This window comes from Ovis aries, chromosome 1, assembly GCF_016772045.2.
Source record: "Ovis aries strain OAR_USU_Benz2616 breed Rambouillet chromosome 1, ARS-UI_Ramb_v3.0, whole genome shotgun sequence".
In the NCBI taxonomy this organism is placed as follows: Eukaryota; Metazoa; Chordata; class Mammalia; order Artiodactyla; family Bovidae; genus Ovis; species Ovis aries.
This window is the reverse complement of record NC_056054.1, coordinates 111,786,714-111,853,025: the sequence shown is the minus strand read 5'-3', so window position 1 is coordinate 111,853,025 and position 66,312 is coordinate 111,786,714. Positions and strand designations below refer to the sequence as shown.

The window sequence follows — 66,312 nt, the reverse complement described above, 5'->3', positions numbered from 1 at the left end:
GAGTCTCACCCTATCAGTTGAAGCTTGAAAAACACAAAAAGGCAGGGGACACTTTCAAGCTGATTTTGGAATAAAACAGGGAGGCCACCTTCCCCCCAACAAACACATCAAAAACTCATATGTATGTGAAACAGCCCCACAGGACATCTTCTGGATGCTGGCAGAGGATCCCGGACTTCCAGAAAGGCAAACCAGTCCCCTCAGAGTGAGGTGGGGAAAAGTTAAAGACAAAAAGGGACACAAAGGATATCAGGTTGGGGACCTGCACCCCTGGGGAGTGAGTACTGAAGGAGAAAAGTCCATACACTAGGAAACCCCCTCACAGGCGGGTTCAACTTGGAACCTCAGAGGGCAGCGAAACAGCACATGCTCAGAAGGCAAAACGGAGAGACTTCACACAGAGATCATGCGCAGCAGCACTTCCCAGCTGAGAACAGGCTCGCATGCTCATGCGCGCTGTGGAGAGTGGGGCTGGGTTGCAGAGGCTCAGGTTTTGAGGGCTGGACCTCAGGGAGAGACCCAGGGTTGACTGCCATGAAGATACTCTGATGGCACTGAGGCAACACAGATGTTACTTGAGACTCAGATCTTGCCTTGCTCTAGCTTGTATTGACCTCAGCTGTTACATGATCATTGTTTACAAGGTGTGGGACAAGAAAGCCTGACCATGCCATCTCGGCTCGTTTGCTCTTTCTCTATAGAGGGCATGGCAACCCACTCCAATGTTCTTACCTGTAGAATCCCTTGGATGGAGGAGCCTGGCAGACTGCGGTACATAGGGTTGCGAAGATTCAGACACAACTGAAGCAACTTAGCCTGCATGCACACACATAGAATTTTAAGGAAATACAAGATAGAGCAAGGCAAGATCTATTCTGAACTAACCCCACACTGCCCACAGCAGGTCCACAGATGTTGCTAGAAATACTGGAGGGCTTTCTCAGTAGGCAAATTGACTGGAGCAGGAAAACAGAGGAATCACATGGACATTCTTATCACTACCATTCTATATATTTTCCCTCCCCACTTTTTTATATTGTTCTAATAATGTTCTTTATTACTCCTTTTTTATTTTTTATAACTTACTTTTTCTTTTGTAAAAAAACACCTCATTTTTAAATAAATTGGTTTTATTTTCCTATTTCTACTCCTTAGTACTGCTTAGTTACACTGCAATTTTTTCCATGTTTTTTATTTTGTATTTTTGAGAGTCTAATTTTTAGTATTCATTTTCACTTAGGAGCTTGATTATTGGCTTGATTGCTCTCTTCTCTTTTGACTTCCTTTATTTTCTCCTTCTTCTCTCTTGTCTTTGTAAGTGTGTGTCTCTTTGGGTGTTCTTGGCTGTTGACTGTTGTTTCACCATTAGTCTTGGGATGTTGTTTTCTGTGCTGTGTGGCCTGTGAAATCTTGGTGCTACAGTAAGGGGATGGGCCTGAACCTCAGAGGTTGGATACCCAAGTTCAGGACTTTGGACCACCAGAGAACTCCCAAGACCATGGAATATTAATAGGTGAGAGCCCTCTCAAAAGTCTCTGTATCAAATCTAAGACCAAGCCCCACTCCAAGGCCTGCAAGCTCTAGTTCCAGATGCCTCATGCCAAATCTTTAGCAAAGTAGGAGCACAAACCTGCCCATTTGCAGAAAGGCTGCCCCCAAACATACCAAGCTCATAGACACCCCAAAACACACTACTGGACACAGCACTACCTTTCAGAGAGACAAGATCCAGCTCCACCCACCAGAACACAGACACAAGTCCCCCTATCAGGGAAACTTCATTAGGCACGAGGAATCACAGCTACCCCCAAGAGGCAGGGGGAAGACAGCACAATTAAAAGGAACCACAACTTCCAACCTGTAGCCAGAAGACCCCCAAACACAGTAAAGTAAGCCATATGAGATGACATAGAAGCATGCAGCAGCTGAAGGGATGGTGAAAAGCCAGAAGACCACACAAATGAAGAAATAAGCAGTCTACATGAAAATAAATCCAGAATAATGATAGTAAAGTTGACTTAAAATCATGGAAATAAAATGGTCGGAGGCACAGATTGAGAAGATACAAGAAATGTTTACCAAGGACCCAGGAGATTTAAAGAACAGACAATCCGCAATGAACACAATAACTGAGGTGAAAACATTAGAGGGAACCAATAGCAGAATGAGAGAAGCAGCAGAACAGAGAAGTGAGCTGGAAGATAGAATAGCAAAAACAGCTGAAACAGAGCAACATGCAGAAAACAGGATAAAAGGAAATGAGGACAGTCTCATGAAGAAGGCAATGGCACCCCACTCTAGTACTCTTGCCTGCACAATCCCGTGGACGGAGTAACTTGGTGGGCTGCAGTCCATGGGGTTGCTAGAAGTCAGACAAGACTGAGCGACTTCACTTTCACTTTTCACTTTGATGCATTGGAGAAGGAAATGGCAACCCACTCCAGTGTTCTTGCCTGGAGAATCCCAGGGATAGGGGAGTCTAGTGGGCTGCCGTCTCTGGGGTCACACAGAGTCGGACATGACGAAAGCGATGCAGCAGCAGCAGGACAGTCTCAGAGACCTCTGGGACAACATTAAGTGGCCCAACATTTGAATCACAGGAGTCCCAGAAGAAGAGGACAAAATGAAAAGGTATGAGAAGATATTTGAGAAGATTAAGGTCATAAGCTTCCCTAAAATGGGAAAGGAAATAGCCACCCAAGTCCAGGACGACCAGAGAATCCCACACAGGATTTCTCCCAAGGAGAAATATGCCAAGACACATATTCATCAAATGAACAAAAATTAAACACAAAGAGCAAATATTAAAAGCAGCAAGTGAAAACAACAAATAACATACACAGGGATCCCCAGAAGGCCAGTAGCTGATTTCTCAACAGAAACTCTGTAGTCCAGAAGAGAGTAGCAGGATATACTTAAAGTGATGAAAGGAAAAAAAAAACCATAAGCTATGGTTTTCATAGTAGTCATGTATGGCTGTGAGAGTTGGACTGTAAAGAAAGCTGAGCACCGAAGAATTGATGCTTTTGAACTGCGGTGCTGGAGAAGACTCTTGAGAGTCCCTTGGACTGAAAGGAGATCCAATCAGTCAATCGAAAAGGATATCAGTCCTGAATATTCATTGGAAGGACTAATGCTGAAGCTGAAACTCCAGTACTTTGGCCACCTGATATGAAGAACTGAAAGACCCTAATGCTGGGAAAGATTAAAAGCAGGAGGAGAAGGGAATGACAGAGGATGAGATGGTTGGATGGCATCACCAACTCAATGGACATGAGTTTGAGGAAACTCTGGGAGTTGGTGAAGGACAGGGAAGCCTGGTGTGCTTCAGTCCTTGGAGTCTTAGTCGGACACAATTGAGTGACTGAACTGAACTGAGCTATATATACTGTCAATAAGAGACCCACCTCGGACCTAGGAACACATAAAAACTGAAAGTGAGGGGTTGGAAAAAGATATTCCATGCAAATGGAAATCAAAAGAAAATAGAAGAACTACTCACATCAGAGAAAATAGACTTTAAAATAAAGACCAATACAAGAGACAACAGAGAACACTATAAAATGATCAAGGGATCAATCTAAGAAGAGGATATATCAATTAAAAATATATATGCACCCAACATACAAGCATCTCAATATATAAGGCAAATGCTAACAACTATTAAAATGGAAATTGATAGTAACACAATAATAGTAGGGGACTTTAACACCCCACTCACACCACTGGACAGATCAGCCAGACAGAAAATTAATAAGCACAAGCTTTAAATTATACATTGAACCAGTTAGACCTGGTAGATATCTATAGGGCACTTAACCCCAAAATGATAGATTTCCTTTCTTTCTCAAGAGCATTTGGAACATTCTCCAGGGTTTATCACATCTTGGTAAATTTAAAAAAATTGAAATTTCAAGCATCATTTCTGACCACAATGGTATTTATAAGATTAGATACCAACTACAGGAAAAAAAAAAAACCTGTAAAAAAACCCACAAACACATGGAACCTAAACCATACAATTCTGAATAACCAACAGATCACTGAAGAAATCAAAAAGGAAATGAAAATATGCCTAGAAACAAATGACAATGAAAACATGACAACTCAAAACCTGTGGGATGAATAAAAGCAACGCTAAGAGGGAAGTTAACAACCATACAAGCCTGCCTCAAGAAACAAGAGAAACAACAACTAAAGAACCTAACTTCACACCTAAAGCAACTAGTAAAAGAAGATTAAAAACCCCGTCAGTAGAAGTAAATAATAAAGATCAGAACTTAAATAAGTGAAAAAGAAGCAAACGAGACAATAGCACAGATAAATAAAACTAAAAGATGGTTCTTTGAAAGATGAACAAAATTGACAAACCATTAGCCAGACTCATTAAGAAAAAAAGGGTAAGATTCAAATCAATCACATTAGAAATGAAAAAGGAGAAGTTACAATGAACAACACAGAAATTCAAAAGATAAAAGATCATAAGACTCTTATGAGCAATTATATACTAATAAAATAGAGAAACTGGCAGAAATGGACAGATTCTTAGAAAAGTGTAACCTTCAAAAACTGAACCAGGAAGAAATAGAAAATATGAACAGACCAATCACAACCATGGAAATTGAAACTATAATAAAAGTCTTTCAAAAAACAAAAGCCCAGGGAGGGCCAGATGGCTTCAGGCAAATTCTACCAAAAGACCTAACAGGTTTCATGCTCAAACTCTTCAGGAACATTGCAGAGGAAGGAAAACGCCCAAATCCATTCTATGAGGCCACCATCACACTGATACCAAAACCAAAGATGCCACAAGAATAGAAAATTACAGAACAATATCACTGATGAACATAGATGCACAAATCCCCAACAAAAGTTTGGAAATCAGAATCCAACACAACATAAAAAGAGTTACATATCATAATCAAGTCAGTTTTATCCCAGGGATGCAAAGATTCTTCAATATATGGAAATCAATCACTGTGATATACCATATTAACCAATTGAAAGATAATTTCCATATGATAATCTCAATAGACACAGAGAAAGCCTTTGACAAACTTCAACAGTCATTTAAGATGAGCATTCTCCAGAAGCAGGCACAGAAGGAGCATACCTCAACAGAAGAAAGAACATATGTGACAAACCTACAGCAAGCATTATTCCCAATGGTGAAAAACCTACAGCATTTCATTTAAAATCTGGAACAAGACAAGGTACCCACTGTGACCACGACTATTCAACAGTTTTAGAAATCCTAGCCACAGCAATCAGAAAAGGAAAAGAAATAAAATCGAGATTGGAAAAGAGAAATAAAAACTCTCACTGTTTACAGATGACGTGATACTATACATATAAAACCCTAAAGATGCCACCAGAAAATTACTAGAGCTAATCAATGAATACAGTAAATTTGCAGGGTATAAAATTAATACGCAGAAATCTCTTGCATTCCTATACACTAACAATGAAAAATCAAAAAGAAAAATTAAAGAAACAATCCCATTCACCATGGCAACAAAGATAATAAACTACTTAGGAATAAATCTGTCTAAAGAGGCCAATAGTAAAGAGGTAAATAGTTCTAGTTTTGATATACCCATGAGCTCAAGGTCTTCCTACTATGCTATCTTGGCCACACTGTAGATTAAGACTTTTTAAAAAGAGAGTTCTCTCAGAGAGCTCCCTCTTCTCTTCTGCCATGTAAGGACAGTGGACATCTTCCAGTGTGAAGATGCTCATCTCTGCATCAGTAAGTGGACTCTTGCTAGACTCTGAGGCTGTTGTTGCCCTGATCTTATACTTCCCAGCCTCCTGAACTGTGAGAGGTAAATGTATGTCCTTTAAGCCATACAGCCTATGGTGCTTCTGACATGGTGGCTGGCATGAATAAGCCACAGGGGATGCCCCTCCTCAACCCTCAACCCCATTTTCACTTTACATACTCTGAGAGAGATCCTTCTAGCACATGGTCTGACCTCAACCACAATTTATGTGCTGCATAATCATGTACTTGGTAGGTAGCTCAGATCGCTCTCTTGAGCCCCACATCCAAATATTCAACTCTGTCTTAGGCATCTTAATCGTAACATATCCCACACTGAACTTACCATTTCTCGTGTTCCAGTTTATCCCTTCTCCTATCTTGGGTTGATCACTCAAGCCAGCAACCAGACTCTATCTTCTCCCTCTCTGTCAACCTGCATATGAAAAATCAAGCTTTGCTGAATCTGACTTCTCTTCATCTGCCGCACCCTGCAGCTCAGGCCTTCTTTAATGGTAGATGAATTCTTCCAATACCCTTGGAATACCTCCTTGCTTCTAGTCTCATTCTCCTCTTCTTCAGATTTCTTTCCAACCTGTGAATTGAAGTAGAACACTTCTATGCCCCAAATCCTTTATTTACATCTCCTTGAAAGGCTTCAGGATAAAATCCAAGCTCCTAATCTATGCATGCTAAAACCTTAACATTATAGAGCTGTTTTTCTTTCCTTTTATTTCAGCCTCATTAAAATATCCTCCGTTTCCTGAAATAGCCAAGTTCTCTAGTTTCTCAGATATTACCCGTGCTCATCTTCCTTATATAACATACTTTCATCATTCTTAAAAGGAGTTGCACCTATTCACTCATCCCCCAGTAGCCTCCTCTCATAACATAGTTTGTATTTATGTAGTCTTTCTAAGTGACCCCATAGTTTCACAACCACATTGTAATGCTTTTCTTCTTTGTCTGGTTCCTTCATGAGATTGCAAGCTGCTTAGGAGTAGACAAGAGTGTAGCTTTTATTTCTACATCCTCACTTGTAGCTCTAGAAATATCCAATAGATACAGGGAGCAAGGAACACCTACAGTGTTGTACTGCCCGTACTGGAATCAGCAAGAAGTCATCCTGCATCTGCTGCTGCTGCTAAGTCGCTTCAGTCGTGTCCGACTCTGTGTGACCCCAAAGACGGCAGCCCATCAGTCTCCCCCATCCCTGGGGTTCTCCAGGCAAGAACACTGGAGTGGGTTGCCATTTCCTTTCACTTTCATCCTGCATGGGTATGTGCTAAGTCACTTCAGTCGTGTCCCACTCTGTGCGATCCCATGAACTGTAGCCTGCCAGGCTCCTCTGTCCATAGGATTCTCCAGGCAAGAACACTGGAGTTGAGTTTCCATGCTCTCCTACAGGGGATCTTCCCAACCCAGAGATCAAACCCACGTATCTTGTGTCTCCTGCATTGGCAGGTGGGTTCTTTACCACTAGTGCCAACAGGGAGGTCCCACCTTTCATCCTAGGTGGTTGGGAATATACTTTTCTATTCTCTGCTGGTTCAGATCTCAAATGCTTCAGCAAAACACTGGACAACAGCCCTTTTGCAAAATCCCCAGAGGAGCCAAAGTCCGAGCAAAGCCCACGCACAGTTCACTTCTGTCCCTTACCTGGTTCTGTCGTTTGCCCTACTCCTTCTCATGGCTTCCCCGGGGCATCAGTGGTAAAGAATGCTCCTGCTCGGCTTCTTTCTCATGGTTTGCTTTAAAGTCTTCCTTGGTTAACCTCACTTTGATTTGTGCATTCTGCTTCGGTCTCATCTTTTCTTCTAGTCCGAAGATTGACTGTAGCTCGCAGGAAGGGAAGAGCTGAGTGAAGAAGACTGGGCTTGACTGGGGCTGCACATGACCTCAGGCAAATCTGACGCTGAGTTTCAGTTATCAAATACAAGTAGTAATCCCTGTTTTCCTCACCTCACAGGGCTCCAATATGATCAGGTAAATAGGGTGTCCTACACAGTTTCAGGTAGTGAGCTGACTCCATTTCCCCATGCTGATCTTTCGGGGAGGGTAACTACTTCCAAGACAGGAGTTCACAGATTGAGAAGAGTGGTTTTTATTGGTCATCTCCATGGTGAAAATTAGAACTGTCCCCAGTCTGAAACTGCTACAAATATGGTATATCAGGGACTGTGACTTTCCTATGGCTCTTCAAAGTGTCCTGAGTGGGCGAATAATTCATTTTGATTCAAGAGGGATGGGCCTGAAACTCTTAGACCCAAGGGTGCAGAATACATTCATTTGGGTCAAATAACCTGTGATAATAGGTTAGTAATACAATACTTGAATATAGGTTAATAATAATAATACTGATGTTCAGTGAGTAGGCCAATGTAAAGGTTTCAATGGTGAACTTACCCATAAGGGAGGAAGAGCTTGGGGGTGGAGGGGGGAGACCAATACTCAAACTGTGTAGATCTGATTTTCCACATTTTGTGCTCTCAGCCTTCGCCACACATGATCTACTTTCTACTCCTCACATGATTTAGAGTTGGCTCAATCAGAAATCCCCTTGGGTGGGTGCTCTGGTTAATCAGGGTGTTTCCTGACTGGGAAACCAAAGGCAGATATTCACTGTCAGAGGTCCTTAACATTTTCTGAGTACCAATCCCTCGGAAAACCAGTAGAATCTATGGATCCTCTCACCAGAAAAGAGAACTAACACACATTCAAACAAAATTGTTTCTTTAATTCAAATTTACTGATTTCAAATTGAAGGATAATTGCTTTACAACATTGTGTTCATTTCTGCCATATTTCAACATGAGCCCGCTATAGGTATATCCATATTCTCGCCCTCACGGCCCTCCCTCCCACCTCTCACCCCATCCCACCCTTCTAGGTTGTCATTTGCTCCCTGCGTCACACTAGAAATTCCCACCAACTGTCTAGTTTCACATATGGTGATGGTTGTTAAAGGGCTACTCTCTCAATTCGTCCCACCCTCTCCCTCTGACCCCATAACCACAAGTCTGTTCTTAGTTTCTTACTGGTTAATTAAAAAAAAAAAAAAAAAACGGAACGGATGGGGCTTCCTGTTTTCGGTCGCCGGGCCCCAACTATGAGTTGCTGGGTGTAGAGTTCTAACCTTAAGCCGTGAATTAAAGGTATCTTTGGTCTCTTTCTGGCTTGGCTCTGGTCTGTGTCCAGAGTCCCCGTAAAGTTCTGGAGAAGAGGATCCTGTGTTCCAGAAGGCGGGAGTGGTCTCTGACTCTGGAAATTCTACTGCTGCCTCTCTTGTTCCTGGCAACCAGTATACAAGGTACTTTCCACAGATTGTCCGCCTGTAACTGTGCACTGGAGGCCCAGTGAGATGGAAAAGGGAATACGGGCGTGTCTCCACCTGAAGTGGAGTAGTGGCTCCAGGCAGCAAGGATTTTCATCTTGGGAGCGGGATTGGGGAGTCTTCCTTAAGCTTTGGAAAATCAGGCTCCATCTCTTTTCTCAAGCAGAAGCAACACAAATAGAACTTTGGTGAGATGGAGAAGTCCTCTCCCATTTCGTGCCATGGTTCGTCATCTGTGAAGCTTCTTTGCATTACAAAGAACAGAAGGCCGCAAGGGCAGCTGCCACACTGCAGGCTCCCGGGTGCCGTGATCCTTGAGGCCTTCTTTGAGACCTCTGTCTATGCAAGGGGTTGTTTCATGAGCAAAAGTAAATAATGTCATTGCTCCAGAGAGAAATCAAAACTGTGGGAAAGGAAACTTGGGAAGGATGGCTCTGTCTAGGGTCGCTGAGTGGGAGTCTGAGCAGAGGCCTCAGTAGCAGGGAAACTCTGGAACATCTGATTAAAAGCTAAGTTCGTTCTGCCATGGTTGTGTTCTATCCCCTTGTGTGGCAACTTTCCTTTTCCTGTTACACTTGTCCAGCCCTCCACTACCTGTCTTCCGAGGTCAGCTGAGAACTGAGAGCTAAGCTATTGCCTTTCTCGCTATTCCCCCTAATAAATACTTAAGCCTTTTTCATTAAAGGTGCTTTAATTCTCACTACTGTGGCAAAAATGAGTAAAAGTGAGTTTGGGCATGGGAAACAAATATAACATTTTAAAATTATGATAGTATGTGACTCTGAGGCAGATGAGATAGCTATACCCAAAGGAAATCCTCTTGGCTACTCATGCAAGGCCTCTCAAGGTGGCAGGAGATTTGATCTGGCTTATGACTGGCTTTGGGGGAGGAAGACATTTTTCTCTGCCCTTCTAGGATCTCTGACTGGTGTAAGAATGAAACTGACATGAGATAAGCTAACAGGAGAAAATCAGAGTTTAATATTGTGTACATGCTTCCCTGGTGACTCAGAGGTTAAAGCATCTGCCTGGAAGGCAGGAGACCCGGGTTGGATCCCTGGGTCAGGAAGAGCCCATGGAGAAGGAAATGGCAAGCCACTCCAGTACTCTTGCCTGGAGAATCCCATGGAGGGAGGTTCCTGGTAGGCTACAGTCCATGGGGTCACAAAGAGTTGGACACGACTGAGCGACTTCACATGGGTGAAACCCTGAAAAACCAAGTAACTTCCTAAAATGGCTGAAGCCCTCATCTTAAATACCATCCTCTGCTAAAGACGAAAGAGAATGTTGAGGATGAAAGTTTGGGGAGGTTATCAGGGAAAGCACAGCAAATAAAGGTGAGGTTGTTAGGCAGATTTAAGTTAGTGCCTTCTGCATTGATAAGAGTTTCTAGAGATTTGGTCATCCTCCTCGTCTGGTACAGAGAGGGAGACACCTTTATTAATGGAGATTTCCCTTACAAATATAAATCTTTCTTATGAAAGAGTAACTCGTACAAGGTTTTCAGAATGTTTACCATGTCTGCTACTTCCTTAGAAAACAACCTACTGGAAACAATTAATATGCCAAAGAGACACATCTTAGGGTGACACATTCTGCTCCCCTACACTACGTCTAGAGACATGCTGTCTTCAGGCCTCCTGTGGCTGTGTGAGCTTCATGGGGCTTACTCAGCTCATAGGTCACTAATATGACCTTGGGAGTAGGGGCTGGTATGAAGTATTCATCCAATTGTTGGGAAAGATAGACATGCCAGGAGAAGCAGACTATTTCAGAGCTTTGTCTAGACATGAGGCCATTGTGTCTAAATCTCTTTATCTCCAGAGTACGCCTACAGATAGTTCTTTTATCTTCAGTTTATGAGTCCCTCACCCCAAAGCCTGGTGGCCCAGTGGTTTTACAAAAAAACCCACCTGCCAATGCAGGAGATGTGGGTTCAATCCTTGGGTCAGGAAGACACCCTGGAGAAGGAAATGGCAACCTACTCCAGTATTCTTGCCTGGGAACTCTCAAGGGCAGAGGAGCCTGGTGGGCAACAGTCCATGGGGTCACAAAAGACTTGGGCATGATTGAGTGATAAAACAACACCCCATAACCACATTTTGTCTAAATTCAACTTTGTGCTTTGCCTTGGAGGAGGTGCTTTCTCTCTTGCCTCTAGGCCTATATACATGCCTTTCCTTCTGCCTGAAATGTCCTGCATGCCCCCTCTCCAGTGCCTCCCATTCTTGTGTCACTTCCTCCCAGAAGCCTCAGTTTCCAGGTTATGGTTGGTGAACTGCTTGGCTGTCTGCTTCCTGGATCTCTTGAGCACAGGGACCTTGTCCATTGCTGAACCTAATACAGTGCCTATCATGTGGCATGGGCTGAATAAATAATTGTTAATCCTACGAATGAATGACATCAAAGATGTCATTCCTTTCAGGCTATCTATCCAGATCTTCCTGTGGGTATTCAATTCTTTTTTTTTCCCAGTAATGGATGTTTTTGTGGAGATATTTGGGAAGTATTTTTTAAATCTCCTCTTTTGGCCGTCCTCAGACTTGAGGTTCTCAGCTCTCTGATCTCCAGGCCCACTCCTCACCAGCAGGCATCTTCCTTGTCTCCCTCTAGCACCACAAAGTGCACTAGAAGTAGCTTATTCTGGGAATCTGGAAACTTATCTTCTTTTTTCTTAATTTGATTTTTAATTGGAGGATAATTGCTTTAAAACCTATGTTCTGAGTTCTAAGCCATGGGGTTTCCTATAAATCGTAAAAGCTTCCTGAGTCTCAATTTTCTCAACTCTATTATGGGTATAATGATATGCTCCCCATTTTGTCAAGGGGTTATTACTAAGATCAAAGAAATAAAGAATGTGAAATTGCTCTGTGATTGTGACCACAATACCACAATACAGTTTGAGACGGATAAGAGCCAGGAATATCATCAGGAAATTCCAAAGCCCAGTGCTCTCTCCTGGGCCATAGAACTGAATCTCTGCTATTTCACCATCTTCAAACACATTTCCAAAATCTAACTCCTCATCTTGGTTTCAGCTGTCTATTGCTGTGCAATAAGCCTCCACAAACCTGGGGCTTCCTCACCATGCATTTGGTCACTGTCATCTGGTCGATTAAATTCATGAGACTTCCCATCTCAGGAAAGAGCACTGTACTCTTCATCTTGCCCCATGACACGCATCTGAAGTCTTGCTGCCTATTGCTAAATTACTTCCCAGAGAGGTTTGTACAGGTTTGCTGAACAGTTTATCCCACTAGAGACCTGCATGTAACTCCATGTCAGTATCTTTAAAACACTGCTTTACGGTCTTAAAATTTTATGAGAAACCAGAAGACTTGCTTTAGAGTATTCAGAATTTCCCCTTTAGCACTTCCTTCTTCTTCCGGGGTAGACCTTTTTGTATGAAATTACCACTTGTTTTGGTCTGATTCCCCTCCCCTACACCATTTTAGTTTTACTTCTGTACAGACAAGAAACATGGGTAAACATAGGAAAGGTCTGCCTCATTTATAAACTGCACATATAAACAGTTACTTCATCCTAAGCATTCAGACACATGAACAGCTACTTTTTGTTAGAATTGAATCAAAGTAGTACTTTAAGTAGTTTTATATCTAATAAAATATGGAATTGTTAAAAGGCAAATTAAATTTTTTCAGTTTACTTTAAAATTTAAAAAAAAGCAATAATATACCAGAAAAAGAAATATATATATATATATAAGAAAATAAGGAGGAAGTGAAGAGATACCTGGAGAGGCAGCTTTGGAGTACAAAATGAAGCAGGGGAAAGTCTAACAGAGTTTTGCCAAGAGAACACACTGGTCATAACAAACACCCTCTTCCAACAACACAGGAGACAACTCTACACACGAACATCACCAGATGGTCAATACCGAAATCGGAATGCTTATATTATTTTCAGCTGATGATGAAGCTCTAAACATCAGCAAAAACAAGACTGGGAGCTGACTGTGGCATAGATGATGAAATTCTTATTGCAAAATGCAGACGCAAGTTGAAGAACGTAGGGAAAACTACTCGGTCATGCAGGTAAGCTGCTAAGACGCTTCAGTCGTGTCCGACTGTGCGACACCATAGACGGCAGCCCACCAAGCTCCCCCATCCCTGGGATTCTCTAGGCAAGAATACTGGAGTGGGTTGCCATTTCCTTCTCTATTGTGTGAAAGTGAAAAGTGAAAGTGAAGTCGCTCAGTCGTGTCCGACTCTTCGCGACCCCATGGACTGCAGCCTACCAGGCTCCTCCATCTGTGGGATATTCCAGGCAAGAGTACTGGAGTGGGGTGCCATTGCCTTCATGCAGGTACGACCTAAATCAAATCCCTTGCAATTGTACAGTGGAAGCGACAAATATATTCAAGGGAGTAGATCCGATAGACAGAGTGCCTGAAGAACTATGGATGGAGGTTCATAACATAGTACAGGAAGTGGTGATCAAAATCATCTCCAAGAAAAAGAAATGCAACAATGCAAAACAGTTGTCTGAAGAGGCCTTACAAATACCCGTGAAAAGAAGAGACTCGAAAGGCAAAGGAGAAAAGGAAAGATACAGCCATCTGAATGCAGAGTTCCAAAGAATAACAAGGAGAAACATGAAACCCTTCCTAAAGTGATCAAAGTAAAGAAATAGAGGAAAACAATAGAATGGGAGAGACCGGAGATCTTTTCAAGAAAATTAGAGATACCAAGGGAACATTTCAGGCAAAGATGGCCAAAATAAAGTACAGAAATGGTATGGACCTAACAGAAGCAGAAGATATTGAGAAGAAGTGGCAAAAAACACACAGAGGAGCTATACAAAAAAGATCTTAATGACCCAGAAAACCATGATGGTGTGATCACTCATCTAGAGCCAGACATCCTGGAGTGTGAAGTCAAGTGGACCTTAGGAAGCATCACTACCAACAAAGCTAGTGGAAGTGATGGAATTCAAGCGGAGCTATTTCACATCCTGAAAGATGACGCTGTGAAAGTGTTGCACTCGATATGGCAGCAAATTTGGAAACCTCAGCAGTGGCCTCAGGACTGGAAGAGGTGTTTTTCTTCCAGTCCCAAAGAGAGGCAATGCCAAAAAATGTTTGAACTACCACACCATTGTACTCATCTCACACACTAGCAAAGTAATGCTCAAAATTCTCCAAGGGAGGCTTCAACAGTATGTGAACCAAGAACTTCCAGATAGTCAAGCTGGATTTAGAAAAGGCAGAGGAACCAGAGATCAACTTGCCAACATCCATTGGATCATAGAAAAAGCAAGGGAATTCCAGAAAAACATCTACTTCTGCTTCATTGACTATGGTTCATTGACACAACCTTTGACTGTTGGATCACAATAAATTTTGGAAAACTGTTAAAGAGACAGGAACACCAGTCCACCTTACCTGCTTCCTGAGAAACCTGTTTGCAGGTCAAGAGGCAACAGTTAGAACTGGACATGGAGCAATGCACTGGTTCAAAACTGAGAAAATAATATGTCAAGACTACATACTGTCACCCTGCTTATTTAACTTATATGCAGAGCACATCATGTGAAATGCTTGGCTGGATGAAGCACAAGCAGAAATCAAGAGTGCCGAGAGAAATATCAATAACCTCAGATATGCAGATGATACCACCCTTATGGCAGAAAGCAAAGAGGCATTAAAGAGCCATGTGATGAAGGGAAAAGTGGAGAGTGAAAACAACTGGCTTAAAACTCAACATTCACAAAATTAAGATCATGGCATTTGGTCCCATCAATTCATGGCAAATAGATGGGGGAGAAATGGAAAGAGTGACAGACTTTATCTGGTTGAGCTCCAAAATCACTGAAGATAGTCATTGCAGTCATGAATTTAAAAGACGCTTGTTCCTTGGAAGGAAAGCTATGACAAACCTATACAGCATCTTAAAAAGCAGAGACATTACTTTGCTGACAAAAGTCCGTCTAGTCAAAGCTATGGTTTTTCCAGCAGTCATGTGTGCATGTGAGAGGTGGACCGTCAAGAAAGCTGAGCACCGAAGAATTGATGCTTTTGCACTGTGGTGTTGGAGAAGGCTCTTGAGAGTCCCTTGGACTGCAAGGAGATCAACCCTGAATATTTATCGGAAGATTGGTGGTAGAGCTGAAACTCCAATACTTTGGCCACTTAATGCGAAGAGCTGACTCATTGGAAAAGACCCTGATGCTGGGAAAGATGGAAGGCAGGAGGACAATTGTCCTGATGACAGAGGACAATATGGTTGGATGGCATCACTGACTCAATGGACATGAGTATGAACAAGCTCTGGGAGATGGTGAAGGACAGGAAAGCCTGGAGTGCTGCAGTCCATGGGGTTGCAGAGAGTCAGACATGACTGAGTGACTGAACAATAACAACAATGAAAGGAAAATATCAGGGAATTTATCTGAATTTATTAGACACTCCTCTGTAATAGACTAAACCACTACTTGGATATCTCAAATTGTGCTACAATGTCTGTATGCTAATTTTTGCAATCTATAGTATAATAGTAATATTAATGCATCTTTATTCAACTTGTGACTGGATTATAGGATCCTTTTAGAAGAGTAGAATGTTTTTCCATTTTGTTATGGTTAATCAAGCATTCTTTCTACTGTTTCTATCTTGATGCGGCTTTTGAAGGCCACACTATCATTAGATATTTCATAGCAAAACTCACTGTTCCTTTTTAAATTCATTTTTACTTTATAGTGGAGTATAGTTGATTTACAATATTGTGTTAGCTTCAGGTGTACAGCGAGGTGACTCTACTATACATATGAAAGTGAAAGTGAAAGTTGCGTAGTCGTGTCTGACTCTTTGCAGCCCCATGGACTATACAATCCATGGAATTCTCCAGGCCAGAATACTGGAGTGGATAGCCTTTCCCTTCTGCAGGGAATTTTCCCAACTCAGGGATCAAACCCAGGTCTCCCACATTGCAGGTGGATTCTTTACCAGCTGAGCTACCAGGGAAGCTATACGTATACATATATTCTTTCTTTTTTCATATCCTTTTCCCAAAACTCACTTTTCCTTTGCTATTCTCAAGCATGAATCTCAGCCCATTTGAGGCTGCTGGGTTTTCATTTCAAGGTTTCTCTAGCTGCTTTTCATTGCTTTGTAGATATCTGAAACCATGAATGATACACGAAGCACTCTTTTGAGAAACAACTTTCTGGGCAGCTTCTTCCCTGCTCCTCTGCTGTATATGTCATAAGAGTCATCTTTGATTCTTTTATCCAGGACCCAACCGTAAGACTTCCCTGGTGGCTCAGATGGTAAAGAATCTGCCTGCAGTGCAGGAGACCCAGGTTCAATCCCTGGGACAGGAAGATCCCCTGAAGAAGGGAATGTCTACCGACTCCAATATTCTTGCCTGGGAATACCATTGACAGAGGAGCCTGGCAGGCTACAATGCATGGAGTTACAGAGAGCTGGACACAACTAAGTGACTCACACACACAAGCGTAAGACAGGACTCCTACACTGGCCCAGGTAGGCACATTATGATACTTAAGAAACACTTCATTGTTCACAAGGAATTAAAAAGCAACTCAAATTTCTACTTGAAGTCTCTCAAAAGATGTTAAAAGGAATCCAATTTATAAGCTATAGCAATACTTCCTCTTCCTATCATACACTTATCTGCCCTCTTCAGTCTTCTCAAACTATTCCGTTCCTCTACAGCTCAGAGATTCTCATTCTCTTGAGCCATAATGTTATAGAACCTCTATTTTCTAAACCAACCCAAGTGGTTCCTCATAAAGGTCAAACAAATCTTAAGAAGTAAGCAAGAGGAGGGCTTCCTAGGTGGCCCAGTGATAAAGAATCCATCTGCAATGCAGGAGACACAGGTTTGATCTCTGGGTCAAGAAGATCCCCTGGAGGAGAAAACAGCAACCCATTCCAGTATTCTTGCCTGGAAAATCCCATGGACAGAAAAGCCTAGCAGGTTACAGTCCAAGAGCCTGCAAAGAGAAGAGTCAGACGTGACTGAGCAACTAACACACACACATGCCAAGCAAAAGCAAGCTAAGTGGGATAAAAAATATGACTACTTGGAGGTTATTAGGAGATGAATGGGAACACTTATGTATAGATTTTGTCCCATCCATTCTATACTAAACACTAAATGTGAGCCAAGTATTCTGGGGATTCAAAATTGAGTAAGACATGGTGTTCGCCTTTGAAACGTTCACAATCTCAGGGACTATGTCTGTTATATCTTCCCTCTCCTCCTCACACTTTAGTTTGAAGCTCTTTGGAACGTGTTGGGGATATCCTGGACAAACAAGATCTTAATGTTGTAAGTTCAGTACAGTCGCTCAGTCATGTCTGACTGTTTGTGACCCCATGGACTGCAGTATGCCAGGCTTCCCTGTCCTTCACCAACTCCTGGAGCTTGCTCAAACTCATGTCCTTTGAGTCAATGATGCCATCCAATCACCTCATCCTCTGTCATCCCCTCCTCTTCCTGCCTTCAGTCTTTCCCAGCATTAGGGTCTTTTCCAACAATTCAGCTCTTGGCATCAGCTGGCCAAAGTGTTGGAGTTTCAGCTTCAGCATCAGTCCTTCCAATGAATATTCAGAGTTGATTTCCTTGAGGATTGACTGGGTTGATCTCCTTGTGGTCCAAGGGACTCTCAAGAGTCTTCTCCAGCACCACCATTTAAAAGCATCAATTATTTGGCACTCAGCCTTCTTTATGGTCCAACACTCTCATTCATACTTGACTACTGGAAAAACCATAGCTTTGACTAGACGGAACTCTGTCGGAAAAGTGATGTCTCTGCTTTTTAAGATGCTGTCTAGGTTGGTCATAGCTTTTCTTCCAAGGAGCAAGCGTTTTTTCATTTCATGGTTGCAGTCACCATCTGCAATGATTTTGGAGCCCCCAAAAATAAAGTCTGTCACTGTTTCCATTTTTTTCCCCATCTATTTGCCACGAAGTGATGGGATTAGATGCCATGATCTTACTCTTTTGAGTGTTGAGTTTTAAGCCAAATGTTTCCTTCTCTTCTTTCACTTTCATCAAGAGGCTCTTCAGTTTCTCTTCGTTTTCTCCCATAATGGTGGTGTCATCTGCATACCTGAGGTTATTGATATCTCTCCTGGCAATCTTGATTCCTACTTGGGCTTCATCTAGCCCAGGATTTCGCATGATGTACTCTGCATAGAAGTTAAATAAGCAGGGTGACAATATACAGCCTTGATGTACTCCTTGCTCAAGTTTGAACCAGTCCATTGTTTCATGTCCAGTTCTACTTCTTGCCTCTTGACCTGCATACAGGTTTCTCAGGAAGCAGGTAAGGTGGTCTGGTATTCCCATTTCTTGAAGAATTTTCCACAGTTTGTTGTGATCCACACAGTCAAAGTCTTTGGTGTCGTCAATAAAGCATAAGTAGATGCCTTCCTGGAATTCTCTTGCTTTTTCTATGATCCAAAGGATGTTGGCAATTTGATCTCTGGTTCCTCTGCCTTTTCTAAATCCAGCTTGACTATCTGGATGCTCTTGGTTCACACACTGTTGAAGCCTCCCTTGGAGAATTTTGAGCATTATTTTGCAAGTTGTGTGAGATGAATGGAATTGTGCAGTAGTTCAAACATTCTCTGACATTGCCTTTCTTTGGGATTGGAATGAAAACTGACATTTTCCAGTTAGTAGCCCCTGCTGAGTTTTCCAAATTTGCTGACATATTGAGTGCAGCACTTTCACTGCATCATCTTTGAGGGGTAGCTCAGCTGGAATTCTATTGCCTTCACTAGCTTTGTTCTAAGTCATGCTTCCTAAGCCCACTTGATTCTGCATTCCAGAATTCTGGCTCTAGATGAGTGATCACACCATTGTGGTTATGTGGGTCATTAAGATCTTTTTGTATAGTTCTTCTGAGTATTCTTGCCACCTCTTCTTAATATCTTCTGCTTCTCTTAGGTCCATACCATTTCTGTCCTTTCTTGTGCCCATCTTTGTATGAAATGTTCCCTGTTTTATTATTATGAAGCAGACTTCATTCTCAGATGAAGAAATAATGTATATTATAACTGAGTCTGAATCATAACTTCAGTCTCTATGCTCTGTATTCTTTATTCCTCAGTGAGTTCATCCTCATTTTTCTTTGCCCAAGGAAGTTTCAGGTAAGTTCTCTAGTCTTACGATGGTGCTGGGGACTCTTTCTTATAATCACATGTCCTAACCAAAGACCTGGTTTGTTTCTTTTTTACACACGCTGATGTTGTTTACTAGATCTAGCTTATAGGTGAAAGCCTCTGCAGGAGTTGCTGCAATTTTTTTTTTTTTTTTGCCCCCTTCCACCACATTCTATACTTTCAGATTCACAAATAGGCATTCGTTCCTAAAAAAATTCTAGTCCTTATTTTACCACTGTTTTGGCACAATAAAATGAGTTTAATGTCAGGTGTTAAACATGTCAATAAGCTATGCACAGGATCCTTGGGGCTGGTGCACTGGGATGACCCGGAGGGATGGTATGGGGAGGGAGGTGGGAGGGGGGGTTCAGGATGGGGAACACGTGTACGCCCGTGGCAGATTCATGTTGACATGTGGCAGAACCAATACAATATTGTAAAGTAATTAGCCTCTAATTAAATAAATTTAACTTTAAAAAATAGAATAAACTGAAGCATAGGAAAAAATTTTAAAAAGAACGTCTCAATAATTTATGCACAGTATAGAATTTATGGATACAAAAAATAATGTAGGTAATAATAATAAACAATACATGACATTTATTATCTACTAATCAAAAGTTATGAGCAACATAGATAGCATATTAAAAAGCAGAGACATTACTTTGCCAACAAAGGTCCATCTAGTCAAAGTGAAAATGAAGTCGCTCAGTCGTGTCCGACTCTTTGCGACCCGTGGACTATAGCCCACCAAGCTCCTCCATCCATGGGATTCTCCAGGCAAGAATACTGGAGTGGGTAGCCATTTCCTCCTACAGGGGATCTTCCCAACCCAAGGATCGAACCCAGGTCTCCCACATTGCAGGCAGGCGCTTTTAATCTTTGTACCACCAGGGAAGCCCTGGACTAGCCCATCTACTCAAGGCTATGGTTTTTCCAGTGGTCATGTACGGAATTGAGAGTTGGACTGTGAAGAAAGCTGAGTGCCAAGGAATTGATGCTTTTGAACTGTGGTGTTGGAGAAGACTCTTGAGAGTCCCTTGGACTGCAGGGAGATCCAACCAGTCCATTCTGAAGATCAGCCCTGGGATTTCTTTGGAAGGAATGATGCTGAAGCTGAAACTCCAGTACTGTGGCCACCTCATGCAAAGAGCTGACTCATTAGAAAAGACCCTGATGCTGGGAGGGATTGGGGGCAGGGGGAGAAGGGGATGACAGAGGATGAGATGGCTGGATGGCATCACTGACTCAATGGACATGAGTCTGAGTAAACTCCGGGAGTTGGTGACAGACAGGGAAGTCTGGTGTGCTGCGATTCATGGGCTCACAGAGTCGGATACAACTGAGTGACTGAACTGAACTGAACTGAACTGAATCTTCCAAGTATTATACCAAGTATTTTATGTGTATTGATTATTTGAATTAATCAAATTACATTCTAAGCATTTTATTTGTGTTACTCTGGGTCCGGATTCTTTAGGGAAAAAGAATCAATGGGATATATAGAGAGAGTGAGTCTCACACAGTTTCCCAGGTGGCGCTAGTGGTAAAGAACTCGCCAGCCATAGCACCTTAGAGGTAAGAGATGTCAGTTTGATCCCTGGGTCGGGAAATTACCCTGGAGAAGGGAATGGCAATCCACTCTAGTATTCTTGCCTGGAGAATAGACAGGTACAGAGGGGCCTGGGGGGCTACAGTCCATGAGGTCACACAGAGTCAGACATGACTGAATTGACTTAGCACACACACATAGTTATGGAAGCATAATCCATATTCTATACTTCTCTGGAGAAGTCCCATGATCTGCCATCTCTAAGATGAAGGCCAAGAAAGTTCCTTGTGTAGTTTCAGTAGAAATCCACAGATCTGAGAATATATAGACTCACAATTTGAGTTTCTACACTCTGTAATCTTCATTCTTAGTAGACTCTACTTCATTAATCCTTCCACAAAGAGGCTTCAGGGAAGCCAGTGGTCTAAGCTGTAGTTCAAGTCCTAAGGTCAAGGACCAGGGGCACTGATGCTCAAGGATAGAAGAAGATGGAATACCCCAACTCACAGTAGACAGAAATATGCTTTTATTCTTTCCTTTTTGTCCAATTCTGGGCCTCAGCTAGTTGGGTGATGCTTACCCACATTGGTGAGGGTGATCTTCTCTACCCAGTCAAATTTGAATTACCAATTCAAATGCTAATCTCTCCTGAAAAAAACCTTACAGACCATCCAGAAAGAGTGTATTACAAGCTATCTGGGCATCCTTTAACTCAGTAATCTTGATACATGAACTTCATCATCACACACTCTGTAAGATAAACTAAAATGAAGGCAGAGAGGTCAGGTAAAATGTTGGCAGTTACACGCTAATAAGTGACAGGGTCAGGATTTGAATAGCCTAATTCCTGAGCCCATGTTCTTAACTACCATTCTACAATGGAAATGACTTTAATTTATAAGATTCATTTTCTGTCCTTAGGAAGCTTCTAGTCTGGTGATAAAGGCAAGTAACAGGTATTAAATGGATGACTTTAATATGATCTGAGTTTTAACATACAGGCATGAACAGGATGTTGCAGCTGTCCTTCCCCCTTCCTATACCATGTATGCATAATGATTTAAAAAAAAAAAGCCATCCTGATAGATGGCAGTGACTTCCTCCTTAGAAATAAAATGGTTACTTGTGGGTTGTGCTATATTCTTCATATTTTTGAGACTTGATGGAGAGTCTACCAAGGATGCCTAAGCCAACAGTTTTCAACCAGAATGAAGGAGGTAAGATTTTTGCCTCCCTGGGAGTATTTGGCATTGTCTGGAGACATTTTTGAAGATCCCAACTGGAATGATGTTACTGGCATCTAGTGAGCTGAGGCCAGGGAAGCCACTACACATCTTACAATACACAAAGACATCTCTGCAAAAGGATTTCCTGGCCCAAAATGTCAATAGGGCCAAGGCTGAGAAACACTGACCCAGGCTGCCCATTATCACCGCTTTTATTAACTCACATGGAAACAAGCAATGGAATGAGAACAAGTCTAGAATATGTGTCCAAAAATTTAGAAATCCTGAAGAGAATGTATGCTCCTGAAGAGGCTGAATGGTCTAAGAGGTGAGAGACTCTGTCTACCTTGCTGGTGTTGGAGCCTGGCACATGACCTGGCATGTAGTCATTGTTCAAATATTGTCGTTTGGACTGACTGATTATGTCACAGAGATTATAGAGCATGGGATGGACCAATCAGAAGCACTGTGGAAATTGATGCCTAAGTGTGTCTCTGAATGCAACAGGCATAGGTTAAATGCTCCATAACTAACTGTTCAATGGATAGTCGGAAGGATTAATGACTAGGAACTTGAAAGACCTGGGGCCATAGGTATTTTTAATCTTTATTCAAAAGAATGTTTTTGTAAATGATAGACATGTGGAAAGTAACAGCCTATGGGAAAACCCAAATGAACTTTTTGGCCAACCCCCAAAATAGGTGTAGATACAATGCTGAGCAATGTGAGGTTTTGTGTAACAGTATTTGAGGTAAGAGTGATAGAGATTTATTTCCACTCTCCTCTACTATTAGCTTCATCCTACGGCTATTTCTTAGTGCAGGAGACAAAAGAGACGTGGGTTCTATCCGTGCTTTGGCAAGATCTCCTAAAGAAGAGCATGTCAACTCCAATATTCTTGCCTGGAGAACCCGCATGGACAGAAGGGCCTGGTGGGCCCCAGTCCATAGGGTTGCAAAGAATCAGACATGACTGAAGCGACTCAGCACTCACTGCTCTTTCTCAGTCTGTACATTTATACAGAGATTTCTCTCATATACCAGAGTCAGCAGACCTCCCTTCATCTTTATATTCTGGCTATCATCCTTTTCTTTCTTTCTTTTTTTTAAATGCTTTTGGTTTTTTATTTTTTAAATTTTAAAATCTTTAATTCTTACATGCGTTCCCAAACATGAATCCCCTCCCACCTCCCTCCCCATAACATCTCTCTGGGTCATCCCCATGCACCAGCCCCAAGCATGCTGTATCCTGCGACAGACATAGACTGGAGATTCAATTCTTACATGATAGTATACATATTAGAATGCCATTCTCCCAAATCATCCAACCCTCTCCCTCTCCCTCTGAGTCCAAAAGTCCATTATACCCATCTGTGTCTTTTTTCCTGTCTTGCATACAGGGTCGTCATTGCCATCTGTCTAAATTCCATATATATGTGTTAGTATACTGTATTGGTGTTTTTCTTTCTGGCTTACTTCACTCTGTATAATCGGCTCCAGTTTCATCCATCTCATCAGAACTGATTCAAATGAATTCTTTTTAACGGCTGAGTAATACTCCATTGTGTATATGTACCACAGCTGTCTTATCCATTCATCTGCTGATGGACATCTAGGTTGTTTCCATGTCCTGGCTATTATAAACAGTGCTGCGATGAACATTGGGGTACATGTGTCTCTTTCAATTCTGGTTTCCTCGGTGTGTATGCCCAGCAGTGGGATTGCTGGGTCATAAGGTAGTTCTATTTGCAATTTTTTAAGGAATCTCCACACTGTTCTCCATAGTGGCTGTACTAGTTTGCATTCCCACCAACAGTGTAGGAGGGTTCCCTTTTCTCCACACCTTCTCCAGCATTTATTGCTTGCAGATTTTGGATCGCAGCCATTCGGACTGGTGTGAAGTGGTACCTCATTGTGGTTTTGATTTGCATTTCTCTAATAATGAGTGATGTTGAGCATCTTTTCATGTGTTTGTTAGCCATCCGTATGTATTCTTTGGAGAAATGTCTATTCAGTTCTTTGGCCCATTATTTGATTGGGTCGTTTATCCTTTTCTTCTTGCCTTCATGAAACCAGGTCTTTAAGAACTGAGGCTTATACAATTTGGGGTGCTCTCATGAGAAAAAGAATAGAACTCTAAATGCAAATAGGAATGAAAATAAGTCTAGTTAGAATGAGAAAAGAAGTCCCAATGTGTGGCAAGGTTTTAAAACCTGAACAAATACAAAGATCACAAAAGCCAGAAAAATAGCACAATCTTTTGTTAATAAAATGCTCACTCTTCTATAATACTTTGTCACTGAATAACTCTTGTTCCCCTTCATTTCAAACCTTGTGTCTCCTTTACTTCTTGCCTAGTGCTGTGTGCTCAGTTGCTCAGCCGTGTCTGACTCTTTGTAGCCCCATGGACCCGCCAGGCTCCTCTGTCCATGGAAGTTTCCAGACAAGAATATTGGAATGGTCTGCCATTTCCTATTCCAGGGGACCTTCCCAACCCAGGGATCGAACCCGTGTCTCTTGTGTCTGCTGCATTGGCAGGCGTATTCTAGCTGCCACTAATGCCAACTGGGAAGCCTCTGCTAGAGAACTAAACTGAGTCACAGAGAGCACAAGCACAGAGGGGAAAGGTAACTTATCATTTGATGTGAAAATGTCCCGGTATGAGAGTAAGGAAGGGAGGCAGGGCCAGCTCAGTGTCCCTTTTCTTTATCATCTAGGGTAGAATTAGATGGATTATAAGCACGTTGCCTATCCCCATGCCCACTTCTCAAGCTCTAAAGTGAAAAAGTGAAAGCGAAAGTGAAAGTGAAGTCGCTCAGTCGTGTCCGACTCTTTGCGACCCCATAGAATGTAGCCTACCAGGCTCCTCCGTCCGTGGGATTTTCCAGGCAAGAGTACAGGAGTGGGTTGCCATTTCCTTCTCCAGGAGATCTTCCCAACCCAGGGATTGAACCCAGATCTCCCGCATTGCTGGCAGACGCTTTACCATCTGAGCCACCAGGGAAGACTCTCAAGCTCTCACTTTCACTGAATTCCTGATCAGGGGTCAGGTCCTCTGATGAAGATCATACTCCCTCCTCCCAAGCAAAACTCTCTCCCTTCTTCCTTGTTCCACCAGCCCAGGCTTTGGGCTACTGGGCAGTTCTGCTTTCTCTAAAATGGGTCTCACTCATTCTGACTTTCATTGGCAGGCTATTCAAAATATGCAATCCACGCGACAATGTGAGTGTAAAAATCTCCAATCTGCCTAAGAATCACAAATCACTCACCTGGTTTTATCCTACTGACCAGAAGATCATAGAGTGGGAATCTGGTGAGCCTACTAAGTACTTCGATACTAAATTTAATGACAGGTCCACGCTTGATTCTCAAAGTGGCACACTGCACATCCGCAAGGTCCAGAAGGAAGACAGCAGTACTTACCTCCTGAGGGTGCTGAAGGACAATGGACATGAGGAGGAATACAAGATCTCTCTGATGGTGCTTGGTAAGTTAGGGTAACCAAAGGGCTAGTCCCGACTCTGGGGTCCCAGAAAGATCACTGGGAGGCTTCCCGGTGATTCTGGGGACTCTCCATGGGAGGGGGAGAGAAAACCTCAGGACAGGCTTTATCCATTTCTTCTGGAGCCAGTTCCACTTGGAAGTGAGTCTGGGCCAGCAGACCCCAAAATAGGTAACTTTGGGACATTTGAAACCTCTTCTGACATTAGAGAGTCTAAGATTTGAAGAGGAAGGAGACAACAAAGATGGTTTCCTCTCTGTTCTCTTCATGTTCTCTTGTGGTCAGTCCAAATAAGTTCTGAGTTCTTCTTCTTTTTCAATTGATTTTTTGGTTGTACTGGGTCTTCCTTGCTCCAAGCAGACTTTCTTGAATTGTGGCAAGTGGGGGTTACTCTTTGTTGTGGTGCATGGGCTTCTCATTGTGGTGGAGTCTCTGATTGTGGAGCATGGGTTCTAGGCTTGTGGGCTTTAATAGCTGCAGCTTGTTGGCCCTAGGATGTGTGGGCTTCAGTAGTTGTAATGCATGGGCTTAGTTGCTCTGCAGTATGTGCGATCTTCCCAGACCAGGGATGGAACCCATGTCCCCACTGGCAGGCAGATTGTTAACCACTTGACCACACTTACTGGCTGTGTGACCTTGGAGAAACATCTTGACATCTCTGTCCCATTAGGTAAGATTCTGTTGATGGCAAGTAATGGACACCAACTTGATATAGCTTTAGCGAAAAAGGAGACATTTTTTTTTAAGCTGTGACTTCTCAAAGCAATGAAAGAAGTTTAGAAGAGTTGAAAAGGACTGAAGAGGAGGAAGAATGAGAGCCTGGCTCAGTCCAGAGCCTCTAGCCACTGGCATCTTTCATGTGAAAGTGGGTCCCTGCCAGTACAGTCTCTCTCTCTGAGTCTAGGCTTTCATGTCTCTTAGTTTAAATTCTCACGAGAGACAAATTGACTAGCCCATCTTGGTTCAGGTATGTGATTTAAACTCTTAGGGTCCAAAGACTCAGCTTATAAGGCAGAAACTTGGTTCTTGGGGAGATTGCCAATTATGAGAGGAGGAGGGCTGGGCAGACATCCAAGGGAGATGTGCCCCTCAGAGACTTGAGTTCCTCATCATATTGTGAGGATAATTATGTCTTTTTAGGATGTTATGAGAATCAAAGTAGATAATGAAAGTGAAAACACTTTTACAATACTGGAACTTCCTTTGTGGTCCAGTGGTTAAGAATCTACCCTTCCACTGCAGGGGGCGTGTTGACTTCAATTCCTGGTTGAGGAACAAAGACCTCACACGCTGCATGGTGCAGTCAAAAATAATAAAATTACAACAACAAAAAAATGTGCCACAAGTTCTTGTGTCTGGTGAGGAGCCTTAAAAATGCTAAAATGCTACAAAGAATGAAGAATTGTATATATTCATGTCCCACTAACATGGGTCATGATGGCCCCTGGTATAAGAGGCTAGAATCGCCTTCTTGCTCACTTACTCCATATCATATGTCATAAAATTGCAAGATGTACTAGCAACAGGAAATATTCAAAGGTTCCTACAGTGATTTTAACAAACAGGTCTGAAATATACATCATTTACCAGATTTTGTGGCAAATATTCCCCTCACAGCCAACTGTAAACTGCTATCAGTTTCATTTTACAACAAACTTGCAAAATTTCTGAGTATCCTACAAGCCATAAGCCTACATGGCTTCAGTACGCTTGCCTCTGGATAAGGCTCTGAGGATGCAATTAGTGGAAGGATCATCCTTCTGTCCAGCACCGGAATCTCTAAAGCTCAAAGGGGCATCTTGGAACCAGACTGCTCCATCTGGCTCTGGAGTGCTTAGGGCTAGGCTGCTTACTATGGGAAATGCAGAAGGTTTATAAGACTTGAGGCCAGACCACAGGAAATGAATAAGCATATGAAGATTGCTCATGTAAAGTATGCAAGAGGAGTCCAGCAATGTGATAAGGCTTCATGGAGGAGATGGATCTCGAGTTCAGGAGGTCAGATTGGTAGAGCTTCCATCGCCCCTCACAGACATACAACCCAGAAGTCAGCTCGGATTGGGTCAATTCTCTGCTACATTTTAATCCTATGACTTCTGAGCTGCATTGATTCTGCAGGTGTTTTACCCTTGACCAGAAGGAAAAGACCTCAGAGGATTTCAGGTAAAGTAGTCCTAGTCAAGGAAGGAGCAGATGATGGAAATACATCTCAACCCATCTGCCCGCAGGATGAAAGCAGTGATGATGCTGTGACCTTCAACATGCCTGCGTCACACCCAGCAAAAGAAAGTCTGACCATCTTGGCTCGTTTGCTCTTTCTCTATAGAGGGCATGGCAACCCACTCCAATGTTCTTACCTGGAGAATCCCTTGGACGGAGGAGCCTGGCAGACTGCAGTACATAGGGTTGCGAAGAGTCAGACACAACTGAAGCAACTTAGCATGCATGCACACACATAGAATTTTAGAGCAAATACAAGCTAGAGCAAGGCAAGATCTAGTCTGAACTAACCCCACACTGCCCACAGCAGGTCCACAGATGTTGCTAGAAATACTGGAGGGCTTTCTCAGTAGGCAAATTGGCTGGAGCAGAAAACCAGAGGAATCACATGGATATTCTTATCACTACCATTCTATATATTTTCCTCCCCATTTTTTATATTGTTCTAATAATGTTCTTTATCACTCCTTTAATTTTTATTTTTTATAACTTACTTTTTCTTTTGTAAAACACACCTCATTTTTAACTAAATTAATTTTATTTCCCTATTTCTACTCCTTAGTACTGCTTAGTTACACTGCAATTTTTTCCATGTTTTTTATTTTGTATTTTTGAGAGTCTAATTTTTAGTATTCATTTTCACTTAGGAGCTTGATTATTGGCTTGATTGCTCTCTTCTTTTTTGACTTCTTTTATTTTCCCCTTCTTCTCTCTTGTCTTTGTAAGTGTGTGTCTCTTTGGGTGTTCTTGGCTGTTGACTGTTGTTTCACCATTAGTCTTGGGATGTTGTTTTCTGTGCTGTGTGGCCTGTGAAATCTTGGTGCTACAGTAAGGGGATGGGCCTGAACCTCAGAGGTTGGATACCCAAGTTCAGGACTTTGGACCACCAGAGAACTCCCAAGACCATGGAATATTAATAGGTGAGAGCCCTCTCAAAAGTCTCTGTATCAAATCTAAGACCAAGCCCCACTCCAAGGCCTGCAAGCTCTAGTTCCAGATGCCTCATGCCAAATCTTTAGCAAAGTAGGAGCACAAACCTGCCCATTTGCAGAAAGGCTGCCCCCAAACATACCAAGCTCATAGACACCCCAAAACACACTACTGGACACAGCACTACTTTCAGAGAGACAAGATCCAGCTCCACCCACCAGAACACAGACACAAGTCCCCCTATCAGGGAAACTTCATTAGGCACCAGGAATCACAGCTACCCCCAAGAGGCAGGGGGAAGACAGCACAATTGAAAGGAACCACAACTTCCAACCTGTAGCCAGAAGACCCCCAAACACAGTAAAGTAAGCCATATGAGATGACATAGAAGCATGCAGCAGCTGAAGGGACATGGTGAAAAGCCAAAAGACCAAACAAATGAAGAAATAAGCAGTCTACATGAAAATAAATCCAGAATAATGATAGTAAAGTTGACTTAAAATCATGGAAATAAAATGGTCGGAGGCACAGATTGAGAAGATACAAGAAATGTTTACCAAGGACCCAGGAGATTTAAAGAACAGACAATCAGCAATGAACACAATAACTGAGGTGAAAAGCATTAGAGGGAACCAATAGCAGAATGAGAGAAGCAGCAGAACAGAGAAGTGAGCTGGAAGATAGAATAGCAAAAACAGCTGAAACAGAGCAACATGCAGAAAACAGGATAAAAAGAAATGAGGACAGTCTCATGGAAAAGGCAATGGCACCCCACTCCAGTACTCTTGCCTGCACAATCCCATGGACGGAGGAGCTTGGCGGGCTGCAGTCCATGGGGTTGCTAGGAGTCAGACAAGACTGAGCGACTTCACTTTCACTTTTCACTTTGATGCATTGGAGAAGGAAATGGCAACCCACTCCAGTGTTCTTGCCTGGAGAATCCCAGGGATAGGGGAGCCTAGTGGGCTGCCGTCTCTGGGGTCACACAGAGTCGGACATGACGAAAGCGACGTAGCAGCAGCAGGACAGTCTCAGAGACCTCTGGGACAACATTAAGTGGCCCAACATTTGAATCACAGGAGTCCCAGAAGAAGAGGACAAAATGAAAAGGTATGAGAAGATATTTGAGAAGATTATAGTCAAAAGCTTCCCTAAAATGGGAAAGGAAATAGCCTCCCAAGTCCAGGAAGACCAGAGAATCCCACACAGGATTTCTCCCAAGGAGAAATATGCCAAGACACATATTAATCAAATGAACAAAAATTAAACACAAAGAGCAAATATTAAAAGCAGCAAGTGAAAACAACAAATAACATACGCGGGGATCCCCAGAAGGCCAGTAGCTGATTTCTCAACAGAAACTCTGTAGTCCAGAAAAGAGTAGCAGGATATACTTAAAGTGATGAAAGGAAAAAAAACCATAAGCTATGGTTTTCACAGTAGTCATGTATGGCTGTGAGAGTTGGACTGTAAAGAAAGCTGAGCACCGAAGAATTGATGCTTTTGAACTGCGGTGCTGGAGAAGACTCTTGAGAGTCCCTTGGACTGAAAGGAGATCCAATCAGTCAATCGAAAAGGAAATCAGTCCTGGATATTCATTGGAAGGACTAATGCTGAAGCTGAAACTCCAGTCCTTTGGCCACCTGATATGAAGAACTGAGTCACTGGAAAAGACCCTAATGCTGGGAAAGATTGAAGGCAGGAGGAGAAGGGAATGACAGGGGATGAGGTGGTTGGATGGCATCACCAACTCAATGGACATGAGTTTGAGGAAACTCTGGGAGTTGGTGAAGGACAGGGAAGCCTGGTGTGCTTTAGTCCTTGGAGTCTTAGTCAGACACAATTGAGTGACTGAACTGAACTGAACTGAGCTATATATACTGTCAATAAGAGACCCACCTCAGACCTAGGAACACATAAAAACTGAAAGTGAGGAGTTGGAAAAAGATACTCCATGCAAAAGGAAATCAAAAGAAAATGGGAGGACTACTCACATCAGAGAAAATAGACTTTAAAATAAAGACCAATACAAGAGACAACAGAGAACACTACAAAATGATCAAGGGATCAATCCAAGAAGAAGATATAACAATTATAAGTATATATGCACCCAACATACGAGCACCTCAATATATAAGGCAAATGCTAACAACTATTACGGAGAAGGCAATGACACCCCACTCCAGTACTCTTGCCTGGAAAATCCCATGGATGGAGGAGCCTGGTGGGCTGCAGTCCAAGGGGTCACAAAGAGTCGGACTTGACTGTGCGACTTCCCTTTTACTTTTCACTTTCATGCATTGGACAAGGAAAAGACAACCCACTCCAGTGTTCTTGCCTGGAGAATCCCGGGGATGGGGGAGCCTGGTGGGCTTCTGTATATGGGGTTGTACACAGTCGGACATGACTGAAGCAACTTAGCAGCAGCAGCAGCAACAACAACTATTAAAATGGAAATTGATAGTAACACAATAATAGTAGGGAACTTTAACACCCCACTCACACCAATGGACAGATCAGCCAGACAGAAAATTGATAACCACAAGCTTTAAATTATACATTGAACCAGTTAGACCTGGTAGTATCTATAGGGCACTTGACCCCCAAATGATAGATTTCCTTTCTTTCTCAAGTGCATTTGGAACATTCTCCAGGGTTTATCACATCTTGGTAAATTTAAAAAAATCGAAATCACTTCAAGCATCATTTCTGACCACAATGGTATTTATAAGATTAGATACCAACTACAGGAAAAAAAAAAAAAGAAACCCTGTAAAAAATACACAAACACACGGAGCCTAAACCATACAATTCTGAATAACCAACAGATCACTGAAGAAATCAAAAAGGAAATGAAAATATGCCTAGAAACAAACGACAATGAAAACATGACCACTCAAAACCTGTGGGATGAGTAAAAGCAACGCTAAGAGGGAAGTTAACAACCATACAAGCCTGCCTCAAGAAACAGGAGACACAACAACTAAAGAACCTAACTTCACACCTAAAGCAACTAGTAAACGAAGATTAAAAACCTCTAAGTCAGTAGAAGAAGTAACTCATAAAGATCAGAGCTTAAATAAGTGAAAAAGAAGCGAAGGAGACAATAGCACAGATAAATACAACTAAAAGATGGTTCTTTGAGAAGATGAACAAAATGACAAACCATTAGCCAGACTCATCAAGAAAAAAAGGGTAAGATTCAAATCAATCACAATAGAAATGAAAAAGGAGAAGTTACAATGAGCAACACAGAAATTCAAAAGATAAAAGATCATAAGACTCTTATGAGCAATTATATACTAATAAAATAGAGAAACTGGCAGAAATGGACAGATTCTTAGAAAAGTGTAACCTTCAAAAACTGAACCAGGAAGAAATAGAAAATATGAACAGACCAATCACAAACATGGAAATTGAAACTATAATAAAAGTCTTTCAAAAAACAAAAGCCCAGGGCCAGATGGCTTCAGGAAAATTCTACCAAAAGACCTAACAGGTTTCATGCTCAAACTCTTCAGGAACATTGCAGAGGAAGGAAAACACCTAAATCCATTCTATGAGGCCACCATCACACTGATACCAAAACCAAAGATGTTGCAAGAATAGAAAATTACAGAACAATATCACTGATGAACATAGATGCACAAATCCCCAACAAAAGTTTGGAAATCAGAATCCAACACAACATAAAAAGAGTTACATATCATAATCAAGTCAGTTTTATCCCAGGGATGCAAAGATTCTTCAGTATATGGAAAACAATCAATGTGATATACCATATTAACCAATTGAAAGATAATTTCCATATGATAATCTCAGTAGACGCAGAGAAAGCCTTTGACAAACTTCAACAGTCATTTAAGATGAACATTCTCCAGAAGCAGGCACAGAAGGAGCATACCTCAACAGAAGAAAGACCATATGTGACAAACCTACAGCAAGCATTATTCCCAATGGTGAAAAACCTAAAGCATTTCATTTAAAATCTGGAACAAGACAAGGTACCCACTGTGACCACGACTATTCAACAGAGTTTTAGAAATCCTAGCCACAGCAATCAGAAAAGGAAAAGAAATAAAAGAAATCGAGATTGGAAAAGAGAAATAAAAACTCTCACTGTTTGCAGATGACGTGATACTATACATATAAAACCCTAAAGATGCCACCAGAAAAGTACTAGAGCTAATCAATGAATACAGTAAATTTGCAGGGTATAAAATTAATACACAGAAATCTCTTGCATTCCTAAACACTAACAATGAAAAATCAAAAAGAAAAATTAAAGAAACAATCCCATTCACCATGGCAACAAAGATAATAAACTACTTAGGAATAAATCTGTCTAAAGAGGCCAATAGTAAAGAGGTAAATAGTTCTAATTTTGAATACCCATGAGCTCAAGGTCTTCCTACTATGCTATCTTGGCCACACTGTAGATTAAGAGTTTTTAAAAAGAGAGTTCTCTCAGAGAGCTCCCTCTTCTCTTCTGCCATGTAACACCAGTGGACATCTTCCAGTGTGAAGATGCTCATCTCTGCATCAGTAAGTGGACTCTTGCTAGACTCTGAGTCTGTTGGTGCCCTGATTGTATGCTTCCCAGCCTCCTGAACTGTGAGAAGTAAATGTATGTCCTTTAAGCCATATAGCCTATGGTATTTCTGACATGGTGGCTGGCATGAATAAGCCACAGGGGATGCCCCTCCTCAACCCTCAACCTCCTTTTCACTTTACATACTCTGAGAGAGATCCTTCTAGCACATGGTCTGACCTCAACCACAATTTATGTGCTGCATAATCATGTTCTTGGTAGGTAGCTCAGATCGCTCCCTTGAGCCCCACATCCAAATATTCAACTCTGTTTTAGGCATCTTAATCTTAACATATCCCACACTGAACTTACCATTTCTCGTGTTCCAGTTTATCCCTTCTCCTATCTTGGGTTGATCACTCAAGCCAGCACCCAGACTCTTTCGTCTCCCTCTCTGTCATCCTGCATATAAAAAAATCAAGTTTTGCTGAATCTGACTTCTCTTCATCTGCCGCACCCTGCAGCTCAGGCCTTCTTTAATGGTAGATGAATTCTTCCAACACCCTTGGAATACCTCCTTGCTTCTAGTTTCTTTCTCCTCTTCTTCAGATTTCTTTCTAACCTGTGAATTGAAGTAGAACACTTCTATGCCCCGAATCCTTTCTTTACATCTTCTTGAAAGGCTTCAGGATAAAATCCAAGCTCCTAATCTGTGCATGCTAAAACCTTAACATTATAGAGCTGTTTTTCTTTCCTTTTATTTCAGCCTCATTAAAATATCCTCCATTTCCTGAAATAGCCAAGTTCTCTAGTTTCTCAGATATTACCCGTGCTCATCTTCCTTATATAAATACTTTCATCATTCTTAAAAGGAGTTGCACCTATTCACTCATCCCCCAGTAGCCTCCTCTCATAACATAGTTTGTATTTATGTAGTCTTTCTAAGTGACCCCATAGTTTCACAACCACATTGTAATGCTTTTCTTCTTTGTCTGGTTCCTTCATGAGATTGCAAGCTGCTTAAAAGTAGACAAGAGAGAAGCTTTTATTTCTACATCCTCACTTGTAGCTCTAGAAATATCCAATAGATACAGGGAGGAAGGAACACCTGCAGTGTTGTACTGCCCCTACTAGAATCAGCAAGAAGTCATCCTGCATCTGCTGCTGCTGCTAAGTCGCTTCAGTCGTGTCCGACTCTGTGTGACCCCAAAGACGGCAGCCCATCAGGCTCCCCAATCCCTGGGGTTCTCCAGGCAAGAACACTGGAGTGGGTTGCCATTTCCTTTCACTTTCATCCTGCATGGGTGTGTGCTAAGTCACTTCAGTCGTGTCCCACTCTGTGTGATCCCATGAACTGTAGCCTGCCAGGCTCCTCTGTCCATAGGATTCTCCAGGCAAGAATACTGGAGTTGAGTTTCCATGCTCTCCTACAGGGGATCTTCCCAACCCAGGGATCAAACCCAAGTATCTTGTGTCTCCTTCATTGGCAGGTGGGTTCTTTACCACTAGTGCCAACAGGGAGGTCCCACCTTTCATCCTAGGTGGTTGGGAATATACTTTTCTATTCTCTGCTGGTTCAGATCTCAAATGCTTCAGCAAAACACTGGACAACAGCCCTTTTTCAAAATCCCCAGAGGAGCCGAAGTCCGAGCAAAGTCCACGCATGGTTCACCTCTGTCCCTTACCTTAATCTGTCATTTGCCCTAGTCTTTCTCAGATGGCTTCCCCGGGGGCATCAGTGGTAAAGAATGCTCCTTCTCGGCTTCTTTCTCATGGTTTGCTTTAAAGTCTTCCTTAGTTAACCTCACTTTGATTTGTTCATTCTACTTCAGCCTCAGCTTTTCTTCTAGTCCAAGGATTGACTGTAGATCGCAGGAAGGGAAGAGCTGAGTGAAGAAGACTGGGCTTGACTGGGGCTGCACATGACCTTTGGCAGATCTGACGCTGAGTTTCAGTTATCAAATACAAGTAGTAATCCCTGTTTTCCTCACCTCACAGGGCTCCAATGTGATCAGGTAAATAGGGTGTCCTACGCAGTTTCAGGTAGTGAGCTGACTCCATTTCCCCATGCTGATCTTTCAGGGAGGGTAACTACTTCCAAGGCAGGAGCTCACAGATTGAGGAGAGCGGTTTTTATTGGTCATCTCCATGGTGAAAATCAGAAATGTCCCCAGTCTGAAACTGCTACAAATATGGTACATCAGGGACTGTGACTTTCCTATGGGTCTTCAAAGTGTCCTGGGTGGGCGAATAATTCATTTTGATTCTAGAGGGATGGGCCTGAAACTCTTAGACCCAAGGGTGCAGAATACATTCATTTGGGTCAAGTAACCTGTGATAATAGGTTAGTAATACAATATTTGTATATAGGTTAATAATAATAATACTGATGTTCAGTGGGTAGGCCAATATAAAGGTTTAAATAGTGAACTTACCCATAAGGAAGGAAGAGCTTGGGGGTGGAGGGGGGAGACCAATACTCAAACTGTGTAGATCTGATTTTCCACATTTTGTGCTCTCAGCCTACGCCACACATGATCTACTTTCTACTCCTCACATGATTTAGAGTTGGCTCAGGTCAGAAATCCCCTTGGGTGGGTGCTCTGGTTAATCAGGGTATTTCCTGACTGGGAAACCAAAAGCAGATATTCACTGTCAGGGGTCTTTAACATTTTCTGAGTACCAATCCCTCTGGAAACCAGTAGAATCTATGGATCCTCTCACCAGAAAAGAGAACTAACACACATTCAAACAAAATTGTTTCTTTAATTCAAATTTACTGATTTCAAATTGAAGGATAATTGCTTTACAACATTGTGTTCATTTCTGCCATATTTCAACATGAGCCCGCTATAGGTATATCCATATTCTCGCCCTCACGGCCCTCCCTCCCACCTCTCACCCCATCCCACGCCTCTAGTTTGTCATTTGCTCCCTGCGTCACACTAGAAATTTCCACCAACTGTCTAGTTTCACATATGGTAATGGTTTTTAAAGGGCTACTCTCTCAATTCGTCCCACCCTCTCCCTCTCCCCCCATAACCAAGAGTCTGTTCTTAGTTTCTTACTGGTTAATTTAAAAAAAACAAAAAAACAAAAAACGGAACGGATGGGGCTTCCTGTTTTCGGTCGCCGGGCCCCAACTATGAGTTGCTGGGTGTAGAGTTCTAACCTTAAGCCGTGAATTAAAGGTATCTTTGGTCTCTTTCTGGCTTGGCTCTGGTCTGTGTCCAGAGTCCCTGTAAAGTTCTGGAGAAGAGGAGCATGTGTTCCAGAAGGCGGGAGTGGTCTCTGACTCTGGAAATTCTACTGCTGCCTCTCTTGTTCCTGGCAACCAGCATACAAGGTACTTTCCACAGATTGTCTGCCTGTAACTGTGCACTGGAGGCCCAGTGAGATGGAAAAGGGAATACGGGTGTCTCTCCACCTGAAGTGGAGTAGTGGCTCCAGGCAGCAAGGATTTTCATCCTGGAAGCGGGGTTGGGGAGTCTTCCTTAAGCTTTGGAAAATCAGGCTCCATCTCTTGTCTCAAGCTGAAGCAACACAAATAGAACTTTGGTGAGATGGAGAAGTCCTCTCCCATTTCGTGCCATGGTTCGTCATCTGTGAAGCTTCTTTGCATTACAAAGAACAGAAGGCCGCAAGGGCAGCTGCCACACTGCAGGCTCAGGGATGCCGTGATCCTTGAGGCCTTTTTTGAGACCTCTGTCTATGCAAGGGGTTGTTTCATGAGCAAAAGTAAATAATGTCATTGCTCCAGACAGAAATCAAAATTGTGGGAAAGGAAAGTTGGGAAGGATGGCTCTGTCTAGGGTCGCTGAGTGGGAGTCTGAGCAGAGGCTTCAGTAGCAGGGAAACCCTGGAACATCTGATTAAAAGCTAAGTTCGTTCTGCCATGGTTGTGTTCTATCCCCTTGTGTGGCAACGTTCCTCTTCCTGTTACAGTTGTCCAGCCCTCCACTACCTGTCTTCCGAGGTCAGCTGAGAACTGAGAGCTAAGCTATTGCCTTTCTCTCTATTCCCCCCCTAATAAATACTTAAGCCTTTTTCATTAAAGGTGCTTTAATGCTCACTACTGTGGCAAAAATGAGTAAAAGTGAGTGTGGGCATAGGAAACAAATATAACATTTTAAAATTATGATAGTACGTGACTCTGAGGCAGATGAGATAGCCATACTCAGGGGAAATCCTGGTGGCTACTCATGCAAGGCCTCTCAGGGTGGCAGGACATTTGATCTGGCTTATGACTGGCTTTGGGGCAGGAAGAAAATTTTTTTGCCCTATTCGGACCTCTGACTGGTGTAAGAATTAACCTGACATGAGATCAGCTAACAGGAGAAAATCAGAGTTTAATATTGTGTACATGCTTCCCTGGTGACTCAGAGGTTAAAGCATCTGCCTGGAAGGCAGGAGACCTGGGTTGGATCCCTGGGTCGGGAAGAGCCCCTGGAGAAGGAAATGGCAAGCCACTCCAGTACTCTTGCCTGGAGAATCCCATGGAGGGAGGAGCCTGGTAGGCTGCAGTCCATGGGGTCACCAAGAGTTGGACACGACTGAGCGACTTCACATGGGTGAAACCCAGAAAAACCAAGTAACTTGCTAAAATGGCTGAAGCCCTCATCTTAAATACCATCCTCTGCTAAAGACGAAAGAGAATGTTGAGGATGAAAGTTTGGGGAGGTTATCAGGGAAAGCACAGCAAATAAAGGTGAGGTTGTTAGGCAGATTTAAGTTAGTGCCTTCTGCATTGATAAGAGTTTCCAGAGATTTGGTCATCCTCCTCATCTGGTAAAGAGAGGGAGACACCTTTATTAATGGAGATTTCCCTTACAAATATAAATGTTTCTTATGAAAGAGTAACTCGTACAAGGTTTTCAGAATGTTTACCATGTCTGCTACTTCCTTAGAAAACAACCTACTTGAAACAATTAATATGCCAAAGAGACATATCTTAGGGTGACACATTCTGCTCCCCTACACTACGTCTGGAGACATATCTTCAGGCCTCCTGTGGCTATGTGAGCTCCATGGGGCTTACTCAGCTCATAGGTCACTAATATGACCTTGGGAGTAGGGGCTGGTATGAAGTATTCATCCAATTGTTGGGAAAGATAGACATGCCAGGAGAAGCGGACTATCTCAGTGCTTTGTCTAGACATGAGGCCATTGTGTCTAAATCTCCTCATGTGCAGAGTACGCCTACAGATAGTTCTTTTATCTTCAGTTTATGAGTCCCTCACCCCAAAGCCTGGTGGCACCGTGGTTGTACAAAAAAACCCACCTGCCAATGCAGGAGATGTGGGTTCAATCCTTGGGTCAGGAAGACACCCTGGTGAAGGAAATGGCAACCTACTCCAGTATTCTTGCCTGGGAACTCTCAAGGGCAGAGGAGCCTGGTGGGCAACAGTCCATGGGGTCACAAAAGACTTGGGCATGATTGAGTGATAAAACAACACCCCATAACCACATTTTGTCTAAATTCAACTTTGTGCTTTGCCATGGAGGAGGTGCTTTCTCTCTTGCCTCTAGGCCTATATGCATGCCTTTCCTTCTGCCTGAAATGTCCTGCATGCCCCCTCTCCAGCCCCTCCCATTCTTACGTCACTTCCTCCCAGAAGCCTCAGCTTCCAGGTTATGGTTGGTGAACTGCTTGGCTGTCTGCTTCCTGGATCTCTTGAGCACAGGGACCTTGTCCATTGCTGAACCTAATACAGTGCCTAGCACGTGGCATGGGCTGATTAAATAATTGTTAATCCTATGAATGAATGACATCAAAGAACTTCCTTTCAGGCTATCTGTCCAGATCTTCCTGGGGGTATCGTTATTCTTATTTTCCCAGTAATGCATGTTTTTGTGGAGAAATTTGAGAAGTATTTTTTAAATGTCCTCTTTTGGCCCTCCTTAGACTTGAGTTTCTCAGCTCTCTGATCTCTAGGCCCACTCCTCACTAGCAGGCATCTTCCTTGTCTCCCTCTAGCACCACAAAGTGCACTAGAAGTAGCTTATTCTGGGAATCAGAAAACGTATCTTCTTTTTTCTTAATTTGATTTTTAATTGGAGGATAATTGCTGTAAGACCTATGTTCTGAGTTCTAAGCCATGGGGTTTCCTATAAATCGTAAAAGCTTCCTGAGTCTCAATTTTCTCAACTCTATTATGGGTATAATGATATGCTCCCCATTTTGTCAAGGGGTTATTACTAAGATCAATGAAATAAAGAATGTGAAATTGCTCTGCGATTGTGACCACAATACCACAATACAGTTTGAGACAGATAAGAGCCAGGAATATCATCAGGAAATTCCAAAGCCCAGCGCTCTCTCCTGGGCCACAGAACTGAATCTCTGCTTTCTAAACATCTTCAAACACATTTCCAAAATCTAACTCCTCATCTTGGTTTCAGCTATCCATTGCTGTGTAATAAACCTCCACAAACCTGGGGCTTCCTCAACATGCATTTGGTCACTGTCATCTGGCTGATTAAATTCATGAGACTTCCCATCTCAGGAAAGAGCACTGTACTCTTCATCTTGCCCCATGACATGCATCTGAAGTCTTGCTGTCTATTGCCAAATTACTTCCCTGAAAGTTTGTACACGTTTGCTAAATGGTTTATCTCAGTAGAGAGCTGCATGTAACTCCATGTCAGTATCTGTAAAACACTGCTTTTGATAAAATTTTATGAGAAACCACATGACTTGCTTTAGAGTATTCAGAATTTCCCCTTTAGCACTTCCTTCTTCCTGGGTAGACCTTTTTGTATGAACTTACCACTTGTTTTGGTCTGATTCCCCTCCCCTACACCATTTTAGTTTTACTTCTATACAGACAAGAAACATGGGTAAGCGTAGGAAAGGTCTGCCTCATTTATAAACTGCACATAAATACAGTTACTTTATCCTAAGCATGCAGACACATGAACAGCTACTTCTTGTTAGAATTAAATCAAAGTAGTACTTTAAGTAGTTTTATATCGAATAAAATATGGAATTGTTAAAAGGCAAATCAAAATATTTTTCAATTAACTTTAAAATTAAAAAAAAACATACCAGAAAAACAAATATATGTATATATATGTATATATATATATATATACATATATATATATTTATATATAAGAGAATAAGGAAGAAGTCAAGAGATACCTGGAGAGGCAGCTTTGGAGTACAAAATGAAGCAGGGGAAAGTCTAACAGATTTTTGCCAAGAGAACACACTAGTCATAACAAACACCCTCTTCCAACAACACAGGAGACAACTCTACACATGGACATCACCAGTTTGTCAATACCGAAATCAGAATGCTTATATTATTTTCAGCTGATGATGAAGCTCTATAAAATCAGCAGAAACAAGACTGGGAGCTGACTGTGGCATAGATCATGAAATCATTATTGCAAAATGCAGACGGAAGTTGAAGAAAGTAGGGAAAACTACTTGGTCATGCAGGTATGCTGCTAAGTCGCTTCAGTCGTGTCCGACTGTGCGACCCCATAGACGGCAGCCCACCAAGCTACCCCATCCCTGGGATTCTCTTGGCAAGAATACTGGAGTGGGTTGCCATTTGTTCTCCATTGCGTGAAAGTGAAAAGTGAAAGTGAAGTCGCTCAGTCGTGTCCGACTCTTCGCGACCCCATGGACTGCAGCCTACCAGGCTCCTCCGTCTGTGGGATTTTCCAGGCAAGAGTACTGGAGTGGGGTGCCATTGCCTTCATGCAGGTATGACCTAAATCAAATCCCTTGCAATTGTACAGTGGAAGCGACAAATATATTCAAGGGAGTAGATCCGATAGACAGAGTGCCTGAAGAACTATGGATGGAGGTTCATAACATAGTACAGGAAGTGGTGATCAAAATCATCTCCAAGAAAAAGAAATGCAACAATGCAAAACGGTTGTCTGAAGAGGCCTTACAAATACCTGTGAAAAGAAGAGAAGCGAACGGCAAAGGGGAAAAGGAAAGATACAGCCATCTGAATACAGAGTTCCAAAGAATAACAAGGAGAAACATGAAACCCTTCCTAAAGTGATCAAAGTAAAGAAATGGAGGAAAGCAATAGAATGGGAGAGACTGGAGATCTTTTCAAGAAAATTAGAGATACCAAGGGAACATTTCAGGCAAAGATGGCCAAAATAAAGTACAGAAATGGTATGGACCTAACAGAAGCAGAAGATATTGAGAAGAAGTGGCAAAAAACACACAAAGGAACTATACAAAAAAGATCTTAAGCACCCAGAAAACCATGATGGTGTGATCACTCATCTAGAGCCAGACATCCTGGAGTGTGAAGTCAAGTGGACCTTAGGAAGCATCACTACCAAAAAAGCTAGTGGAAGTGATGGAATTCAAGCGGAGCTATTTCACATCCTGAAAGATGACGCTGTGAAAGTGTTGCACTCGATATGGCAGCAAATTTGGAAACCTCAGCAGTGGCCTCAGGACTGGAAGAGGTGTTTTTCCTCCAATCCCAAAGAGAGGCAATGCCAAAAAATGTTTGAACTACCACACCATTGTACTCATCTCACACACTAGCAAAGTAATGCTCAAAATTCTCCAAGGGAGGCTTCAACAGTATGTGAACCAAGAACTTCCAGATAGTCAAGCTGGATTTAGAAAAGGCAGAGGAACCAGAGATCAACTTGCCAACATCCATTGGATCATAGAAAAAGCAAGAGAATTCCAGAAAAACATCTACTTCTGCTTCATTGACTATGGTTCATTGACACAACCTTTGACTGTGTGGATCACAACAAACTTTGGAAAACTGTTAAAGAGACAGGAACACCAGTCCACCTTACCTGCTTCCTGAGAAACCTGTTTGCAGGTCAAGAGGCAACAGTTAGAACTAGACATGGAACAATGCACTGGTTCAAAACTGAGAAAAGAATACGTCAAGACTATATACTGTCACCCTGCTCAATTAACTTATATGCAGAGTACATCATGTGAAATGCTTGGCTGGATGAAGCACAAGCAGAAATCAAGATTGCCGAGAGAAATATCAATAACCTCAGATATGCAGATGATACCACCCTTATGGCAGAAAGTAAAGAGGCATTAAAGAGCCACGTGATGAAGGGAAAAAGGGAGAGTGAAAAAAACTGGCTTAAAACTCAACATTCACAAAACTAAGATTATGGCATTTGGTCCCATCAATTCATGGCAAATAGATGGGGAAGAAATGGAAAGAGTGACAGACTTTATCTTGTTGAGCTCCAAAATCACTGAAGATAGTCACTGCAGTCATGAACAGTCATGAATTTAAAAGACGCTTGCTCCTTGGAAGGAAAGCTATGACAAACCTGGAAAGCATCTTAAAAAGCAGAGACATTACTTTGCTGACAAATGTCTGTCTAGTCAAAGCTATGGTTTTTCCAGCAGTCATGTGTGCATCTGAGAGGTGGACCGTCAAGAAAGCTGAGCACTGAAGAATTGATGCTTTTGCACTCGTGTTGGAGAAGGGTCTTGAGAGTCCCTTGGACTGCAAGGAGATCCAACCAGTCAATCTTAAAGGAAATCAACCCTGAATATTTATTGTAAGATTGGTGCTAGAGCTGAAACTCCAATACTTTGGCCACTTAATGCAAAGAGCTGACTCATTGGAAAAGACTCTGATGCTGGGAAAGATGGAAGGCAGGAGGAGAAGGGGATGACAGACGACAATATGGTTGGATAGCATCACCGACTCAATGGACATGAGTATGAACAAGCTCTGGGAGATGGTGAAGGACAGGGAAGCCTGGAGTGCTGCAGTCCATGGGGTTGCAAAGAGTCAGACATGACTGAGTGACTGAACAATAACAACAATGAAAGGAAAATATCAATGAATTTATCTGAATTTATTAGACAATCCTCTGTAATAGACTAAACCACTACTTTGATATCTCAAATTGTGCTACAATGTCTGTATGCTAATTTTTGCAATCTATAGTATAATAGTAATATTAATGCATCTTTATTCAACTTGTGACTGGATTATAGGATCCTTTTAGAAGAGTAGAATGTTTTTCCATTTTTTTATGGTTAATCAAGCATTCGTTCTACTGTTTCTATCTTGATGTGGCTTTTGAAGGCCACACTATCATTAGACATTTCATAGCAAAACTCACTGTTCCTTTTTAAATTCATTTTTACTTTATAGTGGAGTATAGTTGATTTACAATATTGTGTTAGCTTCAGGTGTACAGCGAGGTGACTCTACTATACATATGAAAGTGAAAGTGAAAGTTGCGCAGTCGTGTCTGACTCTGCAGCCCCACGGACTATACAATCCATGGAATTCTCCCGGCCAGAATACTGGAGTGGGTAGCCTTTCCCTTCTCCAGGGAATTTTCCCAACTCAGGGATCATACCCAGGTTTCCCACATTGCAGGTGGATTCTTTACCAGCTGAGCTACCAGGGAAGCTATACGTATACATATATTCTTTCTTTTTTCATATCCTTTTCCCAAAACTCACTTTTCCTTTGCTATTCTCAAGCATGAGTCTCAGCCCATTTGAGGCTGCTGGGTTTTCATTTCAAGGTTTCTCTAGCTGCTTTTCATTGCTTTGTAGATACCTGAAACCATGAATGATACACGAAGCACTCTTTTGTGTTGTATCTTTTGAGAAACAACTTTCTGGGCAGCTTCTTCACTGCTCCTCTGCTGTATATGTCATAAGAGTCATCTTTGATTCTGTTATCCAGGACCCAACCGTAAGACTTCCCTGGTGGCTCAGATGGTAAAGAATCTGCCTGCAGTGCAGGAGACCCAGGTTCAATCCCTGGGACAGGAAGATCCCCTGAAGAAGGGAATGTCTACCGACTCCAATATTCTTGCCTGGGAATACCATTGACAGAGGAGCCTGGCAGGCTACAATGCATGGAGTTACAGAGAGTTGGACACTACTAAGTGACTCACACACACAAGCATAAGACAGGACTCCTACACTGGCCCAGGTAGGCACATTATGATACTTAAGAAACCATGATACTTAAGTTCATTGTTCACAAATAATTAAGTGAAGTTGCTCAGTCGTGTTCGACTCTTTGCGACCCCATGGACCTTAGCCTTCCATGCTCCTCTGTCCATGGGCTTTTCCTGGCAATATACTGGAGTGGATGGCCATTTCCTTCTCCAGGGGAACTTCCCAACCCAGGGATTGAAGCCGGGTCTCTCCGTCTGTAGAGAGACACTTTACCATCTGAGCCACCAGGGAAGTCCACAAGTAATTAAAAAAAAAAAAAGTAACTCAAATTTCTACTTTAAGTCTCTCAAAAGATGTTAAAAGGAATCCAATTTATAAGCTATAGCAATACTTCCTATCATACACTTATCTGCCCTCTTCAGTCTTCTCAAACTATTCCATTCCTCTACAGCTCAGAGATTCTCATTCTCTTGAGCCATAATGTTATAGAACCTCTATTTTCTAAACCAACCCGAGTGGCTCCTCATAAAGGTCAAACAAATCTTAAGAAGTAAGCAAGAGGAGGGCTTCCTAGGTGGCCCAGTGATAAAGAATCCATCTGCAATGCAGGAGACACAGGTTTGATCTCTGGGTCAAGAAGATCCCCTGGAGGAGAAAACAGCAACCCATTCCAGTATTCTTGCCTGGAAAATCCCATGGACAGAAGAGCCTAGCAGGTTACAGTCCAAGAGCCTGCAAAGAGAAGAGTCAGATGTGACTGAGCAACTAACACACACACATACCAAGCAAAAGCAAGCTAAGTGGGATAAAAAATATGACTACTTGGAGGTTATTAGGAGATGAATGGGAACACTTATGTATAGATTTTTGTCCCATCCATTCTATACTAAACACTATATGTGAGCCAAGTATTCTGGGGATTCAAAATTGAGTAAGACATGGTGTTCGCCTTTGAAACGTTCACAATCTCAGGGACTCTGTCTGTTATATCTTCCCCCTCCTCCTCACACTTTAGTTTGAAGTTCTGTGGAACGTGTTGGGGATATCCTGGACAAACAAGATCTTAATGTTGTAAGTTCAATTCAGTCGTTCAGTCATGTCTGACTGTTTGTGACCCCATGGACTGCAGTATGCCAGGCTTCCCTGTCCTTCACCAACTCCTGGAGCTTGCTCAAACTCATGTCCTTTGAGTCAATGATGCCATCCAATCACCTCATCCTCTGTCATCCCCTCCTCTTCCTGCCTTCAGTCTTTCCCAGCATTAGGGTCTTTTCCAACAATTCAGCTCTTGGCATCAGGTGGCCAAAGGATTGGAGTTTCAGCTTCAGCATCAGTCCTTCCAATGAATATTCAGAGTTGATTTCCTTGAGGATTGACTGGGTTGATCTTGTGGTCCAAGGGACTCTCAAGAGTCTTCTCCAGCGCCACCATTTACAAGCATCAATTATTCGGCACTCAGCCTTCTTTATGGTCCAACACTCTCATTCATACTTGACTACTGGAAAAACCATAGCTTTGACTAGACGGAACTCTGTCGGAAAAGTGATGTCTCTGCTTTTTAATATGCTGTCTAGGCTGGTTATAGCTTTTCTTCCAAAGAGCAAGCATTTTTTAATTTCATGGTTGCAGTCACCATCTGCAATGATTTTGGAGCCCCCCAAAATAAAGTCTGTCACTGTTTCCATTTTTTTCCCTATCTATTTGCCACGAAGTGATGGGATTAGATGCCATGATCTTACTCTTTTGAGTGTTGAGTTTTAAGCCAAATGTTTCATTCTCCTCTTTCACTTTCATCAAGAGACTCTTCAGTTTCTCTTCATTTTCTGCCATAAGTGTGGTGTCATCTGCATACCTGAGGTTATTGATATCTCTCCTGGCAATCTTGATTCCTACTTGGGCTTCATCCAGCCCAGGCTTTCGCATGATGTACTCTGCATAGAAGTTAAATAAGCAGGGTGACAATATACAGCCTTGATGTACTCCTTGCTCAAGTTTGAACCAGTCCATTGTCTCATGTCCAGTTCTAACTCTTGTTTCTTGACCTGCATGCAGGTTTCTCAGGAAGCAGGTAAGGTGGTCTGGTATTCCCATCTCTTGAAGAATTTTCCACAGTTTGTTGTGATCCACACAGTCAAAGTCTTTGGTGTCGTCAATAAAGCATAAGTAGCTGCTTTCCTGGAATTCTCTTGCTTTTTCTATGATCCAATAGATGTTGGCAATTTGATCTCTGGTTCCTCTGCCTTTTCTAAATCCAGCTTGAATATCTGGAAGCTCTTGGTTTACATACTGTTGAAGCCTCCCTTGGAGAATTTTGAGCATTACTTTACAAGATGTGTGAGATGAGTGGAATTGTGCAGTTGTTCAAACATTCTTTGACATTGCCTTTCTTTGGGATTGTAATGAAAATGGACATTTTCCAGTCCAGTGGCCCCTGCTGAGTTTTCCAAATTTGCTGACGTATTGAGTGCAGCACTTTCACTGCATCATCTTTGAGGGGTAGCTCAGCTGGAATTCTATTGCCTTCACTAGCTTTGTTCTAAGTCATGCTTCCTAAGCCCACTTGATTCTGCATTCCAGAATTCTGGCTCTAGATGAGTGATCACACCATTGTGGTTATCTGGGTCATTAAGATTTTTTTTTATAGTTCTTCTGAGTATTCTTGCCACCTCTTCTCAATATCTTCTGCTTCTCTTAGGTCCATACCATTTCTGTCCTTTATTGTGCCCATCTTTGTGTGAAATGTTCCCTGTTTTATTATTATGAAGCAGACTTCATTCTCAGATGGAGAAATAATGTATATTATAACTGAGTCTGAATCATAACTTCAGTCTCTATGCTCTGTATTCTTTATTCCTCAGTGAGTTCATCCTCATTTTTCTTTGCCCAAGGAAGTTTCAGGTAAGTTCTCTAGTCTTACGATGGTGCTGGGGACTCTTTCTTATAATCACATGTCCTAACCAAAGACCTGGTTTGTTTCTTTTTTACACACGCTGATGTCTTTTAATAGATCTAGCTTATAGGTGAAAGCATCTGCAGGAGTTGCTGCAATTTTTTTCCCCCTTCCACCACATTCTATACTTTCAGATTCACAGATAGGCATTCGTTCCTAAAAAAATTCTAGTCCTTATTTTACCACTGTTTTGGCACAATAAAATGAGTTTAACGGCAGGTGTTAAACATGTCAATAAGCTATGCCACAGGATCCTTGGGGCTGGTGCACTGGGATGACCCGGAGGGATGGTATGGGGAGAGAGGTGGGAGGGGGGTTCAGGATGGGGAACACGTGTACGCCCATGGCGGAATCATGTTGACATGTGGCAGAACCAATACAATATTGTAAAGTAATTAGCCTCTAATAAAAAAAATAAATTTAACTTTAAAAAATAGAATAAACTGAAGCATATGAAAAATTTTAAAAAGAACGTCTCAATAATTTATGCACAGTATAGAATTTATGGATACAAAAAATAATGTAGGTAATAATAATAAACAATACCTGACATTTATTATCTACTAATCAAAAGTTATGAACAACCTAGATAGCATATTAAAAAGCAGAGGCATTACTTTGCCAACAAAGGTCCATCTAGTCAAAGTGAAAGTGAAGTCGCTCAGTCGTGTCCGACTCTTTGCGACCCGTGGACTATAGCCCACCAAGCTCCTCCATCCATGGGATTCTCCAAGCAAGAATACTGGAGTGGGTAGCCATTTCCTCCTACAGGGGATCTTCCCAACCCAGGGATTGAACCCAGGTCTCCCACATTGCAGGCAGGCGCTTTTAATCTTTACACCACCAGGGAAGCCCTTGACTAGCCCATCTACTCAAGGCTATGGTTTTTCCAGTAGTCATGTATGGATATGAGAGTTGCACTGTGAAGAAAGCTGAGTGCCAAAGAATTGATGCTTTTGAACTGTGGTGTTGGAGAAGACTCTTGAGAATCCCTTGGACTGCAGGGAGATCCAACCAGTCCATTCTGAAGGAGATCAGCCCTGGGATTTCTTTGGAAGGAATGATGCTAAAGCTGAAACTCCAGTACTTTGGCCGCCTCATGCGAAGAGTTGACTCATTAGAAAAGACCCTGATGCTGGGAAGGATTGGGGGCAGGAGGAGAAGGGGACGACAGAGGATGGATGGCTCGATGGCATCACCGATTCAATGGACATGAGTCTGAGTAAACTCTGGGAGTTGGTGATGGACAGGGAGGCCTGGTATGCTGGGATTCATGGGGTTGCAAAGAGTCGGATACAACTGAATGACTGAACTGAACTGAACTGAATCTTCCAAGTATTATACCAAGTATTTTATGTGTATTGATTGTTTGAATTAATCAAATTATATTCTAAGCATTTTATTTCTGTTACTCTGGGTCAGGGTTCTTTAGAGAAAAAGAATCAATAGGATATAGAGAGAGAGTGAGTCTCACACAGTTTCCCAGGTGGCGCTAGTGGTAAAGAACTTGCCAGCCATAGCACGTTAGAGGTAAGAGATGTCAGTTTGATCCCTGGGTCAGGAAATTACCCTGGAGAAGGGAATGGCAATCCACTCTAGTATTCTTGCCTGGAGAATAGACAGGGACACAGGAGCCTGGGGGGCTACAGTCCATGAGGACACACAGAGTCAGACATGACTGAATTGACTTAGCACACACACATAGTTATGGAAGCATAATCCATATTCTGTACTTCTCTGGAGAAGTCCCATGATCTGCCACCGGTAAGACGAAGGCCAAGAAAGTTCCTTGTGTAGTTTCAGTAGAAATCCACAGATCTGAGAATATATAGACTCACAATTTGAGTTTCTACACTCTGTAATCTTCATTCTCAGTAGACTCTACTTCATTCATCCTTCCACAAGAGGCTTCAGAGAAGCCAGCGGTCTAAGCTGTAGTTCAAGTACTAAGGTCCAAGGACTAGGGGCACTGATGTTCAAGGGTAGAAGAAGATGGAATATCCCAACTCACAGTAGAAAGAAATTTGCTTTTATTCTTTCCTTTTTGTCCAATTCTGGGCCTCAGCAAGTTGGATGATGCTTACCCACATTGGTGAGGGTGATCTTCAATACCCAGTCAAATTTGAATGACGGATTCAAATGCCAATCTCTGTTTAAAACAAAAAAAAAACCCTTATAAACCATCCAGAAAGAGTGTTTTACAAGCTATCTGGGCATCCTTTAACTCAGTAAATTTGATACATGAACTCTATCATCACAAACTCTGTAAGATAAACTAAAATGAAGGCAGAGAGGTCAGGTAAAATGTTGGCAGTTACACAGCTAGTAAGTGACAGGGTCAGGATTTGAATAGTCTAACTCCTGAGCCCATGTTCTTAACTACCATTCTACAATGGAAATGACTTTAATTTATAAGATTCATTTTCTGTCCTTAGGAAGCTTCTAGTCTGGTGGTAAAGGTAAGTAACAGGTATTAAATGGATCACTTTAATATGATCTGAGTTTAACATATAGGCATGAACAAGATGTTGCAGCTGTCCCTCCCCCTTCCTATACCATGTATCAGTAATGATTAAAAAAAAACAAAAGCCATCCTGGTAGACGGCAGTGACTTCCTCCTTAGAAATAAAGTGGTTACTTGTGGGTTGTGCTATATTCTTCAGCATATTTTTGAGACTTGATGGAGAGTCTACCAAGGATGCCTAAGCCAACAGTTTTCAACCAGAATGAAGGTGGTAAGATTTTTGCTTCCCTGGGAGTATTTGGCATTGTCTGGAGACATTTTTGAAGATCCCAACTGGAATGATGTTACTGGCATCTAGTGAGCTGAGGCCAGGGAGGCTACTACATGTTTTACAACACACAAAGACATCTCTGCAAAAGGATTTCCTGGCCCAAAATGTCAATAGTGCCAAGGCTGAGAAACACTGACCCAGGCTGCCCATTATCACCGCTTTCATTAACTCACATGGAAACAAGCAATGGAATGAGAACAAGTCTAGAATATGTGTCCAATAATTTAGGAATCCTGAAGAGAATGAATGCTCCTGAAGAGGCTGAATGGTCTAAGAGGTGAGAGACTCTGTCTACCTTGCTGGTGTTGGAGCCTGGCACATGACCTGGCATGTAGTCATTGTTCAAATATTGTCGCTTGGACTGACTGATTATGTCACAGAGATTATAGAGTATGGGATGGACCAATCAGAAGCACTGTGGAAATTAATGCCTAAGTGTGTCTCTGAATGCAACAGGCATAGGTTAAACTAACTGTTCAATGGATAGTTGGAAGGATTAATGACTAGGAACTTGAAAGACCTGGGGCCATAGGTATTTTTAATCTTTATTCAAAAGAATGTTTTTGTAAATGATAGACATGTGGAAAGTAACAGCTGCCGGGGTCCAGCCCCGGTGGATCCAGGGAATTCGAAGGGTGGACGGCGTCGGCGTGGAAAGACTTGTTTATTTATTAATGAAAGATTAGATTAAGGAACTATAGTGTAGGAAGATTAAGTGGAGGAAGAGGGCTGAATAGCTTGGTTTACGCGGAAGGCCAATAAAATTCCAGACAAGGAATTTGCACCACCTACGTTGGGCTACCGGCGCCCGCTTGAATATCTAAGGGTGCCTCGCCTTAAGCTCCCTTTCTCGCGGGTCTTAACAGCCAGGGCAAGTAAGTAGACCTGGCGAGCCTCCGCGCCCCAGGTGGAGATTCAGCCTGAAGTTAAAGTAAGGAGCAGAGAGAAGGAAAGGGAGAGAAGAAGAAAGAGAGAGAGAGACACGGGGGGAGCCAGAGCCCCAAGAAACCAGGCCGGGAGACTAGTTAGAGAAGCTGGTCCAAGAAGCTGGCCGCTGGCCCCTGGCCCCTGGCCCCCTGGCCCCCTGGCCCCCTGGCCCCATCCTTTATTGTTCAGAAGGCCTTTTATACTTTTGATAAAACACAGAGATCAATGGGTAACACAAGATTATGTAGCGTTCGCAGCTCAGGCTCTTTCTATACATCATTTGGTATACAAAAGGTCTCAGGTGATTTACATTATCTTCTGGCCAAGAGGCTTGTTAACACTTTTTGGCTCTCTTCCTTAATGAATGTTAATCTTGTTTCCCCTGAAGTGTTTTTTCTTTAATCTACATCTCCTTTAATATTAAAGTTACATCTCTATAGAACAAAGGTGCAGTGGGATATAACAAAGAAGGTACTTAACTCAAAGATCTAATGTTGCTAACACAAGGTCTACTACTTGTTTTTCTAACTATATCTACAACTAAAGGATGTGAAAATTTGGCAGCAAATATTGACTCAACAAATGAAACCTTTAATCAGTCCTATTCTAAAGATTTTGACTCCTCGGAAGCTCCTACATTCCTAGGATGTTTTAAGCTTCCTGTGCCTCCTGCGGTCAGGAGGCCTCAAACAATCACATGCGCAGCTGTAGGAGTCCTGCAGGCAGGCTAGAAAGCCATCAGAGGGTTTTTTGGATTGAAACACTCTTTCAAATGCAGAAGACTAAAGCCCTGAATTGACTTTTTCCAGAAAATGTCAGAAGAGTAGAAAAGCAGAGCACAAAAGCCGGCAGATTTTTGTTGGGGTACATGCTTAAGAATTTCCAGAGGGGTCCCTGAAGTCTGAGCACGCCTTGCGTATGTCAGCTTCCTTCCTCATGACCTTGTAACGGGCGGGATTCCTCACACTGGCTCCCGGCAAACAGCCTATGGGAAAACCCAAATGGACTTTTTGGCCAACCCCCAAAATAGGTGTAGATACAATGCTGAGCAATGTGAGGTTTTGTGTAACAGTATTTGAGGTAAGAGTGATAGAGATTTATTTCCACTTTCCTCTACTATTAGCTTCTTCCTATGGCTATTTCTCAGTGCAGGAGACTTAAGAAACATGTGTTCTATCTGTGGGTTGGGAAGATCTCCTAAAGAAGGGCACATCAACTCCAATATTCTTGCCTGGAGAACCCCCATGGACAGAAGGGCCTGGTGGGCTCCAGTCCATAGGGCTGCAAAGAATCAGACATGACTGAAGTGACTCAGCACTCACTGCTCTTTCTCAGTCTGTACATTTATACAGAGATTTCTCTCATTTCCAAGAATCAGCAGACCTCCCTTCATCTTTATCTTCTGGCTATCATCATTTTCTTCTTGCCTTCATGAAACCAGGTCTTTAAGAACTGAGGCTTATACAATTTGGGGTGCTCTCATGAGAAAAAGAATAGAACTCTAAATGCAAATAGGAACGAAAATAAGTGTAGTTAGAATGAGAAAAGAAGTCCCAATGTGTAGAAAGTTTTTAAAACCTGAACAAATACAAAGATCACAAAAGCCAGAAAAGTAGCACAATCTTTTTGTTAATAAAATGCTCACTCTTCTATAATACTTTGTCACTGAATAACTCTTGTTCCCCTTCATGCCTTGTGCTGTGTGCTCAGTTGCTCAGCCGTGTCTGACAGCAGCCCCATGGACCCGCCAGGCTCCTCTGTCCATGGAAGTTTCCGGACAAGAATATTGGAATGGTTTGCCATTTCCTATTCCAGGGGACCTTCCCAACCCAGGGATCGAACCCGTGTCTCTTGTGTCTGCTGCATTGGCAGGCGTATTCTAGCTGCCACTAATGCCAACTGGGAAGCCACTGCTAGAGAGCTAAACTGAGTCACAGAGAGCACAAGCACAGAGGGGAAAGGTAACTTATCATCTGATGTGAAAATGTCCTGGTATGAGAGTAAGGAAGGGAGGCAGGGCCAGCTCAGTGTCCCTTTTCTTTATCATCTAGGGTAGAATTAGATGGATTATAAGCACGTTGCCTATCCCCATGCCCACTTCTCAAGCTCTAAAGTGAAAAAGTGAAAGTGAAGTCGCTCAGTCGTGTCCGACTCTTTGAGACCCCATAGACTGTAGCCTACCAGGCTCCTCCGTCCGTGGGATTTTCCAGGCATGAGTACTGGAGTGGGTTGCCATTTCCTTCTCCAGGAGATCTTCCCAACCCAGGGATCGAACCTAGGTCTCCCACATTGCAAGCAGACGCTTTACCATCTGAGCCACCAGGGAAGACTCTCAAGCTCTCACTTTCACTGAATTCCTGATCAGAGGTCAGGTCCTCTGATAAAGATCATACTCTCTCCCCCCAAGCAAAAATCTCTCCCTTCTTCCTTGTTCCACCAGCCCAGGCTTTGGGCTACTGGGCAGCTCTGCTTTCTCTAAAATGGGTCTCACTCATTCTGACTTTCATTGGCAGGCTATTCAAAATATGCAACCCCCGGTGACAATGTGAGTCTGCAAATCTCCAATCTGCCTAAGAACCGCAGATCACTCACCTGGTTTTATACTACTGACCAGAAGATTGTAGAGTGGGAATCTGGTGAGCCTACTAAGTACTTCGATACTAAATTTAAGGACAGGGCTACACTTGATTCTCAAAGTGGCACACTGCACATCCGCAAGGTCCAGAAGGAAGACAGCAGTACTTACCTCCTGAGGGTGCTGAAGGACAATGGACACGAGGAGGAATACAAGATCTCTCTGATGGTGCTTGGTGAGTTACGGTAACCAAAGGGCTAGTCCCGACTCTGGGGCCCCAGAAAGATCACTGGGAAGCTTCCTGGTGATTCTGGGGACTCTCCATGGGAGGGGGAGAGAAAACCTCAGGACAGGCTTAATCCATTTCTCCTGGAGCCAGTTCCACTTGGAAGTGAGTCTGGGCCAGCAGACCCCAAAGTAGATAACTTTGGGACATTTGAAACCTCTTCTGACATTAGAGAGTCTAAGATTTGAAGAGGAAGGAGACAACAAAGATGGTTTCCTCTCTGTTCTCTTCATGTTCTCTTGTGATCAGTCCAAATAAGTTCTGAGTTCTTCTTCTTTTTCAATTGATTTTTTGGTTGTACTGGGTCTTCCTTGCTCCACGCAGACTTTCTTGAATTGTGGCAAGTGGGGGTTACTCTTTGTTGCGGTGCATGGGCTTCTCATTGTGGTGGAGTCTCTGGTTGTGGAGCATGGGTTCTAGGCATGCGGGCTTTAGTAGCTGTAGCTTGCTGGCCCTAGGATGTGTGGGCTTCAGTAGTTGTAATGCATGGGCTTAGTTGCTCTGCAGTATGTGGCATCTTTCTGGACCAGGGATGGAACCCATGTCCCCTGCATTGGCAGGCAGATTCTTAACCACTGGACCACACTTACTGGCTGTGTGACCTTGGTGAAAGATCTTGACATCTCTGTCCCATTAGGTAAGATTCTGTTGATGGCAAGTAATGGACACCAACTTGATATACCTTTAGCAAAAAAGGAGAATTTTTTTCTTAAGCTATGACTTCTTAAAGCAATGAAAGAAGTTTAGAAGAGTTGAAAAGGACTGACGAGGAGGAAGAATGAGAGCCTGGCTCAGTCCAGAGCCTCTAGCCACTGGAATCTTTCATGTGAAAGTGGGTCCCTGCCAGTACAGACTATCTCTCTCAAAGTCTAGGCTTTCATGTCTCTTAGTTAAAGTCTCAAGAGAGAGAAATTGACTAGCCCATCTTGGTTCAGGTATGTGATTTAAACTCCTATGGTCCAAAGACTCAGCTTATAAGGCAGAAACTTGGTTCTTGGGGAGATTGTCAATTATGAGAGGAGGAGGGCTGGGCAGACATCCAAGGGAGATGTGCCCCTCAGAGACTTGAGTTCCTCATCATATTGTGAGGATAATTATAACTTTTTAGAATGTTAGGATTTTCAAAGTAGATAATGAAAGTGAAAACACTTTTAAAATGCTGGAACATCCCTGGTTGTCCAGTGCTTAAGATTCTAGGCTTCCACTGCAGGGGGCGTGTTGAGTTCAATTCCTGGTTGGGGAACAAAGACCCCATATGCTGCATGGTGCAGTCAAAAATGATAAAATTATAACAACAAAAAAAATGTGCCAGAAGGTCTTGTGTCTGGTGAGGAGCCTTAAAAATGCTAAAATGCTGCAAAGAATGAAGAATATTGTATATATTCATGTCCCACTAACATGGGTCATGATGACCCTTGGTCTAAGAGGCTAGAATCACCTTCTTGCTCTCTTCCTCCATATCATGTCTCCTAAACTTGCAAGATATACTAGCAACAGGAAATATGCAAAGGTTCCTACAGTGATTTTTTTAAAAAAAGGTCTCATATATACATCATTTACCAGTTTTTGTGGCAAATATTCCCATCACAGCCAACTGTAAACTGCTATCAATTTCATTTTACAACCAACTTGCAAAATTTCTGAATATCCTACAAGCCATAAGCCTACGTGGCTTTAGTACACTTGCCTCTGGATAAGGCTCTGAGGATGCAATTAGTGGAAGGATCATCCTTCTTTCCAGCTCAGGAATTTCTGAAGCTCAAAGGGGGCATCTTGGAACCAGACTGCTCCATCTGGCTCTGGAGTGCTCAGGGCTGAGCTGCTTACTATGGGAAATGCAGAAGGTTCATAAGACTTGAGGCCAGACCACAGGAAATGAATAAGCATATGAAGATTGCTCATGTAAAGTATGCAAGAGGAGTCCAGCAATGTGATAAGGTTTCATGGAGGAGATGGATCTCGAGTTCAGGAGGTCAGATTGGTAGAGCTTCCATCACCCCTCACAGACATACAACCCAGAAGTCAGCTCGGATTGGGTCAATTCTCTGCTACATTTTAATCCTATGACTTCTGAGCTGCATTGATTCTGCAGGTGTTTTACCTTGACCAGAAGGAAAAGACCTCAGAGGATTCCAGGTAAAGCAGTCCTAGTCAAGGAAGGAGCAGATGATGGGATTACATCTCAACCCATCTGCCCGCAGGGTGAAAGCAGTGATGATGCTGTGACCTTCAACATGCTTACATCACACTCAGCAAAAGCACTTACTCACAGATGATGGTACTGTATCTTACTAACATTGTGCTATGAAGTAGGGTCATTTCCATGTGAGAAGGCGTTCAGAGGGTTAGTTGTCTTGCCTCTCAGAGCCACTCTCTCAGAGGCAAGTCCAGGACCCAAGCTTGTCTCACTGTGAAGGGAGTATTTTGTCTTTTCTGTTGCATAACAGCTTCATCCCTACATACATCCATTCCTACATCCATTCACCTTTCCCTTTCATCAGGATACCTGCTCTGTGGCAGGCACTGAGATGCCAAAGTTAACAGATGCAATTCATCACTACCAGCTTGCGCTGGGAGATCCATGAGGCTCTCTGTAGTTCTGCCAGAGTTCAGGAAAGGTATAGAGTGGTATCTCTTACAGGACTCTCATTATATCTGAGCCCAAGAACTCTTGAAGGACTGACTGATGGGCTAAGGTGCCAAGTGTGGGTCATTGCTAGAGAAGGGGCCCTGAGTAGCTCAGACAGTTGGAATATCAAGTACAACTCTAGCTGATCTCTGTGCTAAAACTCTGCTGTTCTTTCTCGCCCACAGATGGGCATAACTCCATTTTGTTTCTGGATAACTGGCTCCCCCTTCTGGATTCAGTTTAGCCTCACGCCAAGGAGTAGCTCTTTCCCTCTGAAGCCTACAGAGGTCAAAATTGCCCACTAGCTCCCTCTACAGGGCCCTCTTCCCCGCGGCTGCTCCTCAGGACCTCCCTTTGCAATTGTTAGCTAAACACTCCCAGAATAAAAGCTTCATAAATGCATAAACCCATTGTCTCATCTTATAACCTCTTCATCTTCAGACCCTGTACCGAAGCCTAAAATAAATGTTAACATGACACAGAAAATGAACACCTGCCACCTGACGCTATCCTGTGGGATCCAGGACCAATCTGTAACCTACACTTGGTATTGGGAATCAGGGTCCTTTCCAAAACAGCTACAGAGCAGTGTGCTTGAAGATGTCCACACGCCAGAAAGCTACTCAAAGTCTTATACCTGCCAAGTCAGCAATCCTATAAGCCGCCAAAACGACACAATCCACTTCACTTCACCCTGTGTACAAGGTAAGAGTCTCTGCCAAGGGAGCTGAGGTGGGCACAGGGTAACTAGTTTTCTCTTGAATGAAGAAAAGTGTGGGGATCTTTTCCTGCTGCCTGTCATAGAGTTTGGTGGAGAATCCCAAAGGCACCAGTGAGGTGTGGTAGACTTGGATTCTCCTTGTGTCTCTGACATGGTCTCTCAGCAAGCTTCCCTCACCTTTGTGGAGCTCAGTGTCCTCACCTGCAAAGGGCTCTCATGTCCCCTTCGCCTGCCCTGCTTTAATAAGTGCATGGTCCTGGAATCTGAGGGCAGGGTCCTTGCAGGATAAACTGAGATTTCAAGATGAGTAGGGAGGAAAAAGGCAAGTAGAGGAACAGTCCAGATAGTGTTGTACAGCAACATAAAGGTGTTTCTGGTAGATAGCAAAGGAAAGAAGGGCCAAGAAGTGGTTGAGGAGGAGTGAGGAGCAAAAGAAAGAAGGGCCAAATGGATGAATATGAGTGGGAACGAGTGGTGAGCAGCAGAGCCTGGCCCTAGGACTGAGATTCTCTGCTCTTCCCAGGTGTATGCCCCTTGATAAAGTCGGAAAGGCAAACTCTGGCTTTCCTGTTTGAGATTTCTCTATTTCCTGGGAGGCCCCACTCAATAGAGCATCACTCCTGGCTCTCTCTCAAGCCGACACAGGTCCAGGGGTAGCTACGATTATAGATTTTGGAATCAATCACACCTGGGATTAATCCTGTGACTATTACTTATTAGCTAAACAAGTGACTAAGCTTCTACAAGTCATGTCCTTCTTAAATAAGACAAAATAATAGTTCTTATCTCATACTGTTCTGAGAATTAAATTAGACAATACAGGTAACTACCTAGCACAGTATCAAAGAAGCCTTCAATGAGTGGTGGTTAAATTAGACCCACCAAGTCCTTTTAATTCTAGAGACATTAGGGATTTGGGGGGCCAGCTGATGAATTTGAATCACTCTCTTCAGCATTCTAGGCCCTGTAGTCTCCACACCCCTGAAATCACATCCCCAAGCCCTGGTGTATACATCTCTCCAGAATAACTCATACCCATGGTGCCAACATTTACCTGAGACCCTCTGCACGCCCAGTCACCAGGGATCGCGGCTCCCGGGGACATGGCTCTTCCATGGTCTTCCTGGACCCAGTCTACCCTGCTCGCCTATGCTGATTTCTTTGCCTCTGCTCCCACACGTGGACTATAGAAACTATAAGTTCTGTGTTCTTCCCAACCAACTGGTCATGTCTTCTAGTCTTTCATGATAACGCCCTGCTTTTCCACCACCAAAGATTCAGTATAAGACTTTGGTGTCTGACCATGAGACTACCAGTTGGCTGGGTGGTTCTAAAATCACCTTCATGTCAACACCATATCCTGAGATCCAGAAAAAGGAAGAGACACAGTCCTTGTTCTTTATAGAATGAAAGTGAATGCCCATTCACAGAGAGGATGAAAGCAAGAATATCTTTCTCTTTTGAGGTCTAAGCCCATCTTGTTACTTTTCAGCTACCTCAATTATCCTAGAAGAGCATCCTTAATTCCCCTTCTGTGATGTATCACTCTCCTCTCCTCCTCGCCCTTGCCCTACACTTCTCTGTCTCCTAGTTTCCCTTTCTTTTTCTCCTTCCCCACCGAGTTGGTACTGATGGTTGGTAGTGTGGATCAACAGGCAGTGCTTTCTCCCCTAAACTTAGCATACAGTATCATATGAACTACTGCACTTGAAGGTCTGCCTTACTTAACTGCTGTCCAGTGTAGGAGAATGATTCTTTGCTAAGCCCACAGACACGCCAAGATGATCTTCATGTACAGGACTCAGCGAAGCCAGTAATATTTAGAGGATTTCTGTGTTCTTTCTACTTTGCATCTGGGAGATTGAGCTCTTGCTCATCTGGGAAAAAGGATGTGCAGGGCACACTGTGCCTGGATTCAGAGAGGAGGCACACTCCCTTGCTATGGAAGCTCCCACACCAACGTCCAGCCCCCCCTCCCCTTCTCAACAAATTAATCAGAACACATAAATGTTTTGCATTTTCTTACTCTTTCAGCCTCCTCCTCTGGAGTAGCTTGGACGGCAGCTTGGCTAGTGATCACGGTAACCACTCTTCTCAATCACCTCTGGACCTGAGAAGAGCTAACTAGAGTGAAATTTCAAGAATGCAAGATCTTGCCCTCATTGGCAATCAGCTCTTAACTAGGACAGAAGCTCTGGCTATATGGAATAAGGGAATGGACTGAGATGTCTAAAACAACATTCAAATGAAGTTTTTATAATCACAGTAATATTTTATTTTATGTTTTCTAATTGTCTTTCCAGCATACATATACATATGTGCTTTCCCACCACAAATGGGCAGAACGTAATCTGCAATGTTTTGTTTCAATAAACAATGCTATAATTGTCAAAACTGATTGTTGATTCCTAGGATCCAAAAAGCCCATCAAATCGACAAAGCTCTCTCACCATGGTCTTTCATTACAGGATGGCAAGAGTTCCTAGGCCCACCACCGACATAACAATGGAAATTTTTGCTCTTTGTTTGCCTCCTCTGTGGTTCTTCATGGGCCTGGAGCTGATAGGGCCACTAAAAGACAATTTTCCCTTTCAACAAACTGTCCTACCACAGATCACTTCCTCTTCACATCAAACCAACCTTACCTCTCCCTCCCTTATCACTTCTGTGGCAGAAACAATACTGTGTGTTCATCAAACCCTTTCATTTTCTTCCTAGACTTTGATGGTTAATTTTACGTGTAAATTTGACTGGGCCACAGAGGCACCCGGTCACAGGTCAAACCTTATTCTGTGTGCCCCTGAGGCTGTTTCTGGGTGAGATTAACATTTGAATTAATAGGCTTAATAAAGCAGATGATCCTTTCCAGTTTGGGGAGGTGGGCGCGAGTCTCACCCTATCAGTTGAAGCTTGAAAAACACAAAAAGGCAGGGGACACTTTCAAGTTGATGTTGGAATAAAATGGGGAGACCACCTTCCCCCCAACAAATACATCAAAAACTCATGCGCATGTGAAACAGCCCCACAGGACATCTTCTGGATGCTGGCAGAGGATCCCAGACTTCCAGAAAGGCAAACCAGTGCCCTCAGAGTGAGGTAGGGGAAAAGTTAAAGACAAAAAGGGACACAAAGGCTATCAGATTGGGGACCTGCACCCCCAGGGAGTGAGTACTGAAGGAGAAAAGTCCGTACACTAGGAAACCCCCTCACAGGCGGGTTCACCTTTGGAACCTCAGAGGGCAGGGCAGCAGCACATGCTCAGAAGGCAAAACGGAGAGACTTCACACAGAGATCATGCGGAGCAGCACTTCCCAGCTGAGAACAGGCTCGCATGCTCATGACCGCTGTGGAGAGTGGGGCTGGGTTGCAGAGGCTCAGGTTTTGAGGGCTGGACCTCAGGGAGAGACCCAGGGTTGACTGCCATGAAGATACTCTGATGGCACTGAGGCAATACAGTTGTTACTCGAGACTCAGATCTTGCCTTGCTCTAGCTTGTATTGACCTCAGCTGTTACATGATCATTGTTTACAAGGTGTGGGACAAGAAAGCCTGACCATGCCATCTCGGCTCGTTTGCTCTTTCTCTATAGAGGGCATGGCAACCCACTCCAGTGTTCTTACCTGGAGAATCCCATGGACGGAGGAGCCTGGCCGACTACGGTACATAGGGTTGCGAAGAGTCAGACACAACTGAAGCAACTTAGCATGCATGCACACACATAGAATTTTAGAGCAAATACAAGCTAGAGCAAGGCAAGATCTAGTCTGAACTAACCCACACTGACCACAGCAGGTCCACAGATGTTCCTAGAAATACTGGAGGGCTTTCTCAGTAGGCAAATTGACTGGAGCAGGAAAACAGAGGAATCACATGGACATTCTTATCACTACCATTCTATGTATTTTCCTTCCCCCCTTTTATTATATTGTTCTAATAAGGTTCTTTATTACTCCTTTAATTTTTATTTTTTATAACTTATTTGTTCTTTTGTAAAAAACACCTCATTTTTAAATAAATTGACTTTATTTTCCTATTTCTACTCCTTAGTACTGCTTAGTTACACTGCAATTTTTTCCATGTTTTTTATTTTGTATTTTTGAGAGTCTAATATTTAGTATTCATTTTCACTTAGGGGCTTGATTATTGGCTTGATTGCTCTCTTCTCTTTTGACTTCCTTTATTTTCTCCTTCTTCTCTCTTGTCTTTGTAAGTGTGTGTCTCTTTGAGTGTTCTTGGCTGTTGACTGTTGTTTCACCATTAGTCCTGGGATATTGTTTTCTGTGCTGTGTGGCCTGTGAAATCTTGGTGCTACAGTAAGGGGATGGGCCTGATCCTCAGAGGTTGGACACCCAAGTTTAGGACCTTGGTTCACCAGAGAACTCCGAACACCATGAAATATTAATAGGTGAGAGCCCTCTCAAAAGTCTCTGTATCAAATCTAAGACCAAGCCCCACTCCAAGGCCTGCAAGCTCTAGTTCCAGATGCCGCATGCCAAATCTTTAGCAAAGTAGGAGCACAAACCTGCCCATTTGCAGAAAGGCTGCCCCCAAACATGCCAAGCTCATAGACACCCCAAAACACACTACTGGACACAGCACTACCTTTCAGAGAGACACAATTCAACTCCATCCACCAGAACACAGACACAAGTCCCCCTATCAGGGAAACTTCATTAGGCACCAGGAATCACAGCTACCCCCAAGGGGCAGGGGGAAGACAGCACAATTAAAAGGAACCACAACTTCCAACCTGTAGCCAGGAGACCCCCAAACACAGTAAAGTAAGCCATATGAGATGACATAGAAGCATGCAGCAGCTTAAGGGACATGGTGAAAAGCCAAAAGACCAAACAAATGAAGAAATAAGCAGTCTACATGAAAATAAATCCAGAATAATGATAGTAAAGATGACCTAAAATCATGGAAATAAAATAGAGGCACAGATAAACAGGTTGGAGACAAAGATTGAGAAGATACAAGAAATGTTTACCAAGGACCCAGAAGATTTAAAGAACAGACAATCAGCAATGAACACAATAACTGAGGTGAAAAGCATTAGAGGGAACCAATAGCAGAATGAGAGAAGCAGCAGAACAGAGAAGTGAGCTGGAAGATAGAATAGCAAAAACAGCTGAAACAGAGCAACATGCAGAAAACAGGATAAAAAGAAATGAGGACAGTCTCATGGAAAAGGCAATGGCACCCCACTCCAGTACTCTTGCCGGCAAAATCCCATGGATGGAGGAGCTTGGTGGGCTGCAGTCCATAGTGTTCCTAGGAGTCAGACAAGACTGAGTGACTTCACTTTCACTTTTCACTTTGATGCATTGGAGAAGGAAATGGCAACCCACTCCAGTGTTCTTGCCTGGAGAATCCCAGGGATAGGGGAGTCTAGTGGGCTGCTGTCTCTGGGGTCGCACAGAGTCGGACATGACGAAAGCGACGCAGCAGCAGCAGGACAGTCTCAGAGACCTCTGGGAGAACATTAAGTGGCCCAACGTTTGAAACATAGGGATTCCAGAAGAAGAGGACAAAAAGAAAAGGTATGAGAAAATATTTGAGAAGATTATAGTCAAAAGCTTCCCTGAAATAGAAAGGAAATAGCCACCCAAGTCCAGGAAGACCAGAGAATCCCCCACAGGATAAATGCAAGGAAAAATACGCCAAGACACATATTACTCAAATGAACAAAAATTAAACACAAAGAGCAAATATTAAAAGCAGCAAGTGAAAACAACAAATAACATACACAGGGACCCCCTTAAGGCCAATAGCTGATTTTTCAACAGAAACTCTGTAGTCCAGAAGAGAGTAGCAGGATATACTTAATTGATGAAAGGAAAAAAAATCTATAAGCTATGGTTTTCACAGTAGTCATGTATGGATGTGAGAGTTGGACCGAAAAGAAAGTTGAGCACCGAAGAATTGATGCTTTTGAACTGCGGTGCTGGAGAAGACTCTTGAGAGTCCCTTGGACTGAAAGGAGATCCAATCAGTCAATCGAAAAGGAAATCAGTCCTGAATATTCATTGGAAGGACTAATGCTGAAGCTGAAACTCCAATATTTTGGCCACCTGATATGAAGAACTGAGTCACTGGAAAAGACCCTAATGCTGGGAAAGATTGAAGGCAGGAGGAGAAGGGAATGACAGAGGATGAGATGGTTGGATGGCATCACCAACTCAATGGACATGAGTTTGAGGAAACTCTGGGAGTTGGTGAAGGACTGGGAAGCCTAGTGCGCTTCAGTCCTTGGAGTCTTAGTTGGACACAACTGTGTGACTGAACTGAACTGAACTGAACTATATATACTGTCAATAAGAGACCCACCTCAGACCTAGGAACACATAAAAACTGAAAGTGAGGGGTTGGAGAAAGATATTCCATGCAAATGGAAATCAAAAGAAAATGGGAGGACTACTCACATCAGATAAAATAGACTTTAAAATAAAGACCAATACAAGAGACAACAGAGAACACTACAAAATGATCAAGGGATCAATCCAAGAAGAAGATACAATTATAAATATATATGCACCCAACATACGAGCACCTCAATATGTAAGGCAAATGCTAACAACTATTATGGAGAAGGCAATGGCACCCCACTCCAGTACTCTTGCCTGGAAAATCCCATGGATGGAGGAGCCTGGTGGCTGCAGTCCATGGGGTCACGGAGAGTCAGACATGACGGAGTGACTTCCCTTTCAATTTTCACTTTCATGCATTGGAGAAGGGAATGGCAATCCACTCCAGTGTTCTTGCCTGGAGAATCCCAGGGATAGGGGAGCCTGGTGGGTTTCCGTCTATGGGGTCACACAGAGTCGGACACGACTGAAGCGACTTAGCAGCAGCAGCAGCAACAACAACTATTAAAATGGAAATTGATAATAACACAATAATAGTAGGGGACTTTAACACCCCGCTCACACCAATGGACAGATCAGCCAGACAGAAAATTAATAAGCACAAGCTTTAAATGATTCATTGAACCAGTTAGACCTGGTAGATATCTATAGGGCATTTACCCCCAAAATGATAGATTTCCTTTCTTTCTCAAGTGCATTTGGAACATTCTCCAGGGTTTAACACATCTTGGTAAATTTTTAAAAATTGAAATCACTTCAAGCATCATTTCTGACCACAATGGTATTTATAAGATTAGATACCAACTACAGGAAAAAAAAAAAAAACCTGTAAAAAAAAACCACAAACACATGGAACCTAAACCATACAATTCTGAATAACCAACAGATCACTGAAGAAATCAAAAAGGAAATGAAAATATGCCTAGAAACAAATGACAATGACAACATGACAACTCAAAACTTGTGGGATGAATAAAAGCAACGCTAAGAGGGAAGTTAACAACAATACAAGCCTGCCTCAAGAAACAAGAGAAACAACAACTAAAGAACCTAACTTCACAACTAAAGCAACTAGTAAACGAAGATTAAAAACCCTAAGTCAGTAGAAGAAGTAAATCATAAAGATCAGAGCTTAAATAAGTGAAAAAGAAGCAAACGAGACAATAGCACAGATAAATACAACTAAAAGATGGTTCTTTGAAAAGATGAACAAAATTGACAAACCATTAGCCAGACTCATCAAGAAAAAAAGGGTAAGATTCAAATCAATCACATTAGAAATGAAAAAGGAGAAGTTACAATGAACAACACAGAAATTCAAAAGATAAAAGATCATAAGCCTCTTATGAGCAATTATATACTAATAAAATAGACAAACTGGCAGAAATGGACAGATTCTTAGAAAAGTGTAACCTTCAAAAACTGAACCAGGAAGAAATAGAAAATATGAACAGACCAATCACAAACATGAAATTGAAACTATAACAAAAAGTCTTTCAAAAAACAAAAGCCCAGGGCCAGATGGCTTCAGGCAAATTCTACCAAAAGACCTAACAGGTTTCATGCTCAAACTCTTCAGGAACATTGCAGAGGAAGGAAAACTCCCAAATCAATTCTATGAGGCCACCATCACACTGATACCAAAACCAAAGATGCCACAAGAATAGAAAATTAAAGAACAATATCACTGATGAACATAGATGCACAAATCCCCAACAAAAGTTTGGAAATCAGAATCCAACACAACGTAAAAAGAGTTACACATCATAATCATGACAGTTTTATCCCAGGGATGCAAAGATTCTTCAATATATGGAAATCAATCTATGTGATATACCATATTAACAAATTGAAAGATAAAAACCATATGATAATCTCAATAGACACACATGGAAATCAATCAGTGTGATATATCATATTAACAAATTGAAAGATAAAAACCATACGATAATCTTAATAGACACAGAGAAAGCTTTTGACAAACTTCAACAATCATTTAAGATAAACATTCTCCAGAAGCAGGCACAGAAGGAGCATACCTCAACAAAATAAAGACCATATGTGACAAACCTACAGCAAACATTATTCCCAATGGTGAAAAACCTAAAGCATTTCATTTAAAATCTGGAACAAGACAAGGTACCCACTATGACCACTACTATTCAACAGAGTTTTAGAAATCCTAGCCACAGCAATCAGAGAAGGAAAAGAAATAAAAGAAATCAAGATTGGAAAAGAGAAATGAAAACTCTCACTGTTTGCAGATGACATGATACTATACATATAAAACCCTAAAGATGCCACCAGAGAATTACTAGAGCTTATCAATGAATATAGTAAATTTGCAGGGTATAAAATTAATACACAGAAATGTCTTGCATTCCTATACACTAACAATGAAAAATAATATGAAAAATTAAAGAAACAATCCCATTCACCTTTGCAACAAAGATAATAACATACTTAGGAATAAGTCTGTCTAAAGAGGCAAAAGACCTGTATGCAGAAAACTATAAGACACTGATGAAAGAAGTCAAAGATGACACAAACAGATAGAGAGATATACCATGTTCTTGGATTGGAAGAATCAATATTGTGGAAGTGAAAATACTAGCCAAAGGAATCTATAGATTCAAGACAATCCTTATCAAACTACCAATGGTATATTTTTCATAGAACTAAAACAATTAATTTCACAACTTGTATGGAAATACAAAAGATGCCAAAGCAATCTTGAGAAAGAAGAGTGGATATAGAGGAATCAACTCTCCTGATTTTAGACAATGCTACAAAGCTACAGTCATCAAGATAATATGGTACTGGCACAAAAACAGAAATATAGATTAATGGAACAAGATAGAAAACCTGGAGATAGATCCATGCACCTATGAGCACCTTATCTTTGATATATGAGGCAAAAATATATGAATAAAATGGAGAAAAG

General features: G+C 42.4%; 1 protein-coding gene across 1 annotated transcript; it reads left to right on the top strand.

The window, feature by feature from the left end:
- Positions 1-13,042: 13,042 nt before the first annotated feature.
- Positions 13,043-59,394, top strand: LOC114117625 (CD48 antigen-like). Its single transcript, XM_042256585.2, has 5 exons — positions 13,043-13,150; positions 25,220-25,515; positions 53,303-53,599; positions 56,721-56,984; positions 59,035-59,394. The coding sequence occupies exons 2-5, from the start codon at positions 25,506-25,508 to the stop codon at positions 59,112-59,114; spliced, it is 651 nt and encodes a 216-aa protein (XP_042112519.1). The 5' UTR covers positions 13,043-13,150; positions 25,220-25,505; the 3' UTR covers positions 59,115-59,394.
- Positions 59,395-66,312: the final 6,918 nt, after the last annotated feature.

Coding starts and splice junctions, on each gene's coding strand:
- LOC114117625 (XM_042256585.2), top strand. Junction 53,600..56,720: donor GATCTCTCTGATGGTGCTTG/GTGAGTTACGGT, acceptor CTTCATCTTCAG/ACCCTGTACCGAAGCCTAAA. Junction 56,985..59,034: donor CACTTCACCCTGTGTACAAG/GTAAGAGTCTCT, acceptor TTACTCTTTCAG/CCTCCTCCTCTGGAGTAGCT.